This window comes from Mustela nigripes, chromosome 6, assembly GCF_022355385.1.
Source record: "Mustela nigripes isolate SB6536 chromosome 6, MUSNIG.SB6536, whole genome shotgun sequence".
Lineage (NCBI taxonomy): Eukaryota > Metazoa > Chordata > Mammalia > Carnivora > Mustelidae > Mustela > Mustela nigripes.
The window spans coordinates 46,100,354-46,172,442 of record NC_081562.1 but is presented as its reverse complement, the minus strand read 5'-3'; the positions used below and the strand labels follow the sequence as shown (position 1 = coordinate 46,172,442).

The window sequence follows — 72,089 nt, the reverse complement described above, 5'->3', positions numbered from 1 at the left end:
AGAGCTTTCAAAGCTGGAAGAGAAGGAAAACTTATTTTTCCTGTTCCTTAGTTTGTTGGGTTTTTTTTTCCCAAGGGCATTGATGGCTGGTGGTCTCCGAGAGTGACACCCACCAATATTTTACCCCTGCTGAGGCAGAAGAATGTTCTGTCCTTCTACAGAAACAACACTCCTTTTCCTGAGACCTCGGACCCATCACACAGGTTCCTCCTCTGGCCCTCCAAAGCTTGTAAATACAAGCAGCAGCTGAGAATCAGCCCCACAAACCCTTCCTTTAACTTTTCAAGCTTTTCTCTTTGATCCTTCAACTGGAGGAATGGTAGCTGTGTTTCCTTTCTGGAGTTGATACACTTAGATTCCCTGTTGCCCTCTTGGTTGTTCATAACATTTTACTCCATGAACAATGCTTTACATTATATTCTCTTTGCTCAAATTAGTTGTGTGGTTTCTATCTCCTGACGGACTTCCACTAATGCAGCCATCTATTCACTCACTGAATTGCCATGGAATGTCACCGCGAACCGGGTGACTTCATATAAATGGGTATGTTCTTGGCCTCTACAGTAGGTCATGAGTTTATTTGTGTGTCCTCGTGCCAGTACCACACTGTATTAATTACTGTTATTATTATAGTAAATCTTACTATCTAAGAGTCATGCGGTTTTGTTTTTCTATAAGCGTTGTCCTGGCTCTTCTAGATACTACATTTCCACCAGACTTTAGACCCAACTCACCAATTTCCATTAAAAAAGGGCTGAGAATCTGACTGAGATTGCTTTTATCTATAGATCAATTTGGAAAAAGTGGACATATTACAGTGGTGTTCTTTTTTTCACGGTAAACAAAGGGATATATTCAGTACGTGGTATATCCTACTATGTATGTAAGACTTGCTTAATTTCTCACAAAACTGTTTTGTAACTTTCCTCATAGTATTTTTACACATCTTTTATTAGATTTAATCATATGTGTTTAACGTTTTTTGGTGTTACTACAAAAGGTATTGTTCTTCATTTCCCACTTGCTTGTTGCTCGTATACAGAAAAACATTTTTTCTTTGATGTTGTATCCAGCAGCCTCGCTAAATTTACTTATTAGTTCTAATAATTTGTGTTTTATTTCCTTTTCTGTAGTTTTGATAAGTTGTGATTCCCAAGGAATTTATCCTATTAAATGGAGTTCTCAAATTTATTAGCATCAAGTTGTCCATAGGATATTATACTTTTAATGATGGAAGGATCAGTAATAGTATTTTTTTTCATTCTTCATATTGGAAAAATTTTCTTTGCCTCTACTTTGTCTTGATCAATACTGCTGTGGAGGATGGTTATTCATTTTATTAGTATTTTCAAAGAACCAACTTCTCACTTTGTTGCTTTTAGTGATTAAACATTTGGTTTTTACTTTGTGGTTTTTTTCTTTTATCTTTAGGATTTTTTTGTTCTACATTTTGAATTTAATTTGCTCTTTTTACACCTTCTTGAAAACGAAAGATCCCTCAAAACATTGCTATGGGGGACGCCTAGGTGGCTCAGTCATTAAGTGTCTGACTTCTGTTCAGGTCATGATCCTAGTATCCTGGGATTGAGCCTGCATCAGGCTCCTTGCTTGGCGAGTAGATTGCTTCTCCCTCTCCCATGTCCCCTGCTTGTGTTCCCTCTCTTGCTGTGTTTCTCTCTCTCTCAAATAAATAAACAAAAAAATCTTTAAAAACAAAAAACAAATAACAAAACAAAAAACATTGCTATGGCTGTACCTCTCTGATTTTGATATGTTATATTTTTATTTTCATTTAGTTCAAAACACTTGCTAATTTTATCTTGCTTTTTTTTAAAAAAATGATGAGTCATTTAGAACATGTTGCTTAATGTCCAGGCATTTGGGAATTTTTTTTTTTTTAAAGATCTTATTTATTTATTTGACACAGAGGAAGAGACAGTGAGAGAGGGAACACAAGCAGGGGGAGGGGGAGAGGGAGAAGCAGACTTCCCGCTGAGCAGGCTCCATGCAGGGCTTGATGCAGGGCTCCATCCCAGGATCCTGGGATCATGACCTGAGCTGAAGGCAGACACAATTGAGCCATCAGGCGCCCCTGGGAATTTTCTAGGACTTTTGCTGTTATTGATTTCTAGTTGATTTTCACTGTGGTGACAGATCTTACAATATGATTTTAGCCTTTTAAAATTCATTAATATTTACTATATATCATACAGTCTATTTTGGCTGATGTTCCATGTGTGCTGGAAAATAATGTGTATTTTGCAGTTGTTGGGTGTGCTGTTGTAAGATCAATTAAAGCAAGATAAGTAATAATGTTACCTGAGTTTTCTGTAAACTTTTTTTGTAGCTTTTTCTGTTAATTACTGAAAAAGATGTATTCAAGTATGCAATTTTGAATGGGTTTATCTATTTCTTTTTAAAGTTCTACTGAATTTTTCACTGTTATTTAGTTGCCAACATGTTTTGAATCATTGTGTCTTGCTGGTGAATTTCATTGAAAGATATAAAATGGATTGAGAGAGAGAGAAGAATGGAAAGATTTCATATCATAAAGATAGCAAGTCTTTCCAAAATAATCTGTAAGTTAAATGCAAGATCAATCAATAGCCTAACGATTTTCTTTTGTTGTAATTATCAAGTTCATTCTATAAGTCATCCAGTACAATTAAAACCTAAAAATAGAATAATTGCAATGAAATAATTTAAAAAGGGAGGTTTCACATTTTACTATTCTTACAAACATTCAGTAATTAAATCAGAATGAGACTCTACCAAGTTAGATAAGAAAATTAAATGAATGGAAAAGAATGCTTAGGAACATATCCACATTTTTTTATATATACAGGAATTTGGCAAGTGACAGAGGTACATTACAAGTCAATGGGGGTAAGAATGGTTTAATTATTAAATGGTGCAGGTACAACTGGCTATTCATTTGGGAAGGAAAAATATACCTCTCTACTTTCTACACACAAAAAAACAAATTACAGGTTGATCGAAGACCTAACTGTGATCTTTGTTTTGGGCACATTACAGAGTAGATACTTTGAATTAAAGTATTACATTTCTAAGATAATAAATATTAAAAATAATTTTGAATGTTTTGCTAAGCTGGCAAGAAAAAAATAACACACAGGAGCCAAAAATGATGGAATGTTAGAATTCTGCAATGCAATGTGTACCACCCAGCTTTCGTCCTGGGCAATTTGGCTAAGTAGGTCCTGGAGACCTTGAGCTTCTATTTTGATGGCTGCATGGGCACAGACAGAGGAAAAGCCTTGGGCCTAGCTAATGCCCACATTACCTAACAAAAACTGATAAACCTCAAACCACTCAGCTGGGTGGTATCTCCAGGTAACTAGAAGAGGCAAATACAAACCATCTTGGAGAGACACAACCGCACTTGAAGCCTCAGAAAACTCAAACAAATGAAAGAATAAAATTCCAAAGAACCAATCATGCAATAGTCAAAACACACAACCAATATTGGCCGGTGTGACAATTAATGAGTTGATTATTTTGGAAAGCAGCTTGTCAGTTTGGAGATGGGCACTTCCGTGCGTCCCCCTAGTGCTATTCCTGGCATCATCGCTGGAGAAACTGTAGTATATGTGTGTAAGGAGAGGTGAGTGTGCACACGGATGTTGAGCAGAGCCTGTTGAGAATTCCAAAGCAGTAGAAATGAATGAGCTGTTTCTCGATAGGTGGATAAGCTGAGGTCACAGAATGCAGCATCTCATAAAATGAATTCACTGCCTTTGAATAAGTCTCAGTAACACAGTGTTCAACTTTTTTTTTTCCAGTCAGTTACAAAAAGTTGTGGACAGGTTGACATCATTCCTCTAAAGTTTAAAAACTTAAGTGGCACCTGGGTGGCTCAGTCCGTTAAGTGTCTGCCTTCTGCTCGGGTCATGATCCCAGGACCCTGGGATGGGCTCCCTGCTCAGCAGGGAGTCTGCTTCTCCTTCTGCCCTTCCCCCTGCTTATGCTCACTTGCTCTCTCTCTCTCTCTGTGTCCAAAATAATAAAGTCTTTAAAGAACTAAATAAAAATAAAAAGTAAATAAAATTGTAAAACTCAAGTTACATGGTTATTTTAAGAATAAGAAATATAGGGTGCCTAGGTGGCTCAGTGGTTTAAAGCCTCTGCCTTTGGCTCAGGTCATGATCCCAGGGTCCTGGGATTGAGCCCCCACATCAGTCTCTCTGCTCAGCAGGGAGCCTGCTTCCTCCTCTCTCTCTCTGTCTGCCTCTCTGCCTACTTGTGATCTCTGTCTGTCAAATAAATAAATAAAATCTTTTAAAAAAGTGTTTTTAAAAAAAGAATAAGAAATACGTAAGAATTGTAAACATTAACTTCTAAGAACATATTTTTTTTCTGGGGAGGTAAGGAGAGAGGTTGTGTGAGGCAGAGGAAAATAAGACTTAAGCCATGTTTGTAAGATTTATATCTTTTCTTTTTTGTATGGGACAGATCTGAATCAAGCAATGCATTCAGTCATAATGCACAGAACAATGCATTTGTTCTTTTCTAGTCTGTATGTTTTAAATGCTTTAAATTATAAAATTTGAAATAAAGCAAAAAAGATAGAAAATCAAAGCCAAATGCATTCTTGGTAAAGAGATTTCCATAATTATTTGCCTTGCTTCAATTTACTCTAAGTGTATAATTAATGCCAAATAATTCTTTAAAAATAGGTCTCAGTGAAAAATCTTAGTTGGGTGTGATCGGAAGCAGGAAACCTGAAATCTACTATTCAATAAATATCTCATTTACAACCATATTTCATTTAACATTGTATCAGTCTATAAGCTAGTATTATTATCCTTTAAAAAATGTTTTCCCCAGGGGTGCCTGGGTACCTCAGTCCATTAGGTGTCCGACTGTTGGTTTCAGCTCAGGTCCCACTGTTGGTCCCCTGAGCTGTTGGTTTCAGCTCAGGACTTCAGATCAAGCCCACACTGGACTTCATGCTCTCTCCCCCTACTCATGCTGTCTCTTTCTCTCTCTAAATAAATAAATAAATAAATAAAAATTTTCCCCCCAGCTTTCTCTATCCCGTGGTCTTCTCTCCCCTAGGGAAGATAGAAGGATTCATCTGATAATAAGCCAGAGTCTGCCATAAACTGGGCCTGCCTGGCTTAATTCCTTCTTTTTCCCCATGGGAAGCTGGTATATCTCTTGGGTAGCTCATTCTACGGTAGGATTTTATAGTTTGGAGAGTATTATCTCAAATCCAACATTTGGTATACGTGCTTTGAACACTAGGAGTAGAATGATAGACCAAAGAAACCTATCAAGAGGATTCTCACTGGGCTTGGATTATTGGACCACAGACTTGAATGTATGGGGAGGGAGGACTGCTCCCCCGCAACCCCTAGTGGTGCATAAAGGCTCACATAGAGCATAGCAAGCCAAGAGGGTTTTTACTGCTGTGTGATAGGAATGTAACTGTTCTAGCCCGATCTTGGGAAGTGATTGCTGTTCCTGGCCATTCTGTCCACAGGCCATTAAGCATCTCGTACAGGTGGGACTGTATATGTGGGTCACTATACACAGATCTTTGGACCCCTTAGACCTCAGCAAAGGCACATGGGTGGCAGGACCTGGGGTAGGGTGCAGAGGTACAGTTTAAATCTCAGGAAGGGTGTGCACCTCTAGACCGTCCTGAGCCAAATGGCAGAGGTTCCATTGTGTTGGCCACTGGATCTTACTCCACAGGCACATCTGAAGTGAAGATTCCGGTCTAAAGGAAAGACAACCAATCCACATTAGACAATGGAAGAAAAGAACAATGTTGGCTGCTTTCAATACAAGACTGCTAGATATCAGGCATGCTACAGAGCCCTGGGGAGATAATGGCTATAAATTGAGAGCGAGTCTCTAGAAAGGCAGCACTGCCTTAAATTCCACTCTGGATTTAGGGCCAAAATGGAACCCACGGAAGGCCCAAGGTTGAATTTATGTTTGTACCCAGGCTTGAGGGTGGAAAATAGTTAATTACCTGATGTGTTCCAAGGTGATCTTGTTACGGTAAGGGGCATGCAGGTTCTCTGAGGGAACATGCCTGAGAAAATGTATGGAATTCAACAGGACCAGAGAAAGAGCTACTGGAAAGCAAGAACCAGTTCTCTCTGGACTCCTCTGAGGGTATGGTTCTCAACTCCAGGTGCACATTGTAACAACCAATCAACGAACAATCTAGAAAATAAATAAATAAATAAATGCCTCTAGAAATGAATGAATGAAAGAATGAGTGAACACCTGTAGAAATGGGACCCAGGCATTGGTACTGAGACACTGAATTGGGGTGTCTAACCTCAAGGTTGACAAGGAGTTAGGATCTACCAAATAAATGTTGATGCCCTTCCCAATGTTATCAATCCTTTTTTTTTTTTTTTTTTTTTCACAATAGATAACCCAACATTGTAATTTAATCTGGCCATCTCAGAAAAGCTCATCGGAATAGTCATTTTTCTTTGGAGACTTCAAGTCTCACAATCCCAACACCATTCCTTTTTTTTCTCCTGCTCCCCTGAAGTGAAAAATGTAAGTTTCTCAGTTCTCTCACCAGACACACATTACTGCTACCATTTAACCGTAAAGATATAGGATAATTGCATATGAGAATAATCTGGGTAGTAGGGAAAATAGAATTTCTGCTTTATATTTCTCAAATATATGCTTTCCAAGATATTTTTAGACTCTTTATGGCTGGATGCTTCCCAGGAAAGAAAGTTGGTTCTTCCATCAGAAATTTGCTGTTTCTATCTAAGGATTTTTAAATCTTTAGATCTTTGGAAAGTGCTTTCCAAAGTCCAGAATTTTAAGCCACTGAGGGATAATTAACAAGGATAAAAAAGGTATTGGGAGTTTAGCCAGCATTGCACAGAGCCAGGCCCACAGCCTGACTTACAACCCCGGGCTCCAGCTTCCAGACCCGTGAGACTCTGCTTTCCCTGAGTCAACAAGTCCTCACCACATCCTAGTGCTCATTATACACATTTGATTCTCGTTTTATTCCTGAGTACTTACTGGGCTGAGTTTTCTTGACTTGCCTGTTTCTATATTAAGCATTTTTGAGGTTATTAAAAAAAAAGAAGTCCAATTGCCAGTTACTAAGGCTTCTAGTTATGAACTTATTAAGGGTTTCTTGCTTGTTTATGACATTTTTTACTATTTCCATCTCAAAATTTGCCGTGAACCCTAACCTGTTTTCCAAAAATCATAATTTCTGCAGAGAACAACATGTTCTACTGGACTCACTAGAAATAGCGTTGCAAATTGCTCTTGGAGATAGCACGATCCAGGTGCAACGTTGTGTTCGCCTGGGTAAGTTATTACTCTTGGCTTTGCCACAAATGATGCTCAGATTGCTTTAAGTAGACATGACTTATTAGGGTCTCACCTTGCGGGGAACGCCAACAGAGCTGTCTCTCCGCTCGGCTTGATGCATGCTGTTCAACATCACCATGATTCCCAGATTACATCCCTTTTCATTTACTGTCTGTCATTCCATGCGGCTCAGTTCCTGGCCCCGTCTCCCTTCCCTGCCTTTTTGGTTTCACTGCTCAACATGATTGCGGGAGAGCAGTCTTGGAAGGAGATTCTGAGAAGATTTATCATTCTGTGGGAGAGCTGATGTCAAAATCCATTTCAAAAATTCAGATCTTTGAAGATAAAGTCTTTGATGGTCTGAAGCTTTCTTTGAAGTGCAAAGAAGCCTCATAATCAAAACCAAAACTTGATAAGTGAATATTTAAATACCAATGCCAAGTCTATTTATTCTTATAATACTGATGATATTATAGCTGCTAACACCTATTGACTACTAACTGTACTGTATGTTCAGAATATTTTGCATGTATTGCCTTGTTTAATTTCTTAGCAGTCCTGTAAAGACATCCAGACAAATTTGATTCCAGATTCTATAGATCTTAATCACCACCCATAGACAGAGGAGAACAAAGTCGTAGTGAACAAACTCCTCTCATTAAAAAGGACAGGATATTCTAATCTGCAGATATTTCTTGGAGATAAGTGAATTGCATGTAAGTCATAGGACTTGTCAGCTCTCATTTAGGGATGTGGCCATTTTAATGTCTTTAAAAATGCAAGCACTATTTCTTCTTCTTTCATTCAACAAACATTGGTTGAGCAAGTATCATGAGGTACCGTGCTATGTGTCATTAGGACACTAAGTTTAAAAAGATACAGTTTTTACCTCAAATTGCTCTAAGCCAGATGAAAGAGGCAGACATGGAAACAAAGCCCTGAAATATAGTGTGATAGAGGTTCTGATGGAGGTGTACACACAGTATGAGGGTGGGGAGGAGACCAATGCATTTGGACTTATGGCAGTGTGTCAACATACGTTAATGTTCAGCTATTACCCTTAATGATTCAGCTGCCCCAGAAAAAAAAATCTAAAATTCTGTTCCTTAAACAAATCAGCTTTTTCCCCAAGAGATACACTATAGTGTTGTGGTTTCAAAACACAAGCTGTGGAGCCAGGGTGGCTGGGCTTGAAGCTTTACTCCATTAATTTCTGGCAATTTACCTAACCTCTCTGTTTGTAAAACAAGGATAATAATTTTAATAATGGACTTATTGTGAGAATTGAATGAGTAAATATATGTGAATTTCTTGGAGCAACACCTGATATATAATAAGCACTATATGCATTAGCTATTGTTATTATAATGTTAATAAAAATATTGACATTCAATGAAAGATTTTTATGAAGTAAGGATGGATATCTTTCTTCAAATGGACCAGGTGATATTAATGACAACAATGTATACTTGAGCCTCTAATATATTCTAAGTACCATGCCTGGGCCTGGAGGACAAATATAATTCAAGACCTCAGGAATACACAAGGAGCTCGTAATAAAATGGAGGCTACCAAAAACTAGCTACAATACATTAGAATAAGTGATATTTAAGTGTAATGTACTGTGGGAAAATGCAGATGAATGGAAAAATTAATTCAGTCTCCATGGACCCATAAAACCTTTATTGAGGAGGTCACATTTGAGCCAGACTTTGAAAGATCCAACCAAATAAGTACCAAGGCCATTCCAGTCATAAAGAGCAATATGGCAAAGATATAAAGGGATAACAAAAACGGAAGGTTGGTTTGTGAAGTGCTTATGCTTCGATGAGAGTCTGGAGATGAGCAGGGAAAAGCAGAATTAGTTCTTACAAAGAGCTTTGTAGTTAATTCTAAATTGGGAGAAATTAATGCAACTTGGTAACATCTGCATTTCAGAAATATTTCTGTGGCACCATGGGGAGTAGATTTGAAGAGAAAATAAAGGTAGAGGAAAAAAAAAAAATCAAAAGATTATTGCAATGATCCTAAAAAGAAATACAAATGGCCTGAGCCTGGGCCATGAGCAAGGATGAGGAAAAGAGAAGGTACAGTAGAGGGGTCAACAAGAAGCAGTGACCAGTTAGATACAGTAGATAAAGAGGTGGTGTTGAAGATGACTCCAAGGTATCTGGCTTGGATGACTAAGTATTTGTTAATCCTGATAACAAAAATCAAAAGGGCAGAAGGAAAAGCAGATTTGTCTAAACCATCTCCGTCTGCACCTAAAAAATTCAACTCAGGGGCTTAGGAGACCAGTCCTGATGCCTGCAATGGATCCTGAAGTCCTGGGAGTCTGCTAGGAAATTGGAAATAGTTACCATCAGCAAGAAAGAGAAAGTGGAATGAGAAGAAGACTAAGACTAGAAGTCTGAGAAACTCCCAAATGAAAGGAGTGTCCAGAAGAAAGACGGTAAGTAATAGAATATAGAACAGACACAGAAAGAGCAACCGATGCATGAGTATCTGACTGTGTCCATCGGAGGGTTGGTGAGGGGGTTGGAAACAGAAAGAGTGAGGGAGAAAGAGCAGACAGTAGGATTGTGGAAGCTACAAGACAATATTTCAAGAATATGTGGTGACCTGGGGGCAGAGTTTAAGAAGACTAGAAGTTAATCCTCTCAATTCATAGAAATGAATAGAAAGAAATGTAACTAAACTCAAAATGCCTGCTGTGGGGAGGAGTATAGAAGGACATTTGGTGAGTGTAGAGAGATAGAAACTTAATGTAAGCATGTTTCTGGAAGCCTCAGTGCCAGAGTATCATGGGGAAGCCCATCTGATGATTGCTCACCAGGGCCCAGAACTGCACACAGAACACCCTGAGAAAGACCTCATTTCAGTTCTCATGGCCATTTCAGAGACAAATCCATATCTGAGGTAGAGGACAAGACGAGATTTTTTCCATTAATTTGGTGCCAAAATTGTTTGTGAGACTGTTCATAACATTTATATCTATTACATACGCCCTACTGCCATTCCTTCTCAGCAGCAAGCCCTCACTAGGTGCTTAGCCAAGTCTTACTTAGGTTCATGCACACACATACATACAGTCACACACAGTCACACTCACACACTTCTCCTCTCAATGTCTCTTGCCTACAGTTTGGGTCTGGGAGACACCTCTTCTAAGATGGTGAGGGGGTTAACAGTGCCCTAATCTCTCTCCCTTGCTTCTCCCAAATACTTGCCTGTACTCCAAGTACATAAAATGTCCCAGGAAGGACACACAAACTTGACTGCTTACGACAACTGACAGGCTATGTAGATGAAAGGAGCAGGTCCATGGCGGCTCTCCCAAAGTGAAGCTTGAGAAGCCCATCTCAACAGGCAGGCACTGTAGTGTTCTAGCAAATTCCTCCTTGTGAAGTTGCAGATCCAGCTGTGGCAGATCTTCCAGAGTTCTAGAGTAACTGTCCCAACTTTTAACTGCTAGGAGCTATTAAAAACATTTTAAACACTGAAGAAATACACAACACATCTGAAGGCAAAGAGGCCCAGAGCTCTTGAATATAACCCGTCTGTCTTAAAATGTTAAGCTTTTGAATAGAAAAGCTAGAAACAAGGCAGATTTTTCTGCTTTCCACTCTATCACTTCCTCCTCAAGGGTCCTATGTGACTGAACAGTGTGGACATTTAGGGGTAGTGTTGAGACAGGAAAAAGAGGAAGGCCAAGACAAAAGAATACAGTTTATGTAAGAAATAGTACACAACACAACAGAAAGGATTCAAACAAACAAAAAAAAAGGGCAGAAAACTAACATTTCTCATACATTTTTGATAGAACTGATGACACCTATGTATTACCTTATTTCCTTTTCACGGTGATCCCAGTAAGTATGAATCCCTGGTTTACAGGTGAGAACAGGAGCTTCTAAGGGATGAAGCAACTTTCCTGTGGTTACACAATGGTGGAGCTGGAATTTAAACCCAGATTCTTTTTATTTGGATGTCGTGCTCCTATTCAGACTGCTTTCCAAGTGGCTGAATGCTCATGTAATGACAAATGTGGGTGCTGCTAATGTAAAATATAAATGTGTTTAGGACCATGTGTTTCTCTCTAGTCCAATGCCCATTACCATCTTCCTTGGGGAAAAATAGATGTCTGGGGAGCTGGCCGTTGTCTCTAGTCCAATGTTATTAGTTCCTATTTTCCTCCATCCAAGTTCTTCCTCCAAATCTCTTTGTTCTTTCAGACTTTATGAACCATCTAATCAAGAATATGCTTAATAGGGTTTTTTCTTTACGTAAGTCCCTAGGGCTATGCTGAATTTTAACATAATTTTGGTTACTTACAAAACCAGCAGAAGTATAACCTACTTCTAGAATGTGTAAAAAGCCTATGTATCTACATCGCACACCCATGGAAGACATCAGTTTTATTTAACACTCCACTGGAGGTTTAGTCAATGTAATAAATTAAAAAAAAAAAAGGAATAAAAATGAATAAATATTGGGAAGGAAGGAAGGAAGGAAGGAAGGGAGGGAGAAAGAGAGAGAAAAAGAGAAAGAAAGAAAAAGAGAGAGAAGGAAAGGGAGGGAGGAAGGAAGAAAGGAAGCTGTATATTACAAACCAATGAAATGTGGTATACATAGAAAATCCTTAAATAAAATGATCTACAGGTAAATTATTAAAATTAATTAATAAGTTTAGCAAGATTATTGGATTGAAGACCAACACACAAAAATTTCAAATATACATTAATTTCTTTTAATAACATTTTATGAATTTTCTGTTAGAAATCTTCCAATTATTTATTAGATTTAATCCTAGGTATTCGACATTTCACTCTTCTTTTATAAACGATACCTTTTTAAAAATTTCCCAATGTGTAATTTTTATCAGTTATACAGTGATACAATTTTGTGTGTCTTGACCTTAAATCGAACAACTTTGCTAACATTACTTATTAATTTAAATAACTGAATGATTTCTAGCAGAAAAATTCCAAGCATTTTTAAGAGAAATCAAAGAAAATCTAAATAAATGGATAGCCATGCCAAAGATGGGGAGACTTAATATTATAAATATGTCAATTCTCCCCAAACTAAATTATAAATTCAAAACAATCTAAATAAAAATTCTAGTAGGGCTGTGTGTGTGTGTAAATTGGCAAGCTGACTCTAAAATTTCTACAGAAATGCAAAGCCAAAGAATAACCACAATATTTTAAAAGAACAACAAAGTAAGAAAGCTTTTATTTTATATCAAGCCTTATAATATTCAACAGTATGGTATCAGTCCAAGGATAGAACAAAACGAAGAGTCCAGAAGCAGACCTTGAGACAATTTGGAACAATATCCCACCTTTGCCAGTTGGCTGTGTTTGTCTAGTATAGAGCCAGATCTTAAGGAAAGGTGTTTGGGAAAGGCTTGCATTACAACCTAAGACATTCATCCTTTCTGGGATACAGAAGTTACTTTTCCAACAGTTCACGGTTCAAATTATGTGACACTTGGTCAATTACAGACATCAGACAGGCATCAGATTACAGGCATCAGACAGATAGTATTGCTTTCATCAATATGATAAAACCCTACTTTAAAGCTCTATGTTGTGTCCAGTAAATTCAGTCTCTTAAAAGATGCTCTTACATTATTGTAAGAATAGTTTAAAAATGGTATCTGCTTGCTACCAATGGGAATTGAGAAATACTCACTAATTATGTGTGTTCTTAGTTTGTATGTTTGCTAGGTGTGTTAGAGAAGAGATTCACTACAGCCCGAAGCAGGAAAAAAAATATTTTAGTCAAAGAGCTGTGTCAGGGTTTGGATCATTGTATGCCAAAAAAATCAGGGTATACCAGAGTAAGGTAGACAAAGAAACAAGGATGTTGAGTAGACCATTAGTTGTTTCTAACTCAGGAGGGACTAAGTAAGATCACACAGGATGGTGGTAACAGGGAAGTGGACATTTGTCAAAATCTAATATAATTACCTGTATCTAAATTAGTGCAAGAGACCAGTTTTAAGCACCATGAACATAATTCCTACATTTCTCTTAATTGGAAGAAATATTTCCATCTATATTGAATTATCAATTTGACAACAGTTATCTTTTATTTTCTTTCACCTTTGTTAAGTAATTCAATGTTTTTGAATATTGTGGTTTGTTCTGGGAGGAATGAAGTTAAAGTATGAGCTTATTCTTGAAACTAATTTTACTATACTACAAGAGAATAAAAGCTTCCCTCAAAATCACCTTCAGTACCAAAGACCAAAATTAAAACTCTAGTGAACTATCACAAGCAGATAAATATCTTCTTCTAGATAAAACGTCTTAATTGCAATGGAAGAAACTTCAAGTTAAGTGATTTGCAAAAATCCCAAAGCCAGCAAGCAGCCTATAGCTTTGGGAGCCTGGTCTAGGATGACTCCTGACTCCTCTCCAGTTTGCTTTCCATGGTAACATGCAACTTACTGTGCCCTGGAAAGAGGATATTTTGTTATTCAGATGTGATTCTCTAAAGCAGTTTTTCTCAATTAATCCCAGCCTCCAGGGCAGTTTGGTCTGGTAATTCTTCATTATGGGAGAACATTCCTGTGCATTCTGAGATATTTAGCAGCATCCTTGGCCCCCGCCCACTAGATGCCAGTAACATTCCCCTTCTCCCCCTGTTGTGACAACCCGAACTGTCTTCAGACATTGCCACATAGTCCCTGAGGGACAGATGTCCCCAGTAAGGAACAAATGCTACAAAGTCCTCCCTATCCTGAAAATGCTTTGAAGGTTGACCAAAACAGAAAGAATCCAGGAAATTTTGTACAATTTCTCATGAAAAATTTAAATGTCAGTTATACTTTCAACAACTGCATCACCCTTTCATGAAAAAGTTCAGCTCTTTTGCTTGCTCTCTAAATGTCCAGCTGTTAGAAGTCTTCTCCCTCTGCTCAATCCAGTCCTTGCCATTCTTAGCTTGGTTTTGTATCAGAGGAAACTACATTTCCCAAGCTCCCTTGTTCTTGGGCTTCTAGATGAGTTCAGCCAATGGAACCTACTGGCAAAAGATTGGAGTGTGCCAAAGGGAAGAATCCAGGACACTTCTCCCTTTCTGTTTGTGACAATAGCTGCTGAGTGACCTCCATGGCTCTAACTCCTGCTAACCAGCCTTTTTCCTGCTGTCCCTGCCGTGGTTCCATCTTCTACCAGGTGAGTCTAGATCCTGGGATCTGAAAACACCATCTCTGTCCCTCCAGGTCTAAGGGTGGTAGTGATTCCCCAGTGTTGCTGATCTTTGGTTTACCTTGCTTCCCCATTTGACCACTTACTTTTTCCTTCATCTGTGGTATGGGCTGAATTTCCTTCATCTTGGTATGGGCTGAATTTTGGGCCCCCTCCATTCATATGTTAGGCCCTAACCCTCAGTGTGGTTCTATGTGGAATAAGAAAGTAATTAACGTTAAATTAGGTTATGAGGATGGAGCCCTGATCTGATAGCATTAGCGTCTTAATGAGAGAAGATAATGGAGAGTTCTCACTCTCTCTCTAATGTTCTGCTCTTTAAACCAATGAGTCTGTTGTGTTTTGTTTAGACAGTCCTAGCTGACTAATACTGCAACTCCCTGCATTGTATTTCCATTGTTTGAAATAGCTAAGAGGAATTTTGCTTTCCTTCTTACCCTGACACAGCTCTTTATATCATGGTTACCATAAGAGGTTTGCCATAAAATATCCTAATATGTGCCTGACACTATGCAAAAATCACTTCCATATTCATTTCCTTATCTGTTTCTCTCAACAACACTGGGCAAATGACATGAAGACCCTAGGTTTCCAGTCACTTCGACTAAATCACAACTCCTCCACTTGGTGACTGCATGATCTAAGAAGAGTTAGTTAGTGCAAAGTGGGTCCAACAATATTACTAACTTAGGGGGTTGTTCTGGATTAAATGAATTACTCTATGCAAGGTGCTTAGATTCTTTTTAGGCACAGGGCATGCTCTCGATAACTCTAAGTATTAGTTTTAGGTACAATGCATTGAGCATCTATTGCGTGTTGAGCACTGTGATAGATACAAGGGACATAAAGACAAATAAGAAACAATCGATGCTCTCAAAAAGTTGCAGTATACTAACAGAGAAAAACATTTGAACAGGTGATTAAAATACAATGTGGCAAGTATGGTAATAGACATATGGGAAAGCCAAGTAGAACATGATCCATTTGGTAGGCAATTGTTTGAGAGGTTTGGAAGGCAACTATCAAGGTTTGGATCCAGTTCTGCCTATCACTAATGGTTTTACCCTAGGCATGTTACCTAATTCACAGAAGTCTCTATTTTCTCTCCTGCAAAATGAGGATAAATAGCTCATATCTAGCTGTATCTAGCTCCTAAGGATGTGGTAAGAAGAAATATGACAATAAAAGTATAGCTTCTGGTTTAGTTTCCAGGTGGTGAGAGGTGCTTAGAAAAGGATAGTTCGTTATCTTTATCAGTAACAGCGGAGCACAGAATTAGGTTGCCCACCCCAGCCCAGTATGCATTCCCGCTCCCCATTTCCCATTCCTTCCCCACGCTGATCCATTTGATAATGACGGCCTTTCTTTCCTTCCTCCTCCTCAGATGAGGAGGCTGTCTATCCTACTTTTCTAGTATGACTATAGGTAAGCACAACCACTTCAGAAAATTTCTTGAATAGAATCTATTAAACCTAAATATATGAATCCAGAAATCAGTACCTATAAGCACTAAGAGATGTAAAAGAATGTTTACAGCCAGCAACTTTATTCATACCAGCACCAAACTGGAAGCAAACCCAACGCCCATCAACAGGGGAATGGGTAAATACATTGTAATAGGTTAGTATACAGTGGGATATTACAGAGCAACGAGAGTCAGCTGAAGTTGCATACAATAATATAGATGAATCTCACGAACAAAATGTTGAGCAAAAGAAGGGAGAGTACATACTTTACTATCCCATTTCTAGAAAGTTCAAGAATAGGCAAAATGAATCTATGGCCACAGAAATCAGAAAAGTGGTTACCTTTGGGAGGTATTTGCCGAGAGTGATGAGATACTGGTAAATGATTACCAACCATCAAAAAAAAAGAAAAAGAAAAGAAAAAAATCCTGATTTTATAGCATTTGCCAATTTCCATGGTATCAATCCTCTCACCATGGTGGATTTCAAGCTACCAATGTGATGTCACTGAACCCACGTCATGCATACAGTCTGCCCCCGTGAGCTGGTGGGAGCCAGCTCCAGCACATCAGAATGAAGGAACATTCTGGTGTGCTGAAAATGTTCTGTATCTTGATCTGGAAAGTGCTTACACAGGTGGAGCCTTAAGATTTGTTCACTTCGTCGTGTGGATATTATACCTAAATAAAAAGTAAAATGTAAAAATACTCCTGAGAACTCGCAAGATAAAAGCACTTAGATCCATGTCCCAGAGGAAGATCCAAAGAGGTCCCTGAGATTCAGAGCCTAAAAGGCAGCACTCAGACCTTCCTGTCCCACCCCCACTTCAACAGCTGGGAGGAAAAGAAGAGATGTCATTAAGAAACATTAGCACACATAGAAAAGAAAGGCTGACTCTTTCAGCTGGGCCACGCTCAAATTTTTCAGCCAGACGCTCAACTCAATCTTATCACCAATGGTTGACACACCACACAGAAGACAGTGTTGCTTCTGAAAAGCCCTGATCCCCTGCTTTAACTAACTATGGCCTTACCTGTCACTTAGCAATGAAAATTAATCCACCCGGGGCTCTGAATGAATGTTCTAAGCACGGTAGGACCTGAACACAATGATCAGACATGGAAATTTGCCAGCATGCACAAGGTCACTTTTATTTTGAGTAAAAATCACATTCATATCATTTTCCTGTGTCACTCACATCTTAAGTATGTTCAATATGTCTGGATGATACCTGTGATCTAGTTCAATGAGATATTTGAATCAGACAGCTGCTCCTAATGTGTACGGCACTTATATATTTAAAGTTACAAAACCAAAGCCAAATGTTAAAGGGGCCCAATGGAGGATAGCTGGACACATCCACAGATTCACTTGCTCCCAATCTGGCAGTACAGGACCATAGAAAATACAAGACCAAGTACCTAGAAAATATAATAAAAAGATTAACATGGAACTTAAAATTCTGGAGACGTTATAAATAGACAGAAAGGACATTACTCATGAAAAGATGCTGGCTAATGACAGTTCTAATCTTATTTATCTAAGTCATCTCTCTGCTTGGGAAATTGGAGCCTCCAGTGGGACAAAAGAGTATTGAGAAAGCTCTCTGAGTAGTTTTGTGTTTTAATCAGTTTTTAGCTGGCCACTCCGCTTCTAATTAGCTCTGTTTCACTGGGTAGTATTGGCTGCTCCCAGAGCACCCCATCCTTCTCGAACACAAACACCCCTCCGTGGGACATGTATCCTAGAGCTCTGGAGAACCTAGGCCTTGTGGGGGCTAGATACACCTACTGCTTCCACGGAAGGGTTATACAATCATCTGGTTTAGATCATCTGCATAAAATCAAGGAGCCTAGAATTTCTCTTGCTATATTTTTAGTCATTGCCAAGAGGAATGAAGAAAATCACTTTTTTTTTTTTTTTTCTTAAAAAGCTTCTAAATCTATGGGGAATAGCTTAATTCAGGAATTTCCTTTGAAGTGAAAAAGTACAGCTGAAAATCTGAGGCATAATTTCCATCCCATTAAATGGCTCTCCCAAGAATGAGGGACCCCAAAATGTGCCCTCATTGACTCTGCAGTCAGTGCCTGGCCTGCTGTGGCTTCCAAGCAGAAATGATGGAAAGGACCCATGTGTATTGCAGACACCAGAGGCAGGAGGGGAGCAAGGGCCATTTCTGCTGAGTCATCCCAAGTGTTCCTATTGTACTGAGGCATCCTGCTTACTAATTCTTCCCCGGAAATGCATTTCAAACAAGAATTGCTGCCCCATATTTCTTCCTTCTTAAAAACAAACCAGTAGACACCAATTCTCTGCAAAAATAATGGTTTTCATCCATAATGTTTTTCTAGAATGGCCTGGAAAAGCCCTGGAATTTCATTTTTTTTGCCATAGTCCCAAACCTTCAGTCTGGGAGACAAGTATCAGGAAAGAGGAAAGAAAATGGGCAATAATCAATCAATCAATTAATTAAATAAAAAAAGAAAATGGGCAAAATATTGAGATAAAGCTACTGTCTATTGTTATTCATTGTCACAGCCTTGAAATAGAAATCCACTATTCATCAGCAGACTAAACAATTAATATCACATTTTTTTGCATTGGAAAAGATACTTTATCACTGTTCATAAAAACAGAAATAATTAAAAGAGATTCATCAGATAGTGATGTGTGCTAAGACTCAGGATAAAAGTGCTAAGTAGTGTGTATGATTTCCCGTGTTCTGAAGCAATCCAAAAAATGTTACAAATTCTCATTTTCTTCTCTCTTAACTGCTCTGTTTCTAGGACCTCCTGTCAAGATAATGTCTATCCTACAAAGTGATGACGATCATTGCCAATGGCTCTTTTTCTCCCTAATTAAAATGAGGAGTGGAAGTGCTTCTCATTTTTTGTACTGGTCTCAAATAAGGAGACATAGGAGAGTCTGGTTATTTGCGCTGAATATTGAGAATTCCAATGTCTATAGATAAAATTTTCTTACAAAATAAAGTATTTTGCATAGATCCCTGACATCCTATCTGAGAAAAATCCCTCAGGGATGTGGTCTTAACAGAGCCTTGAAAATAACTATTGGCCCAGCCCCTCACAGCCTCTGCCTAAGCAGATTATCATCAAAGGTCTAAATGTCAGAAGGTGGTTTTTCGTGTGATATTTGTCTATGGAAATAGTTTGAATATATTTTCTGCAGGAAGATATTTGTTTCTATTTTCTTCTTAACAAATAGTTATTAAAGGGACTTTTCTCTCTATGTTTGTGTTTTCTTGAATTTGAGTTTGAGAAACAGAACAGAGAAAGGCCTCACTGTTAGGCAACTAGTATTAATGCCTATAAGCCAGACTAATGCACATTTTTGGGATACAGTTTTACAGATTGGGTAATTTCAAAGCTCCTTTTTGAATAAACAGAGGGGGAATATAAAATGATTTTTTTTTCTCTTCAAATCCTAGATGGAGGGCAGGTTTTAGATTGGGGGAGTGAACAACACAAAATGGCAAAGAGTTCTTTGAACCAACTCTTTGCTATATCTACAGATAGTCTAGAAATCACACTTAATTTAACTGGCATTAACTCAGAAAAAGGTATACTTTATGATACCACTGCATAAATTCCATACCTATAAATTACTCCATGGAAGTTTTCTATTAAGGTCTTTTCCTATCCATGTCTTTAGCACACCAGTAAAATATCTAAATATGCAACAACACATGGTATATACCAATTTCATAAAATACTGAAATACTATTCCTCTTGTAATCTTATTTTCCGTTAGATGTACTTAGATTCTTGGCAAAGCCTTTGGCTATGATATGAGAGACATCAATCTTCCGAGTTCCCAGTTGACTATGTCCTTATTTTCTCTGGCTTTGCTTCCGAGAAGTTTCTTAAAAGCATCAGTGGTTTGTAGCCAGTCATAGTCAATTGACTGAATTTGAGTCTAACATGGATTTGACACTTATATTGACAATTACACTGAATACCTCTTTGAAGCCTGATCTTTCAATCATTCATTTAAAGTCTACTCTACCAACACACATGTATGTGTGTTTTATGCTTATAAATGTATGAGTACATCTGTGTGTGATTCCTTACTCACCTCTTCAACCATTAGCTCATATTTCTAAACTTGCATGAACCCAAAACACAGCAGCGAAAGACATTTTACAAAAGACAGAATCAAAAGAGAAGCAGACCTGGTGACATCCATCATATGGCAGATAAAAAGAAAATTAGCCCTATCTACTGACACAGAATGTGTCATACTTAGGCCTATTAATATGGACTACAAGGAAGTAATACTCAACAGCTTACCTTGCTGTTCAAACTCTACTAGTAACCTAGAAGACCACTTAGAACACCAAATTGCTTCAACCCCAGCTAAAATTCCTCTCTGTTGGTAAAGTAGCAAAGTATGAGCTAGAAAGCTACCAGAAATCTCAGGGAGGACATTGTATAGCAAACTATGAGAGCGAAGCTGAAGTTACTACCTTGACCTAACCAGCCCTCTGGGGCAGGAAGCAGGAAGACACCTCACACATCATTAGGATTCTTGCCAATGTCCTCACAGGGGATCAAGAGTGAATTGACTCATGTGATATCTAAATTAACCAAGATCTGGAATGATTCCAAAAATGCTTCTCTGAAATAGTTTTATTTCATCTTATTAGCAAAGAATTTTCGGCCACGTAGAAAGTACCTTTGAGTTCTTAGAAAAACCCATGCCAAGAAAATCCATCAAAATAAAAATCTTATACAGGATTTTTTTTTTTCAACACCAATAATCAAAATGATGATTGTAAATATATAAATCTTAAGTTTCCTTTAAAACTTCTTCAAGTGAATCCATAGTCTTTAAGACATCTGTCTCTAGTTTTTAAAAATTATTAGATTTCTCTAGATGGAACAGGAGGAAAAGAGCTCCCCACACTCTTGAGTTTTTACTCTCTACATCAAAATTGGGAAGAGAGAAGAATTTGTAGAGGTCATGTTTTGGTTTTCTTTGGTGCTTTTTCTTCTAACTTCAGGAAACTTTAACTCTTGGGCTAGTTTTCAACAAGAAAAGGATCTGGGACTAAGAACTGTGAGAATTAATTCAATTTTTGTTTCCCAGTGGAGAGATCATTCATAAATAATGGTCTCAGCCCTGCTGAATTGATAAGATTGTAATCCTCTTCCCAGACCGAAGACCACTAGAAAAAAGATGCTGGACCTTGGGCAGTTGGCACCCAGTATTTTTCTCAAGCACCTGGTTTATACTTGGCTTACTATTCATATTTGTTGGAAGAATTAATGAATAAACAAGGCAATGAATGAAGAGTTAATAATGCAAGGTTATACTATACCTCAATAAACACCAGTCCAAATGCTATTCCAATAACTATGAGAAAATGTTTTGCAACTGTTTCTTTTATGAAAGAAATGCATGGCTGTTAAAAACAAAAACAAAAACAAAAAAGTTACCTTTAATGAAAATTTTATTTATTTAATTTATTAAAATTTTATTTGATTTATTTTAATTAAGATTTTTCCTCCCATTAGGTTGGCTTTTTACATTGCAACAGAGGAACACAGTCAACAAAAAGGAGTTCGATTACTCCACTCCACCATTCTGCCACACCACACTCCTCCCCGCACCAAAAGGTGGTTAATTGTGGTTTGTTCACTGAGAAGTAAAATCCAACTATTAAATTCAAGTATCTCATTGCTAAATCTAGGGATCTCTAGGTATAAGTAATAATTTTATCCTAACTTTCAATTATTCATTTTAGAGCTGTTATCACTTTGAGTGTGGGTTTTTGGGGTTTTTTTTAGGTTTATAATCTGCAACAAAGAGTTTCCTGATTTTTGTTTTAGCTAACTATAAAACAAGTTTTCATTTTTAAAACAAGGTTTTAAAAAAAATCCCTTAGTAATTTATATCAGGATTATTTTTACTTTAAAAGGGGAATAGATATTATGTTCACTCTTTTGTCTTTACTTCAGATAAAAATGAGAATTGAGAAAGTAGATTCTCTGCCATATTTGTTGAAATATATTCAAACTGGCATGCAATTTCAAGCTTATAACATTTCAGACCAGACCTAAAAATTCCAACAATTGTAAATTACATGGGTAATTTTCAAAATGGAAAAATACTGCATAATGTAATAGTGGGATTATCTGTATTGCCAGAAAATATATCATCCCTGTGATATTCTTATATGTGCAGAGGGATAACAAAATATTGCTACGGTTGATAAAATAAAAGTTCTCCATAAGGCTGAGTAAAACAGTCTCTTCCTTCTCATTCTCGAATGTAATGGGTTTCTCCATTCACATCTGATCCAAAGTGGTAAAACATTCGAGTAAATTATTATGTCATGTAGGGTTAACTATGAGATTAATAATCTTATCTACTGAGTCACATTCATTATATTTGAGGAGCTTTCTCCCCCTTTCCCCTGCAGATAACCAGGTTACCTTGGCAAAGGAAGGGGAAAAAAGGAAATGTGAATTATGGCAATTCCAGATTTCTTATTTTTCCAGACATCTTGCAAATGACACAAGGCAGATGGAAGTATTTTATGAATTTATGACCCTCCTTTTGGGAAACTGGTGCAGCTATCAGCCTATCTTCCACTGAATTATGTGTGAATTTGGAGGGAATGTCTATTACCTTTTAGGATAAAGAAATCTATCCTGCAGAAAAACACCTTTGAATCAAATCTTTAATGGGCTGCAGATAACAATCTACAACTGAATTTACTAATGCCCTCATCATCCTCAAAGTGGCAACTGCATTCATTTATACCATATTTATTTTACCTCTTCCTCGAGATACCACATCACTAAACTAGGTCGGAAGAAATATAAAAAGTAAGAATAAAACTGCTTAGGGACATTACTTTGACAATAAAAAAAAACATGGTTGCTCTGTAGTTTGGTTGGGATAACTTTCCCCCGTGAATTATGTTAAGTACTAGTAACAGCAATTCCCCTTTAGAACAGTCTTTTGATTTGTGATGAGATTAGCAAAAGGGATGTGACAGCCAGCGGGAGAGAAATGTCCCCCATGATACTTTCTATTTCCTACTATATAATTAACCTTAATAGCCATTACTGCACCAATGCCAAAATGAAAATAATCTTCAGATGTCACAGAAATTAATTCATTGAATTATAATAGCTTTTATGCATCTTTCTCCCAACTAGATGATAATCCCCTCGAAGGTCCAGACGTATGTGATTTTAGCAAGGGCCTGTCTGATACGTGGTGGACACTGAAGAATAACAACAAATAAATGAAACATTAATATCAATTATCATTGTCCTCTGCATTCCTCCCAAGCAGAGGGAACAATTTATGTAAAGCCCCATGGTAAGGAACAGATATTATATTCTTGAACCCTGAAGACTATGTTTGATAAGGTCCCGTAATACTTTGCACCTGCCTCTGTATAAGAAATATCAATAATTTGTTGAAATGAAGTTGCCTAGTTTTCACTCTCTCTTCATTATTTGAGTGTCAGCTCCATGAGTGCAAACATTGTGCCTGTCAGGAATAGATTTTCAGTGGCTGGTAAAAGGCCTGGCCCCTAGGAGGTGGTCACTCAGTTTTGATGAATTAAACAGTAATAAGAAATACAACACATACTGACATCTACAAGTGACATAAATATGACAACTACAGCTCATAAAAGACAAACACAGCTTTTTCAATTGACTTTAAATGTCTGAGGCCACTTCTTAATTGAAGCAATAATTAGGTAAATTGATTGATGTACTTAACATCCAGAGCCAAACCCCTAAAGGCCAAGTCTTTATACCTGCACAATTACTTGAGAAAAGGAATCTTTGATAAGAAAAAGAAATCTTTACTTCACAAACTAAAGTGAAAATATAGTTTTCTAGGACTTATGTTAAAATAGAAAAAATAAAGAAGAATAATGATTAGTCATTAATCATTATTAATGAAGATGAGATAACTTTCATCAGTTAGATTGTGCTTTCCTTCTTGCAGTGGAATGTTTCTTTGATCTATTAATGTTGACTTTAAAAGATATCAGACTCACAGAAAAAAAAAGAAATACTTTCACTTTTTTATATCCACTTTTATCTTTAAATAGGATTTATTTATTATTTGGGAAATTCCTGGGACTTTTATATCATTATTCCCATTGTAATTTCTTGCAATTTAATTTTTTTTTTTTTTTGTAGAGACTCATGGTGAAAAATAATTAACAGAACCACTTACTATGTCAAGTTTGATTTGTTCTTACCTGTTTGTAAACATTTTTGCCTTCATATACCACACAAGAATCTGTCGAACTTGTACATTCACATGACTTAAAATTTTGTTGAAAATTCTTTCCCCAGTCAGCAGCTCCATTGACCAAACCACAGCATTTATACTGTTTAATGGAAAGTAGGTATATGAAACAATCACCAAAGAAAATTTTAAAAAATTGTCAATACGTTGAATCTTATTTTTCTGAAACTATTATTAAAGTGTTTCCTATACCAAAATGTCATGTAAATCACCTCACTAATTTCTCTGGATATAGAAGCAAAAATGAAGAAATCTTCCATTTTGGTCTTAATATTAATGAAGGAAAAATAGGGTTGCAGATGCACATGTCTGAAGAAGTTGGAGAAAAGATGAAAAATTCACCTAGTTTTAAATGACAAAAGAGAGGGGCAGAATCAGGTCTATGTACCCCAGATTTGGGGAAAGAAGCTTCCAAAAAGTTCATGAGAAAATCAAGTTCTCTTTAAATAACTTTTGTTCAAAAGAGATGAGAGGTTTTAAAAAATGATTTTAAAGAGGTTTTAAAAATGATCTTTGATCATTTTTGAAGGAGAGGAGGAAAAGAATGAGAGGCCTCTCAAAGGCCAAAAGATGATGCATGGTGAGCCTCCGGTAAAGCTGAATTTTACATGGACCTCTGCAAAATGGGGGAGGCAGGCAAATGAAGGAAGAAACTCTTAAAATAATGTCAAGGAAGGCCCAGAATATACTGAAACATGGGGAAACATTTAGGGAATCTGTGGTCGTGTTTTGGGAAAAGAAACAAGGAACAATAAACCCGATGACTCAGGGTCCATGGCCCATCGTATGATCAGATGAAAGAGAGATGTAACCGTACCTCATCTTGTTCTATTTTATCTATTAGAAAGACAACTCTTCATGAAGAAAAGTTAGAAAAAACTGCTGGAGAAAACAGAACCCAGACTACATGATTTTCTAGGCTAAGATGCATTATAAATGCCAGGATATTGAGAAATCTTTCACTTCTGGCTGGGTGACCACACTACCCCCATTACTTAACCCCTCAGTGCCACAGTTTCTTCATTTGTAAAATGCAGATAACAGTAGTTGCTCAGAGTAGAAAAGTCGTGGGTTTGTTGTAAAAAAACAACAACAAAAAAGTAATATTCCTGTGAAGATGGGAAGTGCTTAGCCCAGTACCTGGCTTATAGAAAGTACTCAGTATGTGGAAGCTATTGTTGCTGTTATTGTGGTGGGTGTTGCCATTTCCATTATACTCTGTTCAACACTGATATGAATCATTTAGATAAATATTTGGAAAGGACCTTTTCAACTCTGTAGTTGCTATAGAGCTGGCAGTGATGATTAATATTTTGGGGAATGGACTCAAGTTCCAAAGTTAGTTGAAAAAAATAGACTCAAACCAACAAGTTGAGTTGAAGCAGATATAAAGTCTTGCCCTTTGGCTCAAAGCCTTAAATGCACAAATATATGACTCAGCAGACATTCATATGACGAAGAGTGAAAGATTGCAGTTTGTCCTAAGGTCAATCAGTATGAGCAAAAAAAACAATCTTGAAAAGCTTCCTTTCCTGTTTTCATGATAGACATGATTAATTGCTCATGCTTTCTGATTAAATAATCTTGAATAATATTAATTGATATAGATAGCCAGATTTTTTTAAAAGTCCCAATTATATGTACTCACAGATCAGTCCATATTTGGAGAACAATATACCTCAGGACTCCTTCCTTAAGAAGAGGCCTAGAAGCAGAAGACATGGTAGGAGGTAGAAAGACTAAACTTGGTATGATATCTGGTCACCAGATCAGATGTGTGAGAAGTCAAGGAAGAAGTTGGCCAGGATTTGTTGGAAGTGTTATCACAGCTGGATGAACAAGACTCAGCGCAGTGAACAATACAACCACCTCTAGACAAAGAGTCATCACCAAGAATCCGAGAGAAGCACTTTCCATTAGTATGTTAGCAGAGAAGTCATGGGGGCATTTCTCCAAAATCCAAAGAGAAAAACCACTTTGTATAGACAACTTCTGTTCATGTGTGGTGGGCCCCCGAGTCATCCAGCAAGAGTTGGGTGTAGGATTCTTTTTCCAAAAAAAAGTGTTACTAAACCTTGGTGGAGAGAGGAAGAGGGGGGAGGGAGGAAGGAAGGAAGGAACTCAAAATGGACATTAAAAAAGAACTGTAGTTCTATGAGCATAGGAAGCTTCAGGCATAGGATTAGCATACAAGAATGGAAGTAATTTCAGAACTGTGCTAAAATAAACAGAACATTTAGAACCCCATGGTTGTTACTGGGACCTTGGATATCAGGGACAATGCGCAGCAAGTGCAATTCAGGACCCAATCCAGAGATCTGGTGTTTACCTAGAGCACCTTTTGTCTTAAGTCAACCACCAGGGAGGATCAAGGATGATTGGTCCCACTCAGGGGAAGAACTGAGTTGCTTAAATTCTTCCTGCTTTCAACCTGGGTTGATCTGGGCTCCAGAATAGGATGCTAGAGGGGAGAGGATCAAGAAATGCAGCTATTGGGGATGCTGGGAAAAGCACACCACAGAGGAAGTGAAACAGAGACTGACTCCTATCAGGTTTCAGCTCTTGGAAATGATGCTTTAAACAGAATTTTTACAAGCTGGAGTCTATTCAAACAGGAACTGGGGAATGCTCTGGAAAAAAAAAAAAAAGTCATCTGATAAATAGTTCAAGAAACCAAGGATGTTTCAACTTAAAAAGCAAAGCTTTTAGAAGTCATATGATAGCCATTGTCAAAGTACAAGCTGCAATGTGCAAACGCATCAGTAGATTTTCTTTTTTTCCTCTGAAACTCCAGAAGGAAGAACTAGGACTAAATGATGTAAATCCTAGGGAGGCAGGTTTTGTTTCAAATTAAGAAAGAACATACTAATCATCAGACTTAGATATAAATGGGGTGGATGGACAAAAACTGATGAACTTAAATTCTTCAATGCTTAGAGGGTGAATAAACATAAATAAAAAAAAAAAAACTTCAATCAATGAGAAGTCAAGTTAAATGCCCTACAAAGTCCAGCTGTCCTCTGAGATTCTGAGAATTTCCTTAACATGTGAACCGAATGCTACATGTGGTTAATACAGTGGGAATTCTGAAAAAAAAAAAAAAAAAAAAGAGTGATTTGGAGTTTTACAGAGTAAGTAACATTTTTGTCGAGCCCTGAAGCACATGTAGTATTTGGGAAGAAAGAGAAAAGTATTAGTATTTTCCAAGATAGGGAATGATGCCAAGGTAGGAAGGCAGAATTGTTTAAGGGGTCCTGAGCAGACAAACCTGACTGGACGAGAGGGGAGGGGAGGGGCTTCTTTTTTGTTTTTTTGTTTTTGTTTTTGTTTGTTTTATGTTTACGAAGTAGTATTTACAAATATTAAAATATTTGGTAAGAGCCAGAGAATATAATACCTTCAATTTTGACTTTACCCTAAAGACAGAGAAGCAACTTCAATAAGTAAATAAGGGAGAGGCTGGTACACCAATTAAAAAAAAATAACTAGTCAGACAACGGGGTTCAAATTCCAAGCTTATTACTCATTAGCCATCAGACCTCTCCAACACCTAACCCCTTATCTATAAAAGAGGGATAATAAAGATATAATGATCCACCTCAAAGAGTTGTCATAAAAATTAAATGACCTGCTAAATGTAAGGCCCAGTACAACTAAGTAGCAAGAAATGATACATGTAATTCTTTTTATGACAGAGGGGACAGACATGGAGACAGAGGGAGAGAGACTTTCCAAATGCCCCAAACACACTATCCTGGTTAATGGTAAGAAGTATGAAACAACTATTGATTTGGTCCATTGAGGCTTAATTGGTCATAAACATATCTTCTTAATCTCTGTCCTCCTAAACTGGGTCAGAACTTCATAAGAAGCTGGAAGCAAAGTCAGAAATACTCTTGGATTTTTCTTACTGCATAGTGACAGAATAATCAGTCAAAATCTGCAAAACGGAGACATGTTTTTACTTTAAGGAATACTCCTGCTAAAAATTAAGTAAACACAAAACCGATGCCCCACTCCCCAAATGACCTATAAATGCTAATTACCTTTTCTTGAAATGTAGCCAGGGCTTCCTGGAATGCTTGTGCCTCCTTGTCTGTTTCACTTAAAAGCTTTACATTTTCATAGAAAGTCTCATTCAGAATGCGCTCGGACTGAAAATTGAAAAGCATTGTTAAATTATTCATGCTGGAAGGTAGTATTTTGATATTTTAGACTTTTCCGGAATTATCAAATATTATGTATATATACATACATCAGATCTGAAGGTAGCTCCCAGGACACCTGCTGCCACCTGCAGGAGCAGGATCAGAAGTAAGCCTATGAAGAACTGAAAAAAAAGAAAACAAATGGAACACGTATTATCCCCAGGGCCTTCAGTCACATCTTGGGACATTTGGGCTTGGCGCATTGTTCTGCAATCAGGATCACATTACCGTTGGAAGAATAACCACATTCCTCATTTATTCTACCCTTTGCCTCAAAAAGACAATTTCGGGCCTATAGTCGTCAAAAACCTTTGTTTCAAACTCCGACTAAGCAAAGCGGTTAAAACAAAAATTTACTGAGAGGATTGTAGACGTCGGTGTGATGTTGAACGGAAGGAAGTTTGAACGTTTACATACATACAATTATTGGAATATTCTTACTCTTTTTTCTTCATCAAATGCAAACTCGCACACACTTTAGGACAAACTTCAGAAAGGAGTTCAAAACAAGTTTTCTACCGTTAGCAGAACCACCTGGGATCTCATTATAAATGTACACTTCTGAAACCTGCCTCAGATCTACTGAATTCTAACTTGAAAGAATGCAGCCCACAAATTAGGTTTTCTCTCTTTAAAACAAGCTCCTCAAGTAATTAAGTCTCCCAAATTGCGAATGAGGCCTTATTGATCAAAAGGCAACCACTAGGGATACTATTAAAATCCTGCTGAGGTCTGTGTCTCCGCCTTCCCTCATAATACACAAACTGTTACACAGTATCTTTCAGGGACTGATACAATACTTACTCTATGAGAGAAACAAGCTGAAGTGATCTCTGTAAACACTAATGTTAGCTTTTATCTAATAAATATGTCAGGATCTTTTTCTAATATTTTTTCTACATCCATTTATTATTTTCTACTGTACCTGGTAAAGGTAAAAGTCTGTGGATTATCCCAACCCAATCCATCCTCCCTGAAACTTTCTAAGCAACAAATCTGATTACCTCACTCTCTTCCAATTTGGTCAGCATGGAATAGGATTTGACGCCGTCCGCACTCACACCCATCTCCCATCATGCACTAAAAACAGCCTCTGTCACACTCTAGACACACCCAAGGCCATGTCACTCCCTAAACATGCCAGCACCACGCTGACAAACTCTGTCTCTGGAAAGCCCGTCACCCCCTCACCCACACAAACACCACTCTCACTTCCGCTTCTAGCTTGAAAGTTCTCTCCTCTATCCTTGCCCTCCTCTTCTTGGGCCATACACACTAGAGCTAATAGTTGGCTTGTCTGTCTTCCCTAATGGGTTCTAATTGTCTTAATGTCTTTGTATCTTTTAGCCCAGTATCTGGCACACAACCCTGTACTCAGTAAGAAGGGAGGAAGGGAAGGAGTGGGGAGAGGGAGAGAGGAAGGAAGGACTATAATTTCTTAGGGCATCCTCTCATCTAAGCTAAAAAATATTGGCCTCTATAATCAACCCCCCTAAACAAAAGTTAGAGTTTCCTTAGTCTTGGGAAGTCTTTTTGACAGACAATGGAAATGGAAGACCAGCCTCAGAAGTCTGAAGGTTGGGTGTTGGGATCTGTCTGGAGAACTTACCAAAAGAAGCAAGCAGCGGCTTTCTCTCACAGCACCACAGCATCCCAGGAAACCCAGAATCATGACGATAGACCCCACAGCGATCAAGATGTTCACAGAAATATAGGGGCTAGTAACAGAATTCCCAGGGTTGAGAATCTGAAAATAAAAAAGAGATGAATGACAGAAAAATCCCTTTCTTCCATGTTGGTTGTTCGAGAAATATCCCTTGGGTACTTAGTATGGACCAGGCCCTATTCTGGCACCTTAAGATACTTCAGTGATTTCCAGAAGCAAAAAAATTCCTGCTTTAAGGAGCCTCCATTCTTTTGAGGTATTACTTACCTGAATAACATTTTCCAATGTATATTTTTCTAAGATGATATATTGGATGCCTTATTGAGGAAATGTCATAGACTTTTAAAATGGCGATTATTTTTTTTAAAAAAGATCTTATTTATTTATTTAACAGATAGAGATCACAAGGCAGAGAGGCAGACAGAGAGAGGGAGGAAGAAGCAGGCTCCTGGCTGAGCAGAGAGCCCCATGTGGGGCTCGATTCCAGGACCCTGGGATCATGACCCGAGCTGAAAGCAGTGGCTTTAACCCACTGAGCCACTCAGGAGCCCCTAAAATGGCGATTATTTTTTAAAAGTTTAGAGGGATAGGTACTTTCACCCATGATGCGATTTTTGGTTTTCATATTTTGTGTTTTATACCTAAGAGTCACATAGTAAACCATGCATATTTTATGGCAATCTAATTATTTAAATTCAAAAGGCAAGTTCCTCAAACTACCAAGAGACCCAACAGTATGAATGAGTCTTAAAAAAAATTAGGGTGAGCCAAGTAAGCCATATTCCAAAGAGTGATTGCTGTATGATTCCATTTGTATGACATACAAGAATAAGTAACTCAGAAATCAGACCAGTGTTTGACTTTGAGTAAGACAGGAGGGAAAGACGGAACCAACTGCAAAGGGATATGGTGAACATGTATGGGTCGATAAAAACGCTTTGCATGTTGATTGTAATAGTGATCATGCAGGTCTATACATTCGCCCAAACAAACAAAAATATTTAAACCAAGAAAATAATGCTAGTTGCTGACATTCCATGTAATTCTGTCTCCTTGTTCCCAGAAGGTATGGTCTTTAGAGTCGTCAGAAACTCTTTACTTTGCCTGTTAAGCAATGGTATATTGAGGAACACATCCCAGGGCTCCTTATATGGGCTTGGGCTACCTTCCCTGCATAATTCAGTTTTTCTCTCCCATAATACAGATACTCTTCTTCATCAGCTTTCTGATACCTAGCCTCAATCTACCACTCGTTTTCCAGATAAATCATAAGCGAAAACTGAAGCCTTGTGCATATTCTGTACACGAGTGCTCCTGGGATCTCATCCATTAATATGCTCTCTATCTACCGGGCTATTTCCAGGCAGAGTCCTAGCTGTTACACTACCTCAGAGACCCTGCCTTCTAGAAACTGCTGCACAGCATGTGGGCCAGCATGTAGACTCTCTTAATAGGAAATACATTAAAAAAAACCAAACTGCTAATAATAATGTGTATGGTTTTTAAAGACTTTAAAAACCAGCTTATAGCCTAAAGGAAAGCTTCATTCAACGTTAATAGGAAAGAATGCGCTGCAACTGTAAAAGCATTAAAACAAAGATTTATACTCTAGTCAGAATCCTTATATATAACTAAGGTTCTAACCCCAGACTAGTCAACTAACCTTGTGGGGCCCTAGTTTCCCATTTATAAAGGAAACTGGGTCAGCCTCTGTGATCCCTGAGGCCTCCTTTGTCTCTAAGAGTCTGTGCTTACAGATAATGTTTCAACCTACATATTTGGAAAGCTTGCTTATGTCCTAAAGATTTTTTTGTTTGTTTTTCAGGGTTTTTGTTTATTTAATTGTTGTTTGCGTGTTCATACTGAAGCTAAGAAATTGGTTTTGTTAATAAACACAGAAGGCACCTGGATCAGAGCAGATAATGACCCAAAAAAGCAGCATTAGGAAACCCCCTCTACCCACCTACCGTCAAACATTACTCCCCTAGAACATTGTGGCCAGTGCAGGTAAACCTGAAGGCATCTGAGAGGGATAACTCACTGTCTTGAGATGTCAGAATTCGGCTTATAGGCCAGACAGAAATAACAGGTCAAATACCTACAGGGGAGACTGCAGAGGGCGGCCAGCATTGTAATGAAGCAATTCTAGAAGACTGGTGTGGGCAGCGTGACCCCTTGGCTAGAGACTGGCCAGAAAGCAATGTGTTGGATGCCTGAGGGTTTGCTGTTCTAAGATCAGCCCAACAAGTGGCTCTTCTTTTTCAGGCAAGACATGGAAATCTGAGTTCAGGTGTTGACTCCAGGAAAGGGAGACCAGAGTTTCAAAGGCTGTCTTGGATGAACAGTGTCTGTGTGGGTGAAGACAAAGGGAGAATGATTTCTAATGGCTGAACCTTGAAGAAGACTCAGGGTGTTCTGTGAATTCTAAGAGATCTCCTGAGACAGAATAGCTGCCCATAGGCTTTGCCTCAGGGTGCTGAGTTTCCCTGAGGGAAAACAAAGTGTCCTTAGCAGAGATACTTTGAGCATAAAGAGATATGCTAAAATTTGTGCACAAAGACTTCCCAGACATTCTTCCTTTTTGCCTTCATGCTCTAGCTTTTTCTTGTAAAACTGGTGCCTCTGTTTTTCCCCTACTAAAATTAGTTCTTTGCAGTCTTGATTCTTAGTCAGAGACTTTAGATAAAAGTAAATCAAGGGCACCTGGGTGGCTCACTGGGCTAGGCTTCTGCCTTCGGCTCAGGTCATGATCTCAGGGTCCTGGAATCGAACCCCACATCGGGCTCCCTGCTCAGCCGGGAGCCTGCTTCCCTCTCTCTCTCTGCCTGCCTCTCTGCCTTTTTGTGATCTCTTTCTCTCTGTCAAATGAATGAATAAAATCTTAAAAAAAAAAAAAAAAGAGAGAGAGAGAGAGATAAATCAAGCCAACTTCACAGAAGCCAAGCTGGTTGCCGGTGTCCTAGCAGATACGGACTTTCCATCTGGGGTTCGAGACTGACAGAGCACAAGAGTCAAAACGTAACAGAAGATGCTGCCTCGCTCTACAAATTCATTCTGTGTCCCCAGATGTGGAGTCCCTCCCTCTCAAGGACAACAGTTCTCCTTTAATACATTCAATGTGTGGAATTTCTTAATAGACTAAACACCAAAGTTGTTTACCAGAAGCACTTGGAGAAAAAGAAAATGTTCCCATATCAACCAGAAATAAAGTGAAATAAAAGACAGGCTGCACACACATCTTAGAAAGGCAAACGCGCCCTCTGAATAGGCAGCTGTCTAATCTCTGGGCTTAATTACGCTTCCGAAAATCCGACGTCAGCCTCTAGACAACAGAGTTTCCGGGTATCTTCAAATATCCTTCTTGAGTGCAAACCCAGGGCCCAAGGCCACCTGGAAGTCCCTGTTAACATTTATCAGTATAAAACCATAAATGAAATCCAGATGGACTAGGATGTTACCGACTAGTTTGCCACACCTGTCCCTCACCCAGTTTCCTCACCGTGGGAAGGCACCAAATGAGGAAGCTAACTGCCCCTGTGATTCCTTGGGCTCTCTAAGGGTAGAAAGCAGATTTGAAAAAGAAAAAGAGAAGAGGAGATAGAGAAGGAAGGAAGGGAGGAAGCGGGGGGCAGGGGAGAGAAGGAAAGAAGGCAGGCAGGCCGGCAGGAAGGGAGGTAGAAGCAGACAAGCCACCCAGTTGAGGAAAGGAATCAGAACAGATGTTAATTCGCTTTTAGTCTCTCTTATGACAAGACTGTCTCCAAAGGCATTTAGCTTCATCACGGTATAATCAGAATACATTAATCGCTGGCTTAGTGTATCTTAATAATTATCAAATAAGGATCGAAATTTCTCTTACAGGCAGACACTTAATTTGGGCAAATAAATATCTTGAAAAGGCTCTAGCAGTAGAAGACAGGATCCTGAACGGTGGCAAGAGCCCAGACCACAAAGAAGAAGGGAACTGCCGTGCATGCGGTTAAGAATAATTCGGGGGGTGGAGGGCCCCTCAGAAGAAGGGGGAGAGAAGAATGGAAGCAGGGGAGCCAGGAAATGATGCCAGCTATTCTGTTGGGTAGAACCAAAGGAAGAGCCCCGCGCGCCTCCTCCTTCTCTCTCCCTCATGCACTCTTTTGCATTCACAAAGGGGATGTAATACGGAATGGAAACCGCCCATGTGCGATCCAAAGACTGGAGCCAGAATTAACTCTACGAACTGAATTCTTCCTGACCTGTGAAAATCTTGGTAAGTGCTTTGCCACGGGGCACAGAATGGCACCTGGTGAAGGAGAGGGGCTTGCGCTAATCTTATCTAGCTAGCAAGAGGTTGGACACCCCCGGCCCAGGGCTCAGTTGCCCTAGTGGGACTGCTGTCTTACTGTTCTAAGGAGTCACCCTCAATGCCAGTTGGCACAGGTAATTAATTACTAACCACCTTTGTACTTTGTTGCCTTTAGATTCAAATTCTTCTTCTCCAAAAGAACTTCTCCTTTTCTTTACTTTGGACCAACCTTCCACCTTGGGATCAGCCAAATGATGGTCAGTACCTTGGACTACAGACACTGTTGGTGTGGAGGAATGGCAGTCTGTCTCCTCCAGCTACACTTCAGGCTGGCCTTCCGCCAGTAACGAAGGAGCCTGGTTTCCATTCTAGCCCCTTCCGATCTCCATGTTCATGGCAGTCTTTCTATCATTAAAATAACACCCCTCCATTCTCCAAAAGGATTGATCCATGCCTGGCACAGTGCCAGGCACATAGTGAGTAATTAAATTTGATTAATTAAATTGAATTAAATTATAAGATCGCATACCAGCACAAAGGACTACATCAAGCAGTTAAGGAAAAGGCTATAGAAATATTTATATTATTGTTGTCACTTTTTCATCATTGGAAGAGAAATAACCTGTTTTGGGAGTGGAGAAATTTGTATCTATTTATTTACCTCTTCACCATCTTTGTTAACTCGTATCCAAATTGCCGCTCCCAGGATCAAGATGCCACATAGCTGCAGGAAAAAAAAAAACAAAAACAAAAAACAAAAAACGTGTTAGAGGACAACAGAGACAAGCTGCGACTCTGACTGAACACACCCCTAGATCATAATGGCTTATCACTAATCATACACTTCCACCTAAAAGATGTAAATCTGGCATGTTCACGTGCAGGTAATTGCTAAAACGTTCCACTAAATTGGTAAATTTGTTAAGAATAATTCTGTTTCCCATCCACAGTCCATTCATCGGTCTGCAGACAAGAAGTCACCACCACTATAGTTTTTCATATTTCAACACTAACTCTGTGTTTTTGCTAGATTATAATAGCTGAAAGATAGGTCACAACAGTTTAAAGACAAAATATCCTTACTAGGCCCCTGGGTTTGTCTCAGAAGCTGTCTTGGACCAAAAGGGAAGAAAAACCTAATCATCAAACATTCCTTCAAGATTCTAGAAGCAAGAAATTGGGATAGGCAGGGAACAGTAGTACATCTGACAAAATCTTCAGGTAAGCAACAAGGGTTTACACTTTTTGTACCCAAATAAACTCTTTTAAAAATAAGCTGTTTTAGGTTGTAAAACTTACCCAGAGAGGAGGAACAATGAGCAACAGTACTTAAACTCTTAAATGCATTTAATGACTTTCCCAGATTATTTCATTTGGACCAAAGCCAACACATAAAATGTGAAACACATTTTACTTTTGTGTAAGGAAAACCCTTGTCTTTCAGGGTTTGATTTTGTTTTATTTCATTTCATATATATATATATATATATATATATATATATATATATATTATATAGCATCAAAAAAAAATCAAAGCTCTATCATTAAAGAGAGATGTTGAGAGCGAGTTTGGTAACATAGCAAACATAGCAGCGCTTGTAAGATTTTCTAGACTGTTCTGGTCGTGGGGTGCTCTGACAGAGAAATTCCCGAGTCTTCTGAAGCTCGCTGACCTTGTCCTACCGTTGCTGTTGTACATGGTTGAGCCGTAGGCCAGCAAACCCAGAACAACCGGTTCACTTTCAGTGGCTTCTCATTAAGTCTACCCTGAATGTGGAGTCAAAGGCTTTCTTAAGGAATAGGGAGTACCATTGGCAGCTGAAAAATCGGAGAATATCCATGTTGTCTAAAAGATCTCAAGATAGTCATCTGGGTCCAAACCCTTCCTTTCAGATCAAGGAGCTAGAACCCCAAGAAATAACAGTTCTGTCATGAAAATCCAGCCCCACTCCTAACCCAATCTGCCCCTCCACATGCTTTAACTCTTACCAAATAATGAAGGCAATGGAAAACCAAAGCTCCTTCTCAAATCGCCAAATAACCTGCACAATTTAATTATCTTACAGTCATACATTGGCATACACCATAAAATTCAAACCACTGAAAAGACAGCTTTAGAGCCTGACAACCCTGTTCCCCCCCCTTTCCACTAAATCCTAATTTCACTTGCAGATGGAGATAAATGCTCATTTTAGTAGTTCTGTGTTAATAAATAAGTCTGTAAGGATTTATGTCGAATGATAATGAGACCCCCTGAGATTTTCAGTAATTTACAGCAGTTAGATTTTTGTTTGTTGTTTAATTTGTTCACTGATATTTTCTTTCTTTTTCTTCTCAAGTAGATTTACAATGATTGTCTTAGTAGTTGCTCTGGCTTTTAGCTTTAACTGAACATAGCATTAATTATCCAACTTTAACTGAACATAGCATTAATTATTATGATTATTATCCTTATCTGATATTAATTTATGAGACTACCAGTGAGAAAACCGTAGGAACTCCTAGAGACTAAGACTTTGGTTTTTCAAACCCTTAACTTTTGTTTTTCTCTGTGTGGCTCTAGTTTACTTTTTAAATCCTTTTACATATCAACTCATTGAGAAGTCAATGAAATCAACCATATTTTCCCTTCAAATTATAACCTTTAGTCTTCTCAACCACCAAGTGTTATCTGCAACACTAACTTTATTTTTTTTTTTGAAAGATTTTATTTATTTATTTGACAGAGAGATTACAAGTAGGCAGAGAGGCAGGCAGAGAGAGAGAGGAGGAATCAGGCTCCCTGCTGAGCAGAGAGCCCGATGTGGGACTCGATCCCAGGACCCTGAGATCATAACCCACTGAGCCACCCAGGCGCCCAACACTAACTTTAAAAGGAGTATGAAAACCACAAGATAGGGACGCCTGGTGGCTCAGTAGTTAAGTGTCTGCCTTCTGCTCAGGTCATGATCCCAGAGCCCTGCATCCGGTTCCTGGCCCAGCAGGAAGCCTGCTTCTCCCTCTCCCACTCCCCCTGCTTGTGTTTCTTCTCTTGCTGTGTCTCTCTCTGCCAAATAAATAAATAAAATCTTTAAAAAAAAAAACAAAACAAACAAACAAAAAAAAACCCACTACAAGACACCCTTACACACCTATTGAAATGGCCAAAACCTAAAACTCTGACAATCCCAAATGCTGACAGGGATGTGGAGCAACAGAACTCTCAACCAATGCTGATAGAAATGCAATACAGTACAGTCACCTTCGAAGACAGTTTGGCAGTTACAAAACCCAACATACTCTTATCCTATCATCCAGCAATCATGCTCCTTGGTATCTCTCTATATTTATGTCCACACAAAACCTGCACAAGGATATTTATAGCAGCTTTATTCACACTAGCTAAAACTTGGAAGGAGCCAAGATGTTCTCCAGTAGGTGAATAAATGGCTAAATAAAGTGGTATATTGAGACAAGGGAATGTTACTCAGCACTAAAAAAAAAAAAAAAAGAGCTATCACTCCATGCAAAAACATGGAAGAAACTTAAATGCATATTACTAAGTAGAAGAAGCTAATCTGAAAAGGCTACATACTGTAGGATTCCAACTATATGACACTCTGGAAGAGGCAAAATTATGGATTAGTTTTAGATCTTAAAAGATCGGGGGTTGCCAAAGGGGATACAGCATGAATAGATAGAGCACAGATGATTTTTAAGGCGGTGATAATACTCTACAATTATAGATACATGTCAATGTCATTATACATGTGTCCAAACCCATGGAATATACAAAACCAAGAGTGAGACCTAATGAAAACTATGGTCTTTGGGTGATTATGATATGTCAGTAGAGGTTCATCAATTGTAACACGTGTACTACTTTAGTGAGTGATACTGAAAACAAGGTAGGCTATGCATGTGTGGGGGTAAGGTGTATGGGAAAGGTCTGTCCCATCTTTTCCATAGAATTGTACACCTAAAACTGCTCTTTAAAAAAAATTCAATTTATTTTTAAATTATTTTAAATAATTAAAAATTAATTTTTAAAAAGAAAAATAAAGAGGGGCACCTGGTGGCTGAGTCAGTGAAGCATCTGACTCTTGATTTCAGTTCAGGTCATGATCTCAAGGTCATGAGATCAAACCCCACATCAGGTTCCACACTGAGTATGGAGCATGCTTAAGATTCTCTCTCTTTCCCCTTCTGCTTCTCCCTACCCCACTCGCATGCTCTCTCTTTCTTTCTAAGAAAGAAAGCAAGAAAGAGAGAGAGAGAAGGGAAGAGAAAAAAAGAAAGAGAGAAAAAGAAAGAATATCCAATTATTTCAGAAGTCAAGAATATTTTACCCAATTTCAATTTCTACAATTAGCTAAATTTTCTTAGAAATTTTGAAATTGGATACATAGTCATTTCCAACCCTATCTATCTTTTCTTCTAGCTTAATCTTAAAAACAAAAGAAACACATGTTTAGAACATGCCAGTCTCATCTTATTGAAAAAACTTACATATAAAAATCAGTCTAAATAATATAAAATTATTAAATTTTATACTGACTTTAAAAGTAAATTTATTTTCTATCAAGAATAATAATTCTAGAGTCATGGTTGGTATTAACCTATTTTATCCCAATTGTTACAAGACTAGCTATCATAATGGTTCTCTGAGCCCTTTTCCAATTTGGCTTTGGGTCTTTGTCCCACAGCCTTCTTATACTATCTAAATAATCAAGAGTATAAATTAAGATATAAGTACCTAGCTCTGTCCCACTTTCTGTTGAGCAGGTTGTAAAAGGAAATGTAAATGGACATGCAGAACTGGCCAGGCCTACTGCCCCTAAACCCCAAAGGTTTCTCCTTGAAGGTAGGACTGAAAGCCTATAACCAGAGACTCACATGCAATAATAGTGCAATTAATGCAATTTCGTTTTGGTTATCACTCAGCTCCTATAAGACATCTTTCATTTTGGTTATCACTCAGCTCCTATAAGACATCTTTCTTTTTATGGAATTAGGATGCAGTTGGTCTGAGCCAACATTCTAAGAAATTAGGTAATAATTTTGATGTTTGCTTAGGAGCATGCTATGGACCGGACTATATCCCTCCTAAATTTACGTGTTAAAGCCCTACCCTGCAGTCTGATTGTATTTTGAGATAGGGCTTTTAGGAGGTAATTAAGGTTAAATGAGATCATCAGGGTGGCATGCTAATCCAGGATGACTGGTGACCAAGATGATTGGTGACAGAGGAAGAGATCTCTTTGTCTCTTTCTCCCTCTCTATGCACCAGCAAAAACCGTGTGAGGAGGACAGGTCAAGAAGGCAGCCACCCGCATGCCAGAAAGAGAGCCTCACCAGGACCAAAATGGACTGGCGCCTTCATCTTGGACTTCCAGCTTCCAGAACTATGAGAAAATAAATTTCTGTCGTTTAATCCATCCAGCCCATGGTACTCTGGTACGGCAGCCCAAGCAGACTAAAACAGGGCACAAGCTGAAAACTACAAAGTGCCAGGAAGAAAAAGGGAGGCACCACCTAGAGCAAAGATAAATGATACAGAACCAGCTGATTTGTCCTCTTCTTGGATACGGCGCCCGCCAATCATTCCTACTCCTTCCCTCTCAATTCTACCTTTTGATTTATCAGAGTGTATTTAAGGGGCATTAAAAATGGAAGAAAGTGCACAGCGCTCTGTTAGCGGAAAGTATGGATCATGAGCTCTATCATTATTGGCCCAGAATGGACACATTTTCGGTAAGCTTAAGGGAAAGCTTCCTATGCTGCTCCTGAAAGGCTATAAAAGAATAAGAAAATATCCAAATGGATAATCTGGATGACTCCAAGATCTATTTTCATGGTAATCCAAAGACACCTCCGGCCATGAATGCAAGAGGCAAGGATTCCAAGAGCCCTAATATTTTAGGACAGAACTGCTTTTGTTGATTTTCAACTTTCTTTTTTTTTTTTTAATAAAGATTTATTTAAAAGCCTAGTTCCATGGCATTGTGGTTAAGATGATGCAGAGTGTGCCATTGTTGCCTGTGAGAATTTTTTTAAAATGTGAGATTATCTTTCTTTTCCCATTTACTGTATCCTCTTCTTCAGGAATACGAATTGTTCCGGTTGTCCATTCTCTCGTCTACCTTCTTCCACCTCATTTATCTCTTTCTGATTTTCCTCCGAGAGGGTTTCTCAGTTTGGGATTCTCTCTCACCATTTCCATTTAATGTTTCCGGAGTGGATTTTAACTCTATCATTGGGTTTCTGGTTTACATGAGGTACTTCTTTAGTTTATTCTATGCTTTTCCCGTTGACCTTTTCTGCTCTCGTGGCCTCCTTTTCTGCTCTCGTGGCCTCCATCGTCTGTTTCATAGGGAGTTGTTTTCTGCCATTGCTCTGTGGATGCCAATTCCCAGGTCCTTTCTCCATGATGCTGGAGTGTTTCTTTCAGGGATGTGTGCTTGTCCTCTAAGGTTTCAGAGTTTCCTGTCACCTGTTCAGCAGTCTTTATTAGGACCTAAGCTGGATTTTTCCCTTATTCATTTTTGAATAAGATGAGACCCATTCTGATGTATTATTCAGTGAGAGTAGGCTTTGCACTTTGCCTTACTCTAGCGACATGGCTGACGGTAATTCTCAGACCTCCTGTTGGAGGAGAACTTGCTGGGCCTTCTCTTTCCAGGCATGGCCTAATGCAGCTCTGACTTACGGACCGTGCCTCCTCTCGCTCACACACTATCTGCTTTTCTGATGCTCTACACCAATGGAGTTACTTAAAAACTTCCATTGTCAGCAGGCTCTGCCCTCATGGTTTTTCAGGCTCTAGTGACTGATTATTTGTTGTATCAAGGACTGGCAAGCACATAGCAAAGTGTCTCTAGAGTTGCCTTCATGTGTCTCTTCTGAACCCAGTAAATAAGCCAAATGCCCAGTACAACTGCTGAAAATTCTGATTTTAAGGAGCTCTAACTTTAGGAGAAATAAATCAAATTTAGGAGGATGAAATCAACACTTCTTTGTGACATAAATAGGGTCTGGGTGAACACACTTCAGGTTATCTTTGCTGCACTAAAGCATAAAATCACTAAAATGTACATAACTTCACAAATAGGTAAAGAGAGCTGGATGTTCAGGATTTTATGAGCTTAAGGTTACGAGTTAATGTTTCTGAATCATAAAACGGATGCAAATTCAGGGACCACCTGGGTGGCTCAGTCGGTTCAGCATCTGACTTCAGCTAAGATCATGGTTTCAGGGTACTGGAATCAAATCCCGAAACGGGCTCCTTGCTCAGCAGAGAGCCTGCTTCTCCCTCTCCCTTTGCCCACCCCCCTACTCATGCTCTCTTAAAAAAAAAAAAAAAATGATGCAAATTCAGGAATGTTTTTATCACTTTGCATCAAAAGCACAACCTGCAGAACTGTACATACATTTGCAGGGCCTGGGGCAAGGACACCAAGAACAAGCAGTCCACAGCCCACAGGTCTCTATATTGAGAAGTTATCATTCATGGTAATAAACATATATAAAATGTTTCCGATCATCCAACCTTGACAAATGTGCCCACTTAATCACCTGGAGGACAAGATATGATTTTGAATTCTCTGACTCCTCGGAGTCTGCTATCAGCAGAGGGTGGCCTGGGGAGAAGTGCCCTGCCCCTGGCCCCCACTCCAGGCTCTGTCCTTGAACTCCAAGGGACAAAACAGGAATGACTGTAGATGCATCAGCCTGTAAGCCAGCCCTGTTCCAACCTGCTCCCATTCCAGCAAACAGCGCCCCACACCATGAAGAAGGGTCTAGACCCTTCTAAGGGACCCTAGAAACAGGTTTGGAGCCATTTGGGCAGAGAAAATGGGGGTCTCAGGCCCCCAGCTTGGAGGCCAGGCTCAGGGTGGGTCAATAACTCCTTGTCCCATGAGGCCAGAGGAGGGCCAAGTAGGGCTAAAATCATATTTCAGTTTTTAAAGCCAATTATGTATAAAATATTACCATGCCAGACTCTAATACTTTTAAATTAAAAAGTAGTATGATGGGTGGCATTGGGGGAAATTGCATTAATTGCACTATTATTGCATGTGAGTCCCTGGTTATAGGCTCTCAGAAAGTATCTTATTTAATCTTCACAATTAACTCTCCTGGATAAAATTATCGTCTTCATTTTACAAACACAGAGACTGGGGCACAGAAAAGTCAAGGAAAGTGTTCCTGTCCACAGAACAATATGAAGCGAAGTCAGGATTTGAATCTCAAGCCTATCTGCTTGCAAAATTTGCTTTCCTTCTTTCCATTCCCCTCATCTGTGCTAGAAGATTTTTCTGCCTCCATCATATTTCTTGCCATCTTATTTCTGCCTCTGTTTCAGAATCCAGCACTGGAACTGATTTCTTACTACACAGCATAGTTGCATATTTTTGTCTTACAAAAATGTCCATACAATGTTGGTGGAAATATCTGCTTCTGAAACATTTCTTAAACATTGGTGGAAATGTCTGCTTCTTAAACATTTCTTTAACGTTCTTCTGAGTTTTTTTCTATGCCTTAACTCATTTAACCTTCCCAACAACTCTAGCTCCAGTTTTAAAGATGAGGAACTCTAAAGCACACAGAGATCAACACATTTCCCCAAGGTCACATGGCTAGCGATGAAAGAGCGGAGGTTCAGTCTGGCCTCTCAACCCCTGGGCTTGGCTGCCTCTTGTCAGGGTTACAGTTCCACACGACTGCAGAGTGGCAGGAAACCACTGCATTTACCAAGTTCACACATTCCAGCCATAGTTCTGTCTTTAACCTGGGAGAGTTCATCAACTGACAGAATGAAATATCATCAGGCCTGATTGTTTTTTCAGCTTCCTCCATCTCAGTTATCTCTGTCTTGACTCTCTTTTTTGCTGCACGCCCAGCCAGCCAGGAGACCCAGGCACCACAAAAAATACAAGGAGAAACATCAAAATTCTGGTTCCTGGACTCCCTCCAAGTTCTGACTTCCTTCTGCTCTCTTCCGATGGCTTCAGGTCCCAGCATCCTGCATTTGTTGATACCTTTGGCTCTTACAACCTGGCCCCTCCTTCTCACCTTACCTCAGTTGGGATGGGGCATGTGACCTCACTCCACTTTCCTTCTGCAGGGCTGGCCTCTCCATAGCTCCCTTTGCGGACCTCCTGGAGGTTCCACTGCGTCCCTGGGCGAAGGCTCCGTGTCCTGTGCTTACCCAGAACAACTACTATACCCCAGCATCTACACTACTCCCCAGACTGACGTATTTGAGAAGACCATAAGGAAATTTGGGCGGCTCATTTGTTCTGACACAAGACTTGGAGAAATAGATTTTGTACCTGGAATTTTTCCATTCTCTCCACTTCCCTGTGACTTGCATCCAACACTAGCATCAGTGATTGAGAATGATTTCCACTTTTACATGTTTTTCTTCAATTGCTAATTCTGACAATTGGAAATTGCCCCATATTTACGTGACCTATCTCAAGTTCTCTCCCAAAAGAAACTGGTATGTTTAGGTTACATGACCATATGCATATCTCAGAGATATTTCAACATCTGGCCCTATTTTGCAAAGGCTTAGTTTTGCAAGCTACACAAGCTACACCAGAAGGAATGCATTTGAACACATAAGGCCATGGATATCTATGAGAAAACCACATCAGTGGGACTGTTAAACTTGTTGTTTAAGTAAACATTAGGAATGTGACAAATTGCTAATTTCCTATGAAGGTTCATAAAATTCCAATGGAGAACGCTGGGTTGGGGATAGAAGGGGGAGTAGAAAAATAGCAGTGGTTCCCTAACCTCAGGGACTCCTGCTATCTAATTTTGAATGAAAATGTTGATATCACCTGTTGGCTGAGAAGTTATCACTGGCCTTTATCTCCATTCCTCTTACTTGAAGACTCCTTTTCGAGATGTGTCCTATAGAGATTGTAGGTCACACCGATATGCGATATGCGGAAGGAAAGAACAAGGCCTTTTACCCGAGGGAAGTTAGAAATATCTAACTGAAATCTAATGCATTGGAAAGACTTTGTCTTCATTACCAGAAAAACAAGAGATAATGAGGACCATAAAATAATCAGAGAATTCGGGGAAAGCAGTGACAATATCTGGGTACAACACAGTAGAGATCTCTAATCTTAAATATATAATCCTGAACCTGTAACATGCCCCTTGCCTAATCACTCTTTGTCATTTCAGCTTACTTAAAATCCAGATTTCAAATTCCTGAGTAGCTCTTTAATGGAACACGGATCTCCAATGTATTCACATTCTTTGTGAATGCACTTTATAATGCTGTTTTTATACAATATAGATATATTTTAATGATTTCATAATTTGAAGACTTCTACTAGTTTAGGTACTTTAGAAGATCTTATTAAAATAAGAGGCATGTATTTATTGACATATTCATATTTTGGCTTGTTTAAATGGCCCATATACATTTTGTGCCTTAGAAAGACAAGGTTTGCAGTTTTTTAAAAATAAATCTCAGGACTTCTTGAAGAAAAAGATGATTCCAGGTCTAGGGCAAGAACTAGGGAAATAAGTCTGGAACACCTTGTCATACCAATGGGAAAGAAGTTACGCTAAGATCGTGTCAAAAGGACTGAGGAGCTAACTTGAAGACGCTCCCCAATGGCCAAAGATAAAAGAGTTACAGAAATGCTTGCTAATTACTGTTGCATGATACCAGGAAATTAACTCGTAATTTCAAAACTGGTTAAGTAAAGAGTAAGAAGCATTTATGCTGCCTTTTTTCTTTTTTTAATAAAAACTGGGTACTACTGGTAACCAGTCAATAAATGCTGGGTTTCTCTATATTGAAAGTATTCCCGCCCATACATGAGGTGATGGATACAGAAAATCACCAATTTGGAACTCTTAATGGACTGTTTCTTAGGTTCTTGAGCATCAAGTGGCAACCAGAATCACAAAAAGCGACCCAGTCAGACAGTATGTCTGTATGGCCAATGAAAGGACTCAATATCACTTTGAAAGTAGTTGTGTTCCCCTGCCCCCCGCCCCCCAAATAACCACCTGAACCCCTTCAAGGGGAAAAATTCAATCACTAGATTAGAGATAATACAGAGGACATGGGGACATGATAAACTAGACCACAGGTATGCAAATAGCAAACTCCAGACTGTGGGAAGTGTGGCAAGACCGACAACACACATCAATGCATAAAATTTCAAGGGGGGGGGGCGGGGGGAGAGATAAAGATGGAAATGAAATTGACATATAGGATATATCAGCCAATGGCAAAGTGTGAACCTTATTTAGATTCTGAAACATCCCTAGATGGATATTCGATAATTAAGAAATTCTTGTTAAGTTTTTAGTGTGATAATGACATGGTGGTTATGTTTTTCTTTCTTTCTTTTTTTTTTTTTTTTTAAAGAATTACTTCTCTTTTAGAGATATATACCAAAATGTTTACAGATGAAATGATGTATCTGGGATTTGCTTCAAATTCATACAGGGTGAAGAAAGTGAATCAGAGCACACACACAGAATTGCCTTGATGTCCTCACTGGCGGGGCTCGATGATGGGGTTGATCACCTCTTTCTATTCTGTGCATGTTCAAAATTCTTCATAACAAAAAGCTACAAACAAAACCAAAGTTCATAGACATCCCTTTGTTTATATTCTACTCTCAAGGTTTAACCAGTTTTAAATATTTTAAGGGAAGAAATTTATCAGGACTAACTTTAAAAAACTGGCATATATTCATGATCTAGACTTAATACTTGTAAAAACCAGTCTGTTTTTCTAGGGAAAAGAGGAAGTAAAGGGACAGATCGTCTTTATTTTATTTTATTTGTTTACGTTCTCATTTACTTCGCCAATATTTCATCTGTACTCATGAGGGTTGCTGACATTGAATGGAAAGTCATTCTGTACAAGACTGTATTCCTATAGTTGTTTAATTAGGTACATCATTGTTTTAACAGGACAGAAGTTTACCAACATATAGATACCAGCTGCCTGTTTACTAAAGGTAACCAGGTAAAAAACAAAACCAAAACTCTCTCCTGCCTATACTACATAAGCCATTTTCTTTTTAAGATTTTATTTACTTATTTGTCAGAGAGAGAGAGAGAGGACAAGCAGAAGGAGCAGCAGGCAGAGGGTTCAGCAGGCTCCCTGCTGAACAAGGAAGGAGTCCTATGCTGAACTCGATCCCATACTCTGGGATAATGACCAAAGCCCAGGGCAGACACTTAACCAACTAAGTCACCCAGGCATCCCACGAAGAAGCCATTTTTTAATTCTAGTATGCAGGGGCACCTGGGTGGCTCAGAGGGTTAAGCCTCTGCCTTTGGCTCAGGTCATGGTCTCAGGGTCCTGGGATCCAGCCCTGCATTGGGCTTTCTGCTTAGCAGGGAGCCTGCTTCCCCCCCTCTCTGTCTGCCTCTCTGCCTACTTGTGATCTGTGTCTGTCAAATAAATAAATAAAATCTTAAATCTAGTATGCAAAATAAATTCTTCATTTAAGGACATTGGACTATTTCTACTGATTCACTTCTGAACAATCTTTAATTATACCTACATTACTAAAAATGATGTCGATTGTCCAACATCCCAGCCTGCCTTTTACCTTTTGCGTTCCATATCTTATTTTTTCCATTTTCTAAGATTTAATGTGACTTATCAATTTATTTGCTGTCTTATGTCAACAGGCTTTCAAAAAAACCCCATAAGACCTGCTAAAATACCAACCCTGTTGATTAAGAGGCAGGGTGATGACACATGGAAATACTAACTTCTTTTTAACCAGTTTAACGAAGTTTAATTTTTCCATGATTAAGTAATTGTATTATTTTCCTCTCAAGGTGTTTATGACCCACTGTTTCTTCTTTGGGTCTCTGAAAATGATCCCTTCCTCACATCCCTAATTGGACACCCCACCATTCACCTGTTTCAGACCCAGATGTAAAGATTAGGATTCAGGGGCTGGGCGCCGGTGGAATGAGACCAAATTTTTCCCACAAGATCCTCAAACCAGGGAGGCCTGCATGATATACAACTCAGAACCGTTGTCCTTTAATTAAGGGATTTTTTTTTTCCCTCTGTGATTGTTTTGCAACAATATCAAAACATTTATGAAATGTTTATCCTTACAGATCCTGAAGTCCACTTTTCTTGAGTCATTGGCTCATTTTCAATTACTGAAATAACCAAAGAAAGAACAAACAAAACCAAACAAGTAAATGGAAAATACATTTTCTTCCTCCTCTTATTTCTCTAGTGCAGAGTCTGTTCTCATTTATGATAAATTTGTATCAAGGTCCCCCTTTCTTGTCTAAAATTGATAATTTAAAAAAAAAAAAAAAAAACTTACCCAGAACAAGAAGTTGAAGATAAACATAGAATATTTTATACAGCCACTCACACCTGCCATGTCGGAAAACGATCAGGAATCCAGATGCCGTGAATGTAACTGTTCCTTGTAGGACTGTCCAGCGATATGCTCTGGAGTAATTTGCCTGCAGAGATTTCTGTGCCCACGGCTTCAGAGTAGAAATAGAAAGCAGAGGAGGAGTGGAGGGGAATAATCCAGTTATTAAAGTGGATAAAAAATTAACCCACACATTTAAATATCACAAGGACTATCACTAGGCGAGTATGTTCTTTTGCTTGTCATGGCTCCTGGGGCACCCAGCCAGGATATTTATGATCCTTTCTCAAAAAACCTGCCTCCTCTAAAGTAAACAGATATCAAGTTAAGGAGTGGCGCTGGATCCGAGTGAGAGTGGCACGGCGATACGAGGTTGTTGGATTTCAGAAACCACAACTTGACTTCCTGCCCTCTGTTTCTACTATAGGAAAGCAAGACTGTTTCACTCTGACATAAAGGGACATTGTGTCTCAACTCGTTTTTGCATTGCATTTTCTCGACAATGCAAGATTTCTCCTGGGGGCAATAGAATGCATTTGGAAATGTGCAAAATCTGAAGGCTTACCCCCCAGTCTCCTTTCATCCTGAACCCCAGAGTACTGGGAACAACCACGACATGCACCTGCCTTCCAAAGCTTCTAAACTCATTTCAAAACAAGTCGGGGAGCTGCTGTGAAGGCAGCACAGATACGGGAAGTGGGGAGGGAGAGACTGCCCTGCCTATGACAAGACCATTCAGCTTTTACCTTTATTTCTTTACAGTATAAAGAGGGGGAAAATGCTCAGGAGTCACTTTCTGACTGCCTCATTGTGTTCATTTTATAATAGGTGGCCATTTTGATAGTTCAGTTTATTGTTAAGGCTGAAGCACTTCCCTTCCCCTGGTAAGTTACATCCAGCAACAGCTCCTCCCCACGGAACTCAGTTTCTGGATTCCTGGTCCTCTTAGACAAAGAAATTCAAAATGAGAAGGTGGTCACAGTTCAGTGACCATAGATTGTACAATTTGTTTCTAGTGCTAATAGAAGGCAGCTGTGGCAGGTAAAAGGCAAAATTCTCTGACCTAATCAGGGAGGTGTGGACTGCTTTTGTATAAACAATTTGGGTCATGCTCGTTTCCACATCCTGCCTCTAAAAGGGAGTTCTTGTGTCCCTAAAGAAAAGAACCCTATACTTCAAAATGTTTTAGGACAAAATAATTCTTTAAAATCTTCGTTAAGTTCTATACAATAAGCTAGCATGGACCTGTAAGAAACTGGGTCAGTTAAAAGAATCTTTTTCTACTTGTCACTGACATAGAAAGGTGCTCTTGAAAAATCCCGCTCCCTGAGTATAAACACAATGTATTTTTATTGTATTGGCATCAGTAATATTTAGTGTGAATGCCAAGTTCAGGATTAGTTCAAAAATAATGGCTTCATATTTAAATAATCGTGAAAATTGTTGGAGTCCTATGCTGTTTCCTCCAGAAAATGGAAATAATTTCACAAACTTCTACTGAGATATTAATGTGGATAGGATTATCAGATGCTGAAAGAAGAAACTGGTTTGGACTGAGTGAAAAACCAAAATGGATTTGAAGTCCTAGAAATGGTTATCAGCTAGAGGTAAAAATTAAAAAAACAAACAAAAAAAATCAACCCTATAGATAAAAATGCTGTTTTGTGGACAAGAATGTATTGAGTACTTACCAAATTTCAGTTTAGAATACATTCTTAAAAAAATATAGTCTTTAATTAAATCACTAATGAACTCCGAAACACAAAAATCAATGGATGCATTTTATAGAGAAATTCCTTTTTGTAGAAGATTCCAACATTCAATTCAAAATCTAAATGAAACAGTTCATTCCTCTGAATTCCTATCCCAGTAAATTTTGTAATCACACAACATTTACCAAAGTTAATACTGTGGAGTCCCTTTGTATTCCTCTTTCTTTCTTGTCTGGTATCCAATCATTTCCCACAGTCCGCTGAGCTCCTAAATTTCCTTCAAATCTGGTTCCTCCATCTCTCCTTTAGCTACTGTCATTATTCAACCTATTACCCTCTCTCATTCCATAAGAACCTTAGTTTCCCTGTCAGTCTCTTCCCCCTCCGTCTGCCTTAGCACTCCAGAATTTTCTTTTTCATTCTGTAAATCTCTTCATAAATATTTATTGATTATGTGATTCCCCTGATTAAAAACCAATTAAAGGATGGCTTCCTGTCACCTACAGGATATGTTCCAGACTTCTTAGGATAGCTCTGATAGCACAGGGTAGGTAGGCATGCCTCTGCCCCCCTCTCAGAACTTTCTTCCATTCCTCTCTCCCTGGTAGCTTCTATCTATCCGGTAACCAGTATCCATATCCATGAAATTGAAATTGATTCACAGGACCAGAATATTTCTTGGGATTTTATGACTCTGTGTTGTGTCACCAAGTTCTGGGAACTACCAACATGTTACTCTTCACCTTTCTCAAAAGATCAATTGTCAAGTAAGGAAAAATAGTTTATTTCAGAACTTGTCAGAATCCTAAATTGTGGTACGCCTGGGTGGCTCAGTGGGTTAAAGCCTCTGCCTTCCGCTCAGGTCATGATCTCAGGGTCCTGGGATTGAGCCCCGAATAGGGCTCTCTGCTCAACAGGGAGCCTGCCTCTCCCTCTCTCTGTGCCTGCCTCTCCCTCTCTCTGTGCCTGCCTCTCTGCCTACTTGTGATTTCTGTCTGTCAAATAAATAAATAAAATCTTAAAAAAAAAAAAGAATCCTAAATTGCTGATATTCTAGCAGGTGACAAAATACATAGCAATTCCCAAATGAATGGGACCCCAGAAAGTATTTTTGAAAGGCATATCTTTGAACCAGTGTTACAGCACTTACTTATAGAAATGCTGATCTAGACGAACATCCACATTTTGCATATAAAAAAAAGTGAAGTCCAAGGAGATTCAATAGCCCAACTCCACAAAACTGGCTAAGGACGGAGCTCTTTAGCTCTAGACTAGAGATCTCATGATGATCAGATATCATGACAGACAGATATCATGGACAGACAGTATTCTGTCCACTTGTACCAACTATATCTTGTGTTATATAATGTGATTATAAGATGAGTCAGTTACCACCTTAGATCTTGAGAAGTTGTTCTATGCAGATATTTAACAGTGGGAGGGAGGAGGGAGGGAGGGGCTGCGGAGTGTCAATAATATATCAGACCCAGTGAAATGCCAGGCCAGGAACGAGAGGCGATGGAGGGTAGGATATTGCAGGAAATGACACTGAAGAAAAGTCTAATAAATTAGACAAAGGTTTCCTAATGCTCCCATTGTGCCAAGTATTATCACTCGTACTAATTCATTCAGATCCAGTTAATCATGAACATTCTCCATAAAGTGGTAATAGTAAACTAGGTGTTGATAGCAGTATGGGGACCCTGGTAGGGAGAAGAGAGAGAAATTCCTTGTGTTCAGAGTAAAGGGCCTGAATAAAGCCATAGGTACCTTACATGAAATATAACATTTTCTCTCGGTCATCAAACAAATCAGGCATACATTTGGGACTTGAACCAGCAAGCAAACATAAAAAGGAGGTTCATTTTTCACCATGATATCATGTTTCCCTCCACAAGATACTTCATATCTTCACAAATGTATGAAATACATTTGTGAGATATAGCAGTTTGCAAAACAAGATTAAAAACCCTAGCCCTCATGGGAAATTATATACAATATATATACACAGATATTTCGGGTAACTAGATTTTGGAAACAAAAATATAAAGAGAAAGTTATCGTCCCACTACAATGTGAATATAAACAGATGCTCTTTATTATTATTTAAAGATAATTAGCATATCCAGATAACTTGCCGTTTAGTCATTCATTCGACAAACATTTATTGAACACCTACTATATTCTGAATCCGGAGGATATGGCAGTGAAAAAATAGAAAATGCTCCTGATCTCCTGAAGTTTGTACTCCAGAAAGGAAGAGAACTTCCTCTTTGTATTTTTGTTTCCAAAATCTAATTACCCAGTATATTTGTCTTTAGAGTAGGCACTAAAAATCAAGTCATGTATTTTATTTTAAAGATTTTATTAATTTGAGACAGAGAGCAGACCACATGTGAGAGAGCATCTGAAGAGGGGTGGCAGGTGGGAGAGGCAGAGAGGAAGAAGCTGAACTCTCCAGTGAGCAGGGGGGCCGAAGCAGGGCTCAATCCCAGGACCCTGGGATCATGACCTGTGACCTGAACCAAAGGGAGACACTAAACCAACTGAGCCACCCAGGTGACCCTCAAGTCATGTGTTTTAGAGAAAAGACTATATTCTATTTTATCTTATATATTCTCCCATTATAACTATCGTTGAATACTCTATGGGTTTTTTAATGGATTGTGGATATTCATTTCCTCAAAAGCTGATAGCAGTAGTAAGAGAAATGATGTTGAAGTTTCTCTGCCTATGACTACTTAGGTGTGGGTGTGTAAGTGCATGAAGATATGAGGTCATACATTATAAACAATTAGAGTGAAGAGAAAGTTTTGGTACTTTAGCGTTTCTCATTTTGAAAAACCTTTTTTCTTACTTTCAGAAAATGGAGGGTTGCTCATTTACTGGTTTTTATGATTCCCTTTATAGGAGTAGAGCCTTGGCTCTTGTCCTCTAGTCCAATTTCAGCATTCCCAAGACTAACATTTTTCTTCCGCTTTCATTTGAACATAATGCTCTATGCTTCCTATCCTGTGTGCTTATGGAGCCTAGCTCATAAAAACCTCTTGCATATTCCCACTGGGGATGGGAAGCATCTGGTATGAGAATGATCTGTCTTCTTCCTTTGTAGGACATTTTAAAACAATAATATCTATTTGTAGTATTAATTCCAGCTCAAAAATAAAGTGTGACTTGGAATTGTCTTTGTGAAGTAGCAAGACAGTGCTCATGAACAATGGATATCCAATATTCTTCCTCTTTTACAGATACTTTTCCTTTAAAATAGTCATGATTTGTACCTAGACATAAAGTCACTAACCATATAGGTTACAAAAGGAAAAATATGAAAATATGCATCAGAAAACAGACTTTAGATCACCAAAATCAATTTTTTAGGAAGATTTATTTATTTAAGAGAGAGAGAGAGAGAACATGAGCAGGGGGAGAACCAGAGGGAGAGACTCCTCACTGACCACAGAACCTGACACGGAGCTCGATCCCAGGACCCCAAGATCATGACCTGAGCCAAAATCAAGAGCGAGATGTTTAACCAAATGAGCTACCCAGATGCCCCACCAAAATATATTTTCAAGTGTTTACTAGCAAAGACTGAGAGAAAATGGTACAGTGATTAAAAATGCACTTTTTGACTATGATGGATTAGAGATGCCCATGAGTTCTTATTAGATCTCAACTGCAGTGTTTATACTTCATTCATGCTTGCGGCAAGATGAGAAAGAAGCCAGCTGCTGGGTGTGGGCCAGGGTCAGGCTCTAGGTTGGGCAGCCCCTGAACCTCAGCTTTGCCAGCCTTTCCTGAAGTGCTCTCCTTCTTAGGACAGATTCAGTTTAGATGATATCACAGGAGCCAGAATGTCAATTTCGTAGATTATCATGAGACACACACCCATGAAGCCATCCAGCATCAGAGAGTGGCTGATCAGACAATCGTCTCCCTGTAAGTAAGCAAGTATGCAGCAGAATCCAGAGCACACAGAGATGGCTTCCTCGAGGGTAAATTCAGTAAAGGGTCGGTGGATGCATGGCTGAGATTTGATAGTCCCCTGAGTCTAGAACCATATCACGGATCTAACAGCCCAGCCCACCAAATGACACTCAGTGGAGGCAGTAGCCTCTCCGTGGATATTGCTGCGACAAACCATGGATTTCTTTCCCCCCCAGGGGCCCTCTCTGCACCCTGTTCATTCTGTGCTTTCTCTGTGATCACAATCTATCCCCAGGCAAGGGGATGAGAATATTGGGTATCCACTTACTGGCCGTAATTACCATTCAGCCCTGCTTCCAAGATGGCATTCGACTTGCATTTTAGAGATTTCTAAAATTCCTCACTTAAAAATGACTGCTCCCTTGGTCCATGCCTATAGATTTTCCTAGCTGATGTCTCAGAGATCAATCTTATTTCCCTTCTCTCCGAATCGAGACGTGTGCCCACGTACAGACTAGAATACTCAACAGGAGAATGAAGAATACAAAACAGAGCTTTGTAATCCCCAGCCCAGGATCATTGGATACTCTATTTCTGTGCTGCATATTTGCCTGGCTGTTTGCTTTTTAAGTTTAAAGTGTAAATGCCAACCTGCTTCTCCTTCAGTTCTCTCTGAATCAGTCCTTTGTTTGGTCGGTTCACAAGGTACACATTCGCTGCCAGGCATGATTAGGCTCTGAGGTAACAGTGATTAAGAGGCAAGGAAATGAGTAGAGGCCACCAACACAGAGTTTAAAAAAAGAAAAAGAAAAAAATAAGAGGGTGGGGATGTTTAATGCTTATATCAGATACCAGCTTCTCAAACTGAAGGAGGCAACAAAATGTTACACTGAATTTAACACAGGCTTATCCCATGACTGGTCAGAAATAAACACAGACGTTTTACTCATAATGCTAATTAGGCTCTCACAAGTGACTGACTCTAAATTAGAAAGGTTTATTCAACCTCACACAGTGGGAATGTATGGCATGGCTATTCTGGTTCCCGGGAGAAAATAAAATAACAGAAAGTCACTGTAGAAGGTCATTTACGAGGAAATCCCAAACTTCCATTTCACACCTTTATAAAAAGCAACAAAATGGATCCCAAATTAAGCTCAGGTAGAAAACAACTCAGACTCTGTCTTGAATTTTTTTTTTTTTTTTAAACCGCAGAGAGTCCTACTTAGATTTTCCCTGAGCACTCGAAAGACTTGATTTTCCCTTACTGCAAGAAGGCAAAAGACCTGAGAGAACCAGAAAATCCATGGGTGAACACCTACCCCATTGTTCCCGAAACAAGAGGGCCTGGCTGCGTTCTCTTCACTATCATCCCGTATAAACGGATCACCCCAATTTCAATCCATAGCAAATAAAAGAACACATATTTAAGAATCTAATATCTAAATGCAATCTTACCACAAATGGAATACACCATTTCTCCTAGAATTCTCTTCTATTCCTTTCTTCATTTATACTCAGGTATTAAAGCATCTTTCCCTAAACTTTCCCAGCAATTATTTTACTATTAACACACTGACTGATTCAGAAAATGCTCTGTCCATAAGCCAATCACGTGAGGAAGTGAAAAAAAAATTTAAAATAAGCTACTCTTGGGGTCAATTCAAGTTTTTTACTTTATGCAGAATCATGTTGACCTCTAATTTAGCCTACACTAATCATTAAACCTTAAGAAAATATTCTAAAGGAGAACACACTGACTTATTTTGTGTGTGTGAAATGGACCCGACTCTCTCTGCTTACTAATTTATTTATACCATATTCATAGTTGAGGCTTCAGATAGCCAGAGAATTCCCGTAAGTGCTCTGCTCTCTTTCCTCTTCACTCTTCATGCTTTCTTGAATCCTTGAGTGTGAAGAGGTACCATAAAGCCAGGAAGACCGGCCGAGCCAAAGCCCCTCAAAAAGGAATGTGCAAATCTGGGAACACATTCCAGGATTTCTAGCTACCAGTTCAGGGCCTGACGTATAAGAAGTATCAGCCAGAAATTTCAAGTTTCTCGAGAATCACAGATTCTCAGCCAATCCCCTCAGGAGCTTTCTGCGAAGGAAATAGTTCATAAAGCAATTCTCTGTGCAGTAAAAGATTATGTCACTCCCATGCTTTGAACCCTCTAATGGATTCCCATCACAATTAGAATGAAATCCAAAGCCACACAAGATGGGTCCTTGGCTGCCTCCCTGATCTCATTTCCTCCCTCTGTCTCCTTCACTCATGCTGCTCCAGCCACAGTGGTCTCCTTGTAGATCCTGGGACTTGCCAAGTGTATCCCCAACTCAGGGCCTTCCCATTTCCTCTTCTTCTTCTGGAATCCTCTTCATCTACAGGAGCTGGATGGCTCATCATCTCCACTCATTGTATTATATATTTATTTATGTGCATTGTTGTCTTCTTCCTTTCTGGAATGTAAATTTCAGGAGACGGGAGCATTTTCTGTGTTGTTCACTGCCACAGCCCTTGGGCTCAGAATATAGTGGGTGTTCAATAAATATTTATTGAACAAATGTGTAAGTAGCAAGTTATCTCACTCCCTTTCTAATTTATTTTTTGTAATTACAAAGAAGACCTGTTCGTGTTCCCTGTTACATTCTTACTGACTAGCACAGGGGCTGGCAGATAATATAAGCGCATCTGCGAGGATAGAGCATTGCAAAAGGAAACCAGTCCACCCTGCTCTTATGAACTTTATACTCCACCCGCGTGAGACAACAAACACACAAATACACACATAAGCATGCAAGAAAACACCCAGAAGAGAAAGATGGCAGGAACCTTGTTACAAAGTGACTTTGAGGCAACTACCTTCCATCTAATAGAGTCCTGACCTGGGTCAAATCCCAAGGAAGTACCAAACAAGCCCAAAACAAGGCTATCCTACAAAATAACTGGCCTAAGTCATTTAAATGCTAAGACAATGAAAGTTAGGAAAGACTGAAGAATTATTCCGTATTCAGAGAGGCTGGAGAAAGACATGGCAACTTGGGGAAATAGGATCCTGCATTGGATCTGTTGCTGTATAAAAGATGATACTGGCGAAATCTATCAACCTAAATGGGGTCTCTCGGCAAGGTGATGTGGGAATTCTTTCTTTCATTCCTGTAACTTTTCTGTAGGTTTGAGATCATTTGGAATAAAAATAAATGGTCTCTTGAGGGGAAAATAACTGAAGCACAGGTAAGTTAAATAACTTTCCCGAATTCCCATAGTTTGTAATAAAGCCTGGATGTGGACCCAGGCAGTCTAGCTCCAAACGTTATGTTTTCAACTACTATGTCTGTTGGGACATAGATGTGTTTAGCAGGATGCCTCATGCAAAGTAAGCTCTTGAGTGATATCTTTATCATTAAAAATGAATACACTGTAAACAGAGTCCTGCATGAGAAAAAGGCATAAGCCATGCTAACATGTAGGGTAGGAGAATTCTAGACAAAGACAACAGACAGGGCAAAGACTCTAAGGGGAGCACAGACTTGGCATGCTAGAGAAAAAAGGCTGGTGTGTATGTAGCACAGAGAGTTACGGGGAGCATGGTTAGAGATGAGATCAGAGGAAGCTCTTTTTGTCAGATCCTGTAGAGATCTGTGAGACAGAGAAAAGAGAATGGATATATTTAAGTGTTAATGGAAGTGTAAAGTGTTACAGGCTGAATGATGCCCCCTGAAAATTCATGTTGAAGTCTTCATCCCCAATATCTTAGAATGTGATTATATTAGTGACATCAGCAAGATGTTGGAGTAGAAAGCCGTGGACCATCCTTCTGCCCACAAACAGACCAGCTAAACAATTCATAAACAAATAAATGTCCTTTATGGGAAATCTAGAAACTAAGTGAAAGGCTCTTGAATGCTTTCCAATCACAAAAACGGATGTATTGAAGCCAGTAAGGAAATTCAGGACATCTCCTCCTGGAGTCACTTCCCCTGGTTCCGTGCCACATGATCAGAAAGAGACCTCCTGGCTCCCGGCTTCTTCCAGGGTAAAGGAAGGGTTGGTTTGCCTATCCAGTGCTCCAACTTTTTAGAGGGGCCTTCCCAGCTGATGGACTCTGATCCTGCCAGTGTTGGAGCTTAGACCCAATTTAAAAATGTGGTAAGGACTAGAGTAGACATTTTTCCAAAGAAGATACACCAATGGCCAACAGGTATATGAAAAAATGCACAGGGTCACTAATCACAAGGGAAATGTAAATCAAGACCACAATGAGATTATACCGGTCAGGACAGTTATTATCAAACTAAAAATCCCACAAACAACAAGTTTCGGTAGGATGTGGAAAAACTAGAACATTCACACACTGTTGGTGCGAATGCAAAAATGGAGCAGCCACTATGGAAAACAGTGTGGGGGGGGGGGGGCTTCAAAAAAATAAAAATAGAGCTGCTACATGATCCAACCATCCCACTTCTGAGCATATAACCAAATGCACTGAAATTGAGTTTTCACTGAGGTATCTGCCCTCTCATATTCACTGAAGCACTATCCACATTTAGAAAAAAAATTTTTTTAAGATTTTATTTATTTATTTGACAGAGAGAGAGAGAGAGAGACTACAAGTAGGCAGAGAGGCAGGCAGAGAGAGAGGGGTAAGCAGGCTCTCCGCTGAGCAGAAAGCCCAATGCAGGGCTCTCTATCCCAGAACCCTGAGACCATGACCTGAGCCAAAGGCAGAGGCTTAACCCACTGAGCCACCCGGGCGTCCTGAAGCACGATACACATTAATTAAGATGAAGAAATGTCTAAAATTTGATCAGCAAATGAATATATAAAGAAAATGTGATATAAACCTAAAATGAAATATTATTCATCTTTAAAAAAAGGAAATTGTGTGCAACGTGACAACATGGAGGGACTTGAAGACATGCTAAATGAAATAAGCCAGAACACGGAAAAAAAAAGCAAGTACTGCATGATTCCACTTAGAGGAGGTATCTAAAATAGTCAAATTCAGGGTGCCTGGAGGGCTCAGTCAGTTAAACATCTGACTCTTGATTTCAGTTCAGGTCATGACCTCAGGGTCATGGGATCCACCATGCCAGCTTTGTGCTCAGCAGTGGATGGCAGTCTGCTTGGGATTCTCTCCCTCTCCCCCTGCTTCTCTCCCCACTTACGCATTCTCTCTCAAATAAATAAGTAAATCTTTTTTAAAAATAAAATAAAATGGTCAAATTCATAAATTAGAAGCAAGAATGATGATTACCAGGGGCTGGGGGTAGGGGGAAATGGGGAATTATTTATCAACAAGGGTAAAGTTTCAGTGAAGTAAGATAATTAAGCGTTAGAGATCTGTTTTACAATATTGTGCCTATCTTCAGTAATGTTTTTTACCACAGTAAGACAATAAGCAAATAAATAGGATATAGCTATATTTAGACATAAAGTCTTTAAAGGGGCAATGAAGGTAAAATGAAGTCATTAAGGTGGGTCTTCATCCGATATGGTTAATGTCCTTATAATAAGAGGAAATTAGGACACAGACACACAGGGAGAAAAGACCGTGTGAAGACACAAAGATAGGACAGCCTCCTTCAAGCCAAGAAGAGGGACCTCAGAAGAAATGAACACTGCTGGCACCTTGATCTCAGACTTCTAACCTTCAAAACTGCAAGATTCATTTCTTATTTAAAGTGACATGATGCAGTGATTCAGGTAGAAGATGATGGTGGCTGGTCAAAGGTGATAGCAGTGTAGAGGAAGAGGAGGACTGGATTCAAGATATATTGTGGAAGGGAGATGGACTTTTGTAGGGGGAGCAAGAAAAAATAATTACCTAAAGGAGAAGTGGCACAGATGCCAAGCGCTGCTGAGAGGTCTGGAAAGATGAGAACTTCCCTTGCCACTGGTTCGGGCAGCATGAATATTAATTACTGCTGTCTTTGAGAGAAGACCAGTCTCAGTCACATAGTAAAGACAGAGTCCAAATAGAAAGGGCTGAAGAAGGAATGAAAAGTATGAAAGCAAAATCATTCCATTTAGACAATTATTCCAAGTTTCAAGGGAAGCACTCAAAATATGGAAGCCTGAGTAACAGGGGCTCATATAGTTCCACTGATCACTGGGAATTTCAGAGGGATGTGAAAATATGTTCCCATGTAAATTAAATTGGAGGATTTCTTACCATATATACCATTAAAATTATAATATTGTATCATGTAGAATTAAACTCTTTATTGATTCTATAAAAGTCTGTAGGAAATCATAAATGTAGAGCATTTCTCATGATCTATCTTTTTATTTTCTTTTGATTTTTGAACTATACAAATGTATTAGCTATCCAGAAAATTAAATTTTTAAATTTAAATTTAAGTTTCTGGGAACCTGGATGGCTTAGTTGGTTAAGTGTCTGACTCAGTTTCAGCTCAGATCATGCTCTCAGGTTCTCAGATGGAACCCCATGTCAACGTCTATGCACAGCGCAGAGTCCTCTTGTCCTTCTCCCTCTACTTCTCCCCCTGCTCACTCTCGCTCTCTCTCTCTCATAAATTAAAAAAAAAATTTTTTTTTAATCTGAGTTTCAATTCAAAGCCAAGGAGACAGATAACTGAACAGATCTCAGCAGACAGGCTGGCGATGGTGTTTAAGATCTGCCTTGGTTCGTATCTAGAGGGGAACCTGAAAGGTATAATCGCCAGATGGTTATGGACAGAGCCCCAGTACATAAGGGGAACACAGGGATCAGGGACCAATCAAATATTTAGGAAATTTTTCAGGGTAGGAAAAGGGAGCATAATTACATCAGGATATGATGCAAACAGGCAGATATGTATAAAAGAACAATGTTCTATGAGCATCTACAATGTTCTATGAGCTACTTTGCTCCATATTTTGAATTCAGTGCTCTTCTCAGAGAATAAAGACCAATTTGGTAATGTTAGATTTCTCTCCAGAAGAAAAATAAAGTGGATTCTATGGAAGCTGGAAGCTAATGATGACCACAGAGAGAGGGCTCAATCCTCTCCAGGATGCTGGGGGCTTGAGCCCTAGGTCTTTGGTCTTTCATGAGGTGTTTCAGCCAGAAACAAGCTGTTTTCTGAATGTGGTGGTCCTTCTCGTCTCACCACCAGGATAAATTACTGTTACCAGTTTTCTTGCTGTCTTACCCAATATTTTGTTGGCCTTCCTTGGTGAGTCACTTTCCCCCCAACTGTTTAATTGTTTTATGTACCATACTGATATCTTTATGTATCTCGGGACCTCAAACTCCAAATCATCAAGTTAAACTAATCTATTTTCCCAACCATCTTCATCTTTATTACTTTATTAAATTAATATACTTAATTTTTCTTTTTAGAGGAGTTGTAGGCTTACAGAAATGGAGCAGAAAGTAGAGTTCCTCTACACTCCTTCTGCCCCCACATAGCTTCTTCCTTATCAGCATCTTGCATTAGTAGGGTGCACTTGTTACAACTGATGGGTCAATATTAATGCATTATTCATAACTAAAGTCCATAGTTCACATTAGGGTGCATTCGTGGTGTTGTACATTCTATGGATATTAACAAATGTATGATGACATGCACCCACCATGACAGCACCGTACAGAACAGTTTTATTTCACTAAAAATTCCCTGTACTTCACCAACTCATTTCTCTCTCACTCCACTCCAACATCTGGCAACCACTGTTGGTTTTTACTATCTCTATAGCTTTGCCTTCCTCAGGGTGTCACATACTTGGAATCATACTTCTGGGGTGGGTTCCTGATGTCCAAGCTCCTAAAACCCTTGGAATCTCAGGAGGAATAATAATGTCATTTGTATGCTAATGAGGTGATTAGTAGCTAAAACAACTTCCGGGAAGTGGCTGATTCCCACAAAGATCAAGGCTTAACTGCAACTTTCAGCCTCACCCCTTGGCCTCTAGGGAGGAGAGAGGGCCTGGAGATTAAGTTAATTACCAATGGCTGGTGACTTAATCAATCTTGAAAACTCCGTAATGAAAGTAATGAAAAATCCATAATAATTCCTAAGCAATGGTGCTCAGAGAGAGTCCAAGTTGGTAAACAAACTGACATGCTAGGACGGTGGCACACAAGAGAGGGCATGGAAGCTCTGCATGGCAAACTGCCCCTCCCCGCCACAATGCACCTTCTCCTATGTGTCCTCCATTTGGCCGTTCCTAATGTGTATCGTTTATAATAAGCCAATAATAATAATAATAGTAAAGCACTTTCCCAAGTTTTGTGACTCATTCTAGCAAATTATCAAAATGGATGGGGGAATGAGGAAACCCCCAAATTTACAGCCAGAATTTATATACAGGCATACCTTGGAGATACGGTGGATTTGATTCCAGACCACCTCAATAAAGGTAATATTGTAATAACGCAAATCAAATTAATTTTTTGGTTTCCCAGTGTAGATAACAGTTATACTTACATTATCCCGGAGTCTATTAAATATGATAGTATTATGTCTTAAAAAATGCATACCATAATTTAAAAATTATTGCTCAAAGATGCTAAAAATTATCTGAACTTTCAGCAAGTCCAAGTCTTTTTCCTGGTGATGCTTCTTGCCTTGAGGTTGATGGCTGCTGAGTGATCTGTGTTGGTTGCTAAAGTTTGAGTTAGCTGTGGAAGTTTCTTTTTTGTTGTTGTCATTTTTTAAATTGAAATATAGTTGACATACAGTGTTATGTAAGTTTCAGGTGTACAACATAGTGATTCAACAGTTTTACACATTATGCTATGCTCACTGAAGTATGGTCACCATCTGTCACCACATGATGTTGATATAATCTTATTGACTATATTCCATATGCTATAATTTTTATTCTGTGATTTATACATTTCATAACTGGAAGTTTGTACCTCTTAATCCCTTTTGCCTACATCACTTAGCTTCCCAAACCCCTTCCTCTCTGGCAATCACCTGTTTGTTCTCTGTATTTTTATTACATTTTGAGTTTTATTTTGTTTTGTATTGGATTCCACATATAAATGAAATCATATGGTATTTATCTTCCTCTGCTTGACTTATTTTACTCATTATAATACCCTCTAGTCCACCCATGTTGTCTATTCCAAATGGCAAACTACCTCTCCCCCCCGTAATGTACCTTCTCAATGTACCTTTATTATGGCTGAGTAATATTCCATTGAGTGTGTGCATCACATTGTGTGTGTGTTTATGTATATCATATTATCATGATCCATTCATCTACTGATGAACACTTAGGTTGCTTCCATAGCTTGGCTACTGTATTTTGTAAATAATGCTGCAACAAACATAGGGATGCATATATCTTCTCCAATTAGTGTTATCATTTTCTTTGCATAAACACCCAGTAATGGAATTACTGGATCATGTAGTATTTCCATTTTTAATTTTTTGAGGAACTTCCATACTATTTTCCACAGTGGTTGCATGGATTTATATCCCCACTAACAGAGCACAAGTGTTCCCTTTTCTCCACGTCCTGGCCAATACTTGTTATGTGTCTTGGATAAGGTGATATCTCATTGTAGCTTTGATTTGCATTTCTCTGATGATTAGTAATACTGAGCATCTTTTCATGTGTCTGTTGGCCATCTGTATATCTTCTCTGGAAAAATGTCTATTTAGGTCCTCTGCCCATTTTTTAACGAGATTGTTTTTTAGTGTTGAGTTTTGTAAGTTCTTCATATATTTTGGGTATTAACTCCTTATTGGATCTATCATTTGCAAATATCCTCTCTTCTTTAGTAGGTTGCCTTTTTATTTTGCTGATGATTCCTTCTCTGTGCAAAAAAATTTTATTTTAGTATAGTCACAATAGTTTATTTTTGCTTTTGTTTCTCTTGTCTAAGGAGATTGTCCAGGAAAATGTTAATCTCTTGATATCCAAGAGATTACTGCCTTTATCTTCTTTAAGAATTTTCATGCTTTCAGGTCTCACATTCTGGTGTGTAATCCACTTTGAGTCTGTTTTGTGTGTGGTGTAAGAGAGTGATCCAATCTCATTCTTTTGCATGCAGTTGTCTAGTTTTCTCAATACCATTTATTGAAGAAACTATCTTCTCCCCACTGTATATTCTTGCTTCCTTTGTTGTAAATTAATTGACCACACACGTGTGGGCTTATTCCTAGGTTCTCTGTTCTGTGTCACTCATTTCGGTGTCTATTTTTTAACCAGTGCCATACTGTTTTGATTACTATGGCTTTGTAGTATATCTTAAAATCTGGGGTTGTGATACCTCCAGTTTGTTGTTCTTCCTCCTCAAGATGGCTTTGATTATTCAGTGACTGTATGGTTTGTGCCTGCCCAACTGTCTTCTGAAGTGGCTGCATGATTTTATATTCCCACTAGCAATGAATTAGAGTTCATGATTCTCCACATCCTTATCAGCACTGGAAGTGCGGGGGTTCTGAATTTGGGTCATTTTAATAGGTGTGTAGCCATATCTTATTCTTGGCTTAAGATGCAAGTCCCTAATGATATATGATCTGAGTATTTTTCATATGTTTATTTACCATCCATATATCTTCTTCTGTGAGATGTTTTCAGATCTTTTGCCCAGTTTTTAATTGGATTATTTTCCAATTGCTAAGTTTCAGAGATCAGTCTTTCATCAGATAGATGTTTCCCAAGAATTTTCTCACATTTTGTGGTGTGCTTTTTCATTCTCTTAATCCTTTTTGTTTTTAATGAGATAAAGCATTGTCCCATGGGAAACCAAGGCTCAAAAACCATTATTCTTGATAAATTATTTTCTCAATTTACAGACATATTTTGTTAATTCTATCTCTGGAAAACTCAAAACTTATGTACACTACCAATACCTTATGGTGCCTTATTTGAATTGTTATTACTCTCTGCTGAAACTTCAAGACTTAAATCTATCAAGAACTTGGAAGGCTATGAGAGATTATCCCACTTTCAAACTAACAAGTTAAGTTGCTACAGTTTAATGGTTGCTGTCAAAAGACATGAGACTCCCAGACCAGAGACAAATGACTTTATAACTCACAGCACAGCAAGTTCTATGAGCTTCTTATTTATATTAGGTTTTTTGGTTCCCTATTTGTGTAAATGCCCAGCAGCCCAGATGGATGCTGAGTACATAGTAAGCTTGTATCACACTGAGGAACTCTGAGTTTAAGAAACTCCAACCTCTTAAATTTCAATCTCCCTTGAAATCTTCTCTCTGCCTCTGTCTTCCAAGGACATTCTTAAAAATATATTTGAAACAAAAGTTTTAATGTCTTTGTTCAGAAGTTGCACAGAAATGTGAGACCCATGAAGAAATTTCTCCCAAAATAATCTTTCATCTCTCATGATGAACAGTCAGAATAAGAATTCAGTTTTAAAAAGCTCCTTATGTCTTAACAAAAATGTCTTTAATATAAATACTTCATATAAAACTCCTTACCAGAGCATTCAAGGCCCTTCAACATCAATTTCCCTTTCTCCCCTTCCAATCTTATATTCCTAAGATTTCCCAACTGGTACCATTCATGCCAACCAAGTTGGACTTTTTGCCTTTTTTCCTGTTTTTACCAGCTCTAACCTTTTATTCCTTTTATTCTTCCATTCTTCCCGTCTCAAGTGTTCTCCCCATATCAACAACTTCAAAGATAGAATCAGATCTGTTCAACTCTTAATTCAAATGATACCTCTCATGTGAGAGGTTTTCTTTAAAATAGATCTCTTCCTTCTCCTGAACTCCTAGAGCACTTTTCCCCCATAATTCAATTCAAGCATTCTCTAGTAGACTCAGTTATCTATTTGTATTTTTCTCTCTACTAGCATACAGGTAGCCAAGGTCTTTATTTCTTCAACTATGTATCTGTCATACCATGAACTGTGTCTAGCACATACTGAATGAATAAAATAATAAATGTTTTGATTTTTCTTTTTTCTGAGGGATTTCTAAGCAGATAAGAAGGTATGATTTTTAAAAACCACCATCTTTGATCAATGAAACAACTATTCCCAAATTCATCAAATTTTCTCATCATCACCATAATTAGAGATATTTTTTGGACTTTCTAGTTTTTTGGCACAAAACCCAGTGCTTCCCTTTATTAAACCTGTTATAAAATTTTAACCTAATATGAAAGTAACAAAGCAAAACCAAAAACTGCATTCTGACTTGTCAACATCCCTCTTTTTAATCCTTTTATCTCTTAACTAAAATTCTTCTCCAACTTTCCTATTTGACATTCTCTAAGCTTTCATGTTAACATTGCTCCTCATGAAGTCACCTTGCACAACCCAGGCCTCCCACGAGGAGAGCAGGTTCCAATTAAGCTAACAGACAGCAGGTTGAAAACAGTGTCCACTGACATCAGAATACCACAATGTTTTCAAGAATGAAAGGTTCACAACTTTTTTCCCATAAACAGTAACATACAAGGCAGCTCAGCTTGCAAGGAAGACAAGAGGTCTCCATCAGAGACTGTGAAGTAAACCATCAAAAAAAAAAAAAAAAAAAAAACAACGGGGGCTGGGGTGGGATGATGAGCTATCCAAAGTAGGGAGGTTGAAGCCAAACGTTCTTGGCAGAAGCAGGAGCTTTGTCTTCACAGAGTCCTGAGTTGAAAAGGAAGAATCTGTTTCTTACCAGCTCAGAGAACTTTGTTGCTTTGTCCAGTCAACAAATTTTTTTTTAAGTGCCCACAAATTACTAGATTTCGGGTACATGACAGTAAATAGAGCAAATATAGTCTCAGCCCTGGTAAAGTTTACAATCTAGCAGGGTATAACCATAAAGCAAATAAACTAACAAATCAATTTGTACTTACAAATGATGATGAGTACTATGAAGGAAAAGGATGGGTGTCAGAGCATTAATGACAGTAAGAACCTACTCTGAAGAAACCTCTGTGGAGGTAATGAGTTAGTTGATACAAAAAATAAGCATCCAACTATACAAAGAGTGTGAGTGAAATACCCAATCAGAGAGAGGAAAAGGTATTTTGCTTCACTCACAAGATGGACACTCTTGTGAGAGCTGATACACGAACTTCTTGGCACACAATTGCCCTTCATAAATTCTCAGCAAGTGATCATTCTTGTTATTGCTATGGCTGTTGATTGTATATGCCTGGTAGCCACCTATAAAAGCTTACAGATCACTGATGGGTCTTTTAAACTCTAGCAGACGCTCAAACAATATGCATCAGTAGTTACATCTTTAAACCAGAAAGAGATAAATCAAAAAATTTGTAAAGCATAGTGAAAAATCTAATGAGAAATTTAGCATCTTTTCCCTCTCCTTTCCTTGATTAGTCCTTCATCTGGATTTCTGTATTATCACAAAACCTCACTAATTCATATGCTGATAATTAGGGATTTTGCATTTGTTCTGTGAAGCAAATAAATAATGTAATCAAAATGTGAGGCAAAAAACGCTTAGTTTAATTAAGGAAACCTGTCGTTTCTGGGTGGATTTAACCACATGCATTTGCATACAATTAATGTGCTGATTACAGATGAATATTCTCATTAAAGCAAGCCAAGTTAAGATCTTACTCTGTAACACTTGACCTCTGTAAACTTATATTTCTTGTCAGAGTTTGCCATAAATAAGGTATGCCATTAACTCTGATTCTTTTTTCCAGTTAATCTAAATTAGAGTTTTCTGTATGGCCAGTCCTAAATTAACCTGCTTTCTTTTAGTAGTATTTCATAATTTATATGTTGCATTTCCCAAGTTAGTGGATCCAATTAAGGTGGACTCCTTTATGGTTAAATAATCTTTGTAAGAGTTACAATTTGATAAAGATTGAAAGGGTGTTCAAGACATAATTTTCCTTTCTTTATTACTCTGCCAAATCTTCCTTTCTATAATCCTCAAGACAATTCGCACATCTCTGATTCCATATGCCCAGAGCCCCATAAGGGCCCCATATGATTCTCTACGTCCTTGAAAAAAAATTACCTTTGTTCTCTGCCTCATGGGATGAGAGAAGTTGTCAGAAAAGTTGTACACGTTTTAGCACAGAGGTCCTGAAGTCAGGCCTCCCATTGGACAAAAGGCTTCAAATTCGAACCTGTATGACTAACGTGTTGTATTAATCTTCAATGATAATTTTGATGTCCCATAGGAAAGATGGTTTCAGATCATCTTAGGATGTGTTGTATTCAGACCATCTCACAAAATATTTTAAAATAGCCAAGATCATCATTAGACAGGTTTGAGGCACAATGAAAGGACTTGAAAGAAAGAAAAAAATGAAAGAAAGAAAGCAAGAAAGAAAGTCATAATGCCCTTACAGATATAAATTGAATATATGTTAAAGATTTTAATTCATCATTAGTGAAGGAGTTGATAAGAAGTTATAAGTGATTTAAAGAAGACTCCAAAGACAATCTGTAGGTCTAAAATATTGAAATGATTGTGCAAATGGATGGAGGCATAGTTAGCTATTTCCACAGTAAGGGAGAGAAGTCAATTGAATCTCTACCGTGCTGAATTTATTTGCATGCCCAAAGCAAGAATTATTATTCATTACTATCAATTATCTACAGTTTCCAGAATTGTAGAGTAGCTCAAAGGCAATAAAAGACCCAGAGCTTCCATAAAATCAGAACTGAATAACACAGAAGGGAATGCTCTAACCAAAGCAGAATTTTCCATTGAAGCACTGAAGTTTTTCCACTGTAGGAAAATTTTTTCTCTGCAGTACAAATTGCACATATGCTTTCCACTGTTATTCCCATATCTATTCATCCTCAAATGTATATTGAAATATTTCTGTATTCCAGATGGAATGCTAATCTCTGGAGACCCAGGCGTGAATCATACGTAGTTACTATCCTCGAAAAGCTTAAAATATATGTGCAAACAAATGAGGTCAACGAAAGTGCCAAGGGGGTTATAATAAAGGTTTATACAGAACACAGTGGGGTAGAGATAATGAGGAATCTTCAGACTAAAAGAATCCTCTCCAAAGACTCCAGCCAGCCTAAAAGAAGAGACATGGAGGATTATCCAAGCCAACCTGATCTCCGTCACCACTCACATGGTGCACAGTCAGAATATACCCTCTTCTCTGAGAATTCCCCATCAGCTTTTTAGTGCTGCTACCTTAATTATGAGCAGACAGTCAAGAATCCCCAAACAACTAAAGAAAACCTCTAACATGAAAGACCGAAAACAAGGCAAACAATAAATAACCAACGATGCAGGGAAGTGAAAACCTTAAAAAACTACCATTAATATAGTCAGAAAGTGGATTGCCTGCAAAATACAAACAGAATGTTGCAAATAAAGGGAACAATGGAAGAATAAGAAAAAATAAAAATGTTTGCAGAAATAAAATAGGAAAAAGGTAAGAAGACTCTCAGGAAATCTCCTATAAAGTAGAGCAAAAGATAAAGAGATAGATAAGAGAGAAAAGAAAATTGGAGAACTGATCAATGAAGAAGCCCAACATTCAAATAGCAGATGTTTCAAAAAGAATGAATAAAGAATAAATAAAGACGACGGAGGAAAGAAAATTATCAAATAAGTTTAAGAACATTTCCTACATTGACAGGGCAACTGGGTAGCTCAGTTGGTTGAGCTATTTATATTTAAGGCATATATTTAAGGCATCTGCCTTCAGCTCAGGTCATGACCTCACGGTCCTGGGATTGAGCCCCCATCACATTTCCTGCTCTGTGGGGAGTATGCTTCTTTCTATCTCTGCTCTCCCCCCGACTCATGCTCACTCTCTCAAATAAATAAATGAAATCTTAAAAAAAAAAAATCTTAAAAAATAAAAGAACATTTCCTACATTGAAAGCATCCCTAGAGTGCACAGAAAAACATACCCTAGGTACAAATATATCAATGTCAGGCACACCCTGAAAAACTGCAGAATACTGTGGACAAATCTGTATCCCTAGAAAACAACCAGAGACAAAAAAAAAAAAAAAAGTTTTGATTAAAATATAAATAAGATTAAACCACCTGCAAAAGATCAGGAATTAGCATGGTTTTGGGTTCCTTAGCTTCAAAATTCTGAAAGAAAGTGGTTTCTGACTCCGAATTCTATACACAGCCATACTACCAATTAAATGTGATGATAGACTACACACATTTTTAGACATGCAAGGACCCAAAATATTTACACTCTTCCACCCACCGTGCATCCCTTCCCCAGAAATTACTGGGAGTAATCTGCCAAAATGAGGGTGTGGAGACAGGGAATCCACCACACAGGCGAGGCAGAGGAAGTCCTGGCTGATGAAGAGCACTTCCAGAAGGACAGCTGTGCACCAGGTGTGGGTCACAGCCAGCCCAAACCCGAGCAGGTCAGAAGGCTCCAGGAGAAAAGTTGGCAAAAGGTAAAACGGATAAACTCCCTGATGGGTTGGAACGCAACGAGAAGAGATTTAGACAACTGGGGAAGGGTTAAATAAATACAGAGAAGAATAAGCAAATGAGGGAAAGAAAAATTGTTAACTTCAGGAAATAGAAAAAAGGTGTGTGGCAAAGGAAAGCCTATCATGTAATTCATCTAGGAACGCCATTTAACAGTTATAGTCATGTGACACCAAAATTAAAATATAACTATACAGGAAAGGGAGTTCGTGGAAGTATATATGGAAAGGACGGTGTTAGTAAGAGAGAAATCCTCATCTTTCACAGAATGGAAATGATGGACGGGTATTGTCGACAATGGAAGAACCAAGAAGTAACACGTTTTAAGTTCTATGAGAAATATAAAGATTAAGAAAATGAAAGGATACTGACCATTTAAACTGAAATTTTTATCAAATTTTGGTAAAAGGAGAAACTAAATTTTTTAAAAGTGAATGGAAAGGTGAGCACAGATGATTTTTGGATGAATTTAGTGAGAAAGGAAAGGTAAAAGACAATGAGGGAGGCAAAGAAAGACACTAGTTTTCTGCGTTTTAACCAACTATGAGAAGCTTGAGCACGTAGAACCAGGGGCAACACCAGGGTTAGAAGATCAAGAGAGGTTGAAAACACAGATGTGACCAGGTGGTAGGTATTAGGGAGGGCACGTATTGCATGAAGCACTGGGTGTGGTGCAAAAACAATGAATACTGGGGAGGAGGGGGCACCTGGGTGACTCAGTGGGTTAAGTCTCTGCCTTCAGCTCAGGTCATGATCTCAGGGTCGTGGAATCGAGTCCTGCATCGGGCTCTCTGCTCAGCAGGGAGCCTGCTTCCTCCTCTCTTTTTGCCTGCTTCTCTGCCTACTTGTGATCTCTCTCTGTCAAATAAATAAAATCTTAAAAAAAAAAAAAAAACAATGAATACTGTTACGCTGAAAAGAAATTAAAAAGAAAAAAACAACAACAATACCACAGATGTGAGAAGAAACAAAGAGAGAACAGGGTTCTGGCCTTGGCAGGGGCAAAGAACTGACCAGGAGAGCACAGCCTCTGCCCAGGAGAGGGGACATCTCTTCTTCTGAAACTCCAATAAAGGAGAGGAAAGTGCACTTAGAGACAAACAAAAATGAAGTGATCGTGGCAGCGAGGAGAACGGAACCCACAATGTTCTACCTCGACTGCTCAAAACCCAGTGAATTAAGGCCTGTGAGTCTTACTAAACATTTGAAATATTCTACCTAATTTTCTTTTCTTTTTTTTTTTTAAGATTTTTCTTTATTTATTTGACAGACAGATTACAAGTAGGCAGAGAGGCAGGCAGAGAGAGAGGAGGAAGCAGGCTCCCCACTGAGCAAAGAGCCCGATGCGGGGCTCGGTCCCAGGATCCTGGGATCATGACCTGAGCCAAAGGCAGAGGCTTTTAACCCACTGAGCCACCCAGGTACCCCTCTACCTAATTTTCAAAATCAGTCTCCACTACTTTAGTTTTTAAATTTCATGGGGTCAATGCCCTCCCTGATCCCTGGTTGGTTTTCTTTCTCATTTTCAAGTCCTGCAACAGCACATATGGGCTTGTACTCATGTACACACACACACACACACACGCACATCTCTTCCTCACTGATAGGCATCTGCTGACTGAGAATATCCCTTCAGGAAGGACTATGCCGATAACATAGCAAAGAGGGCTTTGGTATTCTCTTATAATTAAGATTTTTCTTCCTACTTGCATCTCTCAAGGAGACGAAGTCAACAGCTGTATCTGGTGGTAGCTATCAGGGCAGCCTTAGAAACTCTCCACTTAACTTACAGACTGCAGTTCAACAATAGGTTCACCACATTACGTTTTCTATGCATTTCTAGTGCTGCATGGATCTGGGATGACACCAACAATGTCCTGTAAGGTCACATCTTCCAAATGACAAATCATAGCCCTAATGACTGGAGCAATATGTAATATGTAATCAATTAGCTCCATCCTCTTCAATTTCACTTCTTTCACATTAACACGACCTTTCTTAGAAGCCACTCCTCTTTGCATTTCAAACATAAATAACTAACCTTGCTAGAGAATGTACAACATGTCAGACCCTGTGCTGAGCTTTCCCCACCCATGCCTATGTTTCCATTTATTAACCTGTTCTTTTCCTAAGAGCTACCCTAGAAGAGAACTAGGATACTCGCTGCACCTTGAGGAATTTGAAGTGCCCGGTCCTTTTAAAAGACAAAGGCATTCC

At 38.7% G+C, this 72,089-nt stretch overlaps 1 protein-coding gene across 1 annotated transcript; it reads right to left on the bottom strand.

Moving 5' to 3' along the window:
• Positions 1–17,149: 17,149 nt before the first annotated feature.
• On the bottom strand, positions 17,150–48,231 carry TSPAN8 (tetraspanin 8). The gene is made up of 8 exons (XM_059404700.1): positions 47,822–48,231; positions 35,149–35,211; positions 30,149–30,286; positions 28,587–28,661; positions 28,378–28,485; positions 24,282–24,413; positions 21,366–21,449; positions 17,150–17,445 (listed from the first exon to the last, which is right to left on the bottom strand). The coding sequence occupies exons 1-8, from the start codon at positions 47,879–47,881 to the stop codon at positions 17,392–17,394; spliced, it is 714 nt and encodes a 237-aa protein (XP_059260683.1). The 5' UTR covers positions 47,882–48,231; the 3' UTR covers positions 17,150–17,391.
• Positions 48,232–72,089: the final 23,858 nt, after the last annotated feature.

Coding starts and splice junctions, on each gene's coding strand:
- TSPAN8 (XM_059404700.1), bottom strand. CDS start 47,881: ATGGCAGGTGTGAGTGGCTGTATAAAATATTCTATGTTTATCTTCAAC. Junction 21,450..24,281: donor GCAAAAATGTTTACAAACAG/GTAAGAACAAAT, acceptor TGTTTTTAACAG/CCATGCATTTCTTTCATAAA. Junction 17,446..21,365: donor TTGGACTGGTGTTTATTGAG/GTATAGTATAAC, acceptor TATATTTTCTAG/GTACTTGGTCTTGTATTTTC.